The following is a 72089-nucleotide window of genomic DNA, read 5'->3' on the forward strand; positions in this document are numbered from 1 at the left end:
AAAATTGTGACAATACACAAGATATTTATAACAGAGGTAGGAATATATAGTGCGATATGCAATATGACAATAATATTAAATATATATCAATATACCGAATATCCTAAACAGAAGTAGAACATATATAAAGTATGACAGATATAAATTTACATTTGTATCAATATAAAAATGTTTCAAATAAGAGTAGAAATATATGTACATTATAACAAATATAGTTCTGTATTTGTATCAATATACAAATTATCTTAAACAGGAGTATAAAAATAGTCTACATTTGTATCAACATATAAGATTCTATAACAGTACAAATTACAGTGCAAATTATCTAAGATTGCTATTTTACTAAGTTTGTTTACTAGTATATACAATGATTTACCATCATATCTTATACCTATCCGTTCCATTTCTTCTCCCCCCACCCCTTCTTTTTTTTTTTTTTTTTTTTTTTTTTACAATCCTGAGTTAATATTTTCTTCCACCCCCAACCCTATAACCGTCATCCATAACCCTGAGAATTATGAAACCTAAGGGAGAAGGGGCGTCGTTTTCTTAGAATTGCTTCCTGCCGTTTAGGGGGTGATGTTATCTCTGTTGGGTACTGTGAGAAAGCTCAGATAGTTAAATCTCAGTTAGACTAACTGTAGGTTCTGCAGCAAGTTTTAGAGTAATGGGTAAGACTGTCTGAAATTCTGGCAAGAAGTGTAGTATGATGATGATTACCATGGCATCATTCTGGATTGGGTAGAGTTGTTGTTGTTGGGGCCCCATCTTCCTTCTGGTGACTTCTGAGATTGCTATTGGAAAAACTTATTTGTTATCAAAAATGGGAGGTTTGGATTTAAAGAGGACATAGCATGTAAGAAAGGATTCTGAGAAATCAAGAGTAAGCATGGAGAGAATTAGAATTTAGAAGACAATGGTCCCTTTTTATTGGTTTCCTTCTGTCTCACACCAGAGGGCTCTTCTGATATGGGACTGAAGAATCTCTTAAACTTTTCTTTTAGCAATATGCTTGGGTTTAGAGAAGGAGTGAGCCAATTCCATCTCCAAAGCCAGCTTGGCTATAATTGAATTGGAACCACAACTTTTCTAGATTGATAGAGAGAAAGATGTTAGACAGTGAGATTTTACCATGTGTAGATTGGTACCAATAGATTCTTCCTTTCTGTGTAAACATCTGGATATCCAAGGCCTTATGAGTTTTGAAAGATGGGTATTTCCATTATCCTGTAAAGACAAAAACAGAACCCTACCCCACCCTTTGATTGTTAAATTTTTCTTACAACTTGTAGAAATGTCACATTGGTGGATGATCTTTTACTTTTCTTCATCAAGGGGTTTTTCCTGTTCGAATCGAATTTTTATTAATTTTGTTGGTATCCATAGCTTTTCTTCTCCTGCAGAAACAAAGGCAAAACCCCTTCCCCAACGTAGAACATATCCAGGTTTCCATTCTGAGGTCAGCACATCCTTAAAATAAACTGGTTGGTTTAGCTCAGGAGTTTTGTCTGTTGTCCAATGTCTCTCCGCAGCTGTTGTTCCTTTCTCATTAGCATTGAGAAAATTCAAGGTTAATAAAGCACTATGCAGTCTATTTCTAGGAGTCATTGTTACCTGTTGCTGTTTATTTAGCATATCCTTTAAAGTTCGATTGGATCTCTCTATGACTGCTTGGCCTGTGGGATTGTGTGGTATACCTGTAACATGCTTTATATTATAATAAGCAAAGAACTGTCTCATTTTATTGGAGACATATGCCGGGGCATTGTCTGTCTTAATTTGTACAGGTATTCCCATGATGGCCATAACTTCTAATAGGTGTGTAATCACAGAATCAGCCTTTTCAGAACTCATAGGAGTTGCCCATTGAAATCCTGAATAGGTGTCAATGGTATGATGTACATACTTTAATCTTCCAAATTCTGCAAAATGAAACACATCCATCTGCCAAATTTCATTTCTTTGTATACCTTTTGGATTACTCCCTGCAGGTAATGGAGTTTGGTTATAGATGGAACAAGTAGGACATTTTTTCACAATATCCCTAGCCTGTTGCCAAGTGATGGAGAAATCCTTCTTCAAACCTTTGCTATTTATATGGTGTTTCTTATGATATTCTGAAGCTTCTAGCACATTACCTATTAGTAACTGATCAATCTCATCATTACCTTGTGCTAAAGGTCCTGGCAGACCTGTATGGGATCTGATATGTGTTATATATATAGGATGTTCCCTTTTTCTGATGATTTCCTGCAATTGTATGAATAATGAAGTTAATTCTGTATTATCAGGAATAAATTCAGCAGTTTCAATATGTAAAACAACTCTCTCTGCATATTGAGAGTCAGTGACTATATTGAGGGGTTCTGTGAAGTCCATCAGTACCATAAGAATGGCATACAGTTCTGCCTTTTGTACAGAGCTATATGGACTTTGCACCACTTTACTTAAGTCTCCTGATTTATATCCTGCTTTCCCTGATTTATTTGCATCAGTATAGAATGTGAGGACTCCAGAAATTGGCTTTTGTCGTACAATGTGAGGAAGGACCCATTCAGTCTTCTTTATGAATTCTATTCTCTTGCTTTTGGGATAGTGGTTGTTAATCTCTCCCAAAAAGTTACTGCAGGCTCTCTGCCAGTATTCATTATCTTTCCATAGTGATGAAATTTCCTCATTAGTTAATGGTACTACAATTTCTGCTGGGTCCATTCCTGTCAACTGGCGAAGTCTTAATTTACCCTTTTGAATCAAATCAGAGATCTTTTCTATATAAGTCTTTAATTTCTTATTTGGTTTACGTGGTAGGAATATCCATTCCAATATAATATCTTCCCTCTGCATCAAAATACCTGTTGGGGAATGTCTGGAGGGGAATATGACAAGAATGCATTTAAGTTCTGGATCCACACGATCCACATGTGCTTCTCGAATTGTCTTTTCTACTAGAGCCAATTCCTTCTCAGCTTCGGCTGATAATTCTCTTGGACTATTTAATTCTTTGTCCCCTTCTAGAGTATTAGCCAAATTTTGTAGTCCATCTTTGGGTATTCCCATGATACCCAGTAAGTTGGAAATGCTTCCTAATAACTTTTGAAAATCATTAAGAGTCTTCAATCTATCTCTTCTTAGTTGTACCTTTTGGGGTCTAATTTTTTGTAGCTCTATCTTATATCCTAAGTAATTAATAGAATCTCCTCTTTGTATTTTTTCAGGAGCAATTTGCAGTCCCCAGCGAGGCAAAACCTTTTTTACTTCTTCAAACATGCTTTCCAATGTATCTAACTTTTTATCAGCTAATAGGATATCATCCATATAGTGATAAATTATGGATTGTGGAAACTTTACACGAATTATCTCTAATGGTTTCTGCACAAAGTATTGACACAAAGTAGGACTGTTTAACATTCCCTGTGGGAGGACCTTCCATTGATATCTCTTGACTGGCTGAGAATTATTATAATTAGGTACTGTGAAGGCAAATTTTTCTCTATCATTTTCCTGTAAGGGTATGGTAAAGAAACAGTCTTTTAAGTCAATAACTATTATAGGCCATTCTTTTGGTAGCATAGAGGGCAAGGGCATCCCAGTCTGTAGGGAGCCCATTGGCTGAATTACTTTATTAATAGCTCTCAGATCTGTCAGCATTCTCCAATTACCAGATTTTTTTTTTATAACAAATACAGGAGAATTCCAAGGACTGGTAGATTCTTCAATGTGTTGAGCATTTAACTGCTCTTGAACCAGCTGTTCTAAAGCTTGTAGCTTCTCTTTTGTCAAAGGCCATTGTCCAACCCAGACAGGTTTATTAGTTAGCCATTTTAAAGGTAAGGCAGTTGGTACTTCTGAGAGTTCAACAACAGTCGTGCTCTGTTTGTGAACAGCCTGAATGGTTGGTGACTGATTTTTATAGCATGTTATGATATTATTCCTAGAAACATGCATTGGTCTGTATTCCTTTTCTGAAAGTGTAGGAATTTTAATCTGGGTATTCCACTGTTGTAACAGATCTCGGCCCCAAAGATTTACTGCTACATTTGCTACATAAGGCTTCAGCCTTCCTCTCTGTCCTTCTGGCCCTATGCATTCAACCCATCTCGAACTCTGTTTTATCTGAGATAGGGTGCCAATCCCTAACAGTTGGACATCTACCTCTTGAAGAGGCCAATTTGGATGCCATGATTTTGGTGTAATTATAGTCACATCTGCACCTGTGTCCACCAGGCCCTCCAGAACCAGGCCATTAATTCGAATTCTAAGCTTTGGTCTTTGTTCATTTATGGAAGTCTGCCAAAATATTTGTTTTATAGTGTTCTTTGTAAACTGTGATCCAGCTATCAAAGCTGTTTTATCATCCATTGCAGTATCAGTTTTTACATTAGGCATTGGTTTATTCAGTTGTCCTGGAGAGGAATTTCTTCCACAGTGGCAGGGAATGTTCGTACTACGTTTGGTTTGGGGGCCTGCAAGAGGCCCCCTGAGGAGTTTCCCGCCAGTAAAGGGTTGCCTTGTATATCTATTTTTGATCTGCACTCACTGGTCCAATGTCGGCCTTTGCCACATCTTCTACATAATCCAGGAGGTGGTTGGGGTCTCCTGTTTAGGCTATTCCTAGAAGGAGTATTGCTTCTAGGAGTACCCCATGTACAGTTTTTACTTATATGACCTGGTGTACCACACTTAAAACATTTGGTAACACGGGGCCTTCTTTCACCTCTGGGATTTGTCTCTCCTATCCAAGCCTCATTACTGTAGTTAAGAGACTGAACACCATTAGTATATTGAATCCATTCTTCCAAAGGAGCTGATCTGATCTTTAATGGTGTAAGTATTCTTCTGCATTCTGCATTAGCATTGTCGAATGCCAAGGACTCAGTTAATACTTTTCTTAATTCTTTGTCTGACACAGCTCTTGTTATAGCTCTGTTCAGTCTTTGTAAAAAATCAGTGAAGGGTTCCTGCGGTCCCTGAAATATCTTTGTGTATACCTCAGTTGGTTTTCCAGGTTCTGGAATTTTTTCCCAAGCATTTAGAGCTGCTGTACGGCATAGGGATATTGTATGCTCATCATAAGTGGCTTGTACATTCCTGTCAGCGAAACATCCCTCACCAAGTATTTGATCTTGGGAGATCACAAAACCTCTGATTTTACCTTGTTGTTCTAAATTTTTTGCCTCTTCTCTCAACCAGCTTTTCCACTGTAACTGCTGACTATATTCTAGAACAGCTGAAATTAACTGATGCCAGTCATCTGGAATGATTCTATGTGAGGTAGACCACGAATTTAACATCTGTTTTACATATGTGGATTGTATCCCATACGTAACTACTGCTTCCTTTATATTTTTAAAGTCCCTTGTTGAAATTGGTTGTAATGTATATGTCATATATGGCTCGGGGTGTGTGTCATCTGCTGGCTTCTCATGGACAATAACAGGATAAGCCATTGTATGAGAGCCATTTGGAGATGTTACAACCTCTATGGTCTTGACCTTCTGCTTATTAGTTCCCTTGTCATGTTTACTGAGAGTTTCTTCTAGGGCTTGCAAACGAGCACCTAGGGTCTGTTCTAGGGAGTGAACCTCCTCTCTTGTAAGGGACTCCATATTTCTCATGGAATCATAGAAGTTTTTATGTTCCTCAGAAACACATGATTCCATGGACCTTATCCTATCAATTAACGATAATCTTTCTTCCTTATATACTGTCTGAGTAGCCACAACTTCACTCTGGAGAGTTAGTGTTCTATCCATTAAATATTCATATTTATTATCAATAAAATCAATTTTGGGTACAAGCCTGTTTTGTACATCCTGATTAGCAGATTCTAGAGAAAGAATCTTTTTCTCTAAGCCTTCATTGCTATCTTTGAAAGCAGATTCCAGAGAGAGAATCTTTTTCTCTAAGCCTTCATTGCTATCTTTGAAAGCAGATTCCAGAGAGAGAATCTTTTTCTCTAAGCCTTCATTGCTATCTTTGAAAGCAGATTCCAGAGAGAGAATCTTTTTCTCTAAGCCTTCATTGCTATCTTTGAAAGCAGATTCCAGAGAGAGAATCTTTTTCTCTAAGCCTTCATTGCTATCTTTTAAAGCCTGTATCAGTCCCAATAATGACTCATCTTTGTTCTTAAACCAGTGTTTGAACACTGTGTGAATTATTATGATGAATGCCAAAATGGTATAGCCCAGATATGCCTTAGGAATGTCGTATATTTCCAGGAAGATGTCATTCATCATACAGGCAAAAAGGTTTTTAAATTCTTGTGAGGTAATGTTGTCGGCCATATTACACGAATTACTCAAAATTTGTTAGTCAATTTTAAGGTGTAAAATTATCAAGTACCTTTACTTGAAACAATATGCTTACCTTTCGTGTAGTAGCCCTTTTCAGCCAGCAGGTGGCGTTGGTACAGCTCCGAAACAGGGCCTGCTGGCGATCTTGGCTGGGGTCGGAGGGAGATGGCGGAATGGCGGAGATGGCGGAAATCGGAGCTAGCACTCTCCTGCCTCTTTCGCTGGTCTGGGGCTAAGCTAGGGAATTGAGATAGGACTAGCTGCTCCCTTTTTCGGGAATGGAACCGTGTAGGTGTTCCCTGGTTATATGGAACTTTGCAGGCGGGTTTAGGTACCCGCCAGCTAGGGAGGAGACGGCGGGAGCCGCCCAGGCCTTTGGAGTTTGCCCCACGTGAGCGCCAGATATTGGAGAAATTATTTTGGCCACTCCACGTAGTTAAAAGGATATTTATTTAATGGCGAAACTCACAAATTAAGTAATGGGTAGGTCGCAGGGTCTGGGGAAGGTGTAATGCAGTCCAACGGTGTTCTCCGGAGCTCTACACAGTCAATCTGCACTGGTCAGCGTCCCGGCACGAGAGAGCGCCCAGAGCGAGCGCTGGCCCATCCAGCTCTCGGGTCCCCAGGCGCCTCCCCTCGCCCCGCCTCGTAGGCGTGACAGTTGCCAGAGTCTCAATGGGGGTTGGAACTTCCAGAACCAAGTTGGAATGGCTACCCACTACAGCCCACAGAAGAGGGTACCGGGTCCTCTGAAACTGGAGTTACAGATGGTGATGAGCCATCATGAGGGTTCTAGGGATTGAACCCCAGTCTTCTGGATGAGCACCCACTATTCTTTAACCACTGAGCCCCTGTTTATAAATTGTTAGGATTTAAGAAATATGCAGATCTTAGAATGGGGAGGTGGCTCAGTGGGTAAAACACGACACCCAAGCACAAGGACTTGGACCTCCAGAACTCATGGAAAACCAGACAGGACAGAGTCCTACTGTGCTCCTGCAGCCGGATAAAAAAATAAGAGATGGAGAAAGGAGAATTCCTGCAAACTTTAGACCACATGGGCCAGACAGAAACAACAGCATCTAAAATAAGATGGAGGAGAAGAGCCACACCCAAGATTGTCCTCTGATCTCCCTGTGGGTGCCATGGTACTGGCACACACCCATCCTGACTCAGATACACAAATAAGCACTCACACATGAATGTCCACAATGCCCGCACTCTCACATGAACACACTCACATGCTCGTGCTTGCACACACATATACACTCCCCTCTCCCCCTCACCCCACCACACACAAAGGTTTTGGTTTTGGTTTTTAAGGCAGGGTCTCACTATGTAGCCCTAGTCAGGAGCTCTCTATGAAGATCTGGCTGGCCTTGAACTCACAGAGATCCCCCACAACCCCATCTCTGCCTCCTGAAGGCCGGGATTAAAGGTGTGTACCACCATACAGAGCCCAGATTTTACACATACACACCCCTATGCAAATCTTATGATAGAAAATCTTTTCTAATTCTACCTGAAATTCTTTGTGTGTGTGTGTCTGTGTCTCTGTGTGTGTGTGTCTGTGTGTGTGTGGTTGTTATATTTTTATTTTAAAATAACATTGATTAAAAATATTTACACACCTACTTTTAAGTCCACAGTTTAGCACTCTTATTTGTATGAATTTAAAAGTTATAGCATAAAATCTTTACATTAAGGATTGGGGGAAAAGATTCCATTCAAAACAAAGCCTGATATATTATATACATACTTTTCCCCTGTACTTTATTTTAAATACATTAATTTTAAAATGATGCTGATCTGGTTTTTTTTTTTTCAATCTGGTGGTAAAATATTAGTGCAACTTCTCATCAAAATAAAGTTTACCACACATGTAAATGAATTTTTCCAATTGAAAATGGCCCTTCAGCTGCCTTTAAATGAAATTTTTTTCAAAGTAACTTAAAGAAAAAGAATTGGTAGTTTTCCTTAAGCAGAAACACCAAGTACCAGAGCAGTTTACACTGCTCCTTAAAACACACTTTCAAAGAACCAGAGGTGTTTTACCCAGGTTTTGTTGGTTTTGAAAAGGCACAAAGGTGATTTTTGTTGTTGTTGTTGTTTAACATTCTAGAAATTCTGCCACTACCAATTGTTTTGGAGACAGCATTTGCTCTACCTGAATTTCTATGGCAACATAAAATCATTAACGGTGAAAAGCCCAGTACAAGGCTTATTGTGAGTCTTCTCATGCCTACCTTCGATCCTCATCCCACGACGAGGTACAGGCTAAAAGACCATTAAAGACTCCCTAATGAAGGGTCCCAGTAAACAGCGGCTCCTACAGCTTAGAACTGGGTTTGGGCTTGGCTGAAGCCTCCTGCCACCTAGTGGTTGTTCAAGGAATTGCTTCTAGTTTCCCTTTTCCTCCATTACGTTTTCCATTTGTTGAGCCAAGTACTTGATGAATCACTTTGAAAGTTCTTTCCTGCACACAACAGGGGCATAAGTCAGAATCAGTTGAGAAGGAAGGAAGATATTTTAAAAAGATACTTCTATAGGGGGTCCACTCGTGAAGCGTCATATGCTGGATCTATGCTGGATTTCCATGGGGTAAATACACTTTAAAAACTCCAATGATATCCAGATAGGAGGGAGGAAGATCCCTTGCAAATCTGAGAATAGCCTTTGTTTACATAGCAAGGTCCCAGCCATCTAGGGTTACTCATTGAGATCTGTCTCCAAAACAAAACCAACAAAACCCAGCTATCTCCACAAATATTCTCTAGGTGCTCCCTAGACATGAAACATAACATTTAATTGCAACACCAGAAGGTGCATAACCCAATTTTCTATTTGTGCATGGTCTGCCTAGACATACTATTTAGTTTCCAAACTGCCTTCATATCTGCTGTTGCTTTTAACTTTTTTTTGCAACCACATGCAAACGTAATCTTCACTGTGCAGACAAGGACAGTGCGCTCTGCCAAGGTCATGTTCATTCTTCAGGTCCCATAACTAATTCAGTGATAACACTGTGCCTCAAATCCAGGCTGTGACCAATTCCAAATCCCATCATTTCCTGCTTTCTTGGGCTGACCCTAGACACGGGGCCAAGATCAGAGGACTGACTCTGACAGCTGTTAAGGGCTCACACATTTCAAATATTTGCTTAATAAATATTTGAAGAGCTACAATGCACAGAGCATGGCGAAAGGACAATTTTAGAGATAAACAAGCTGCAGCTCAATGTCTTTAAGGTCCTGAGTGTCCTTTGGAATTCTTCACACATCTCTTTTTTAGTTCATGTTGCCTTTATACACTATTGAGCCTCAATCTCTCTCAATCCATCTCTCTGGATTGAAAGGAAGAAAAAAAGAAAGACAAAGGAGATATAAAGGAGGTTGGAGGGGTGGAAGAAGGAAGAGAGGATTTGTATGGTGTAAAAAAGTCCCACGATGGTCAATTTCTTGTTGTCAATAATTGACTGATGAGCTTACAAAATGCCCAGATACTTAAGAGTTTGGTATTTGGTGCCAGTAAGATGGTTCGTGAGTAAAAGCCCTTGCTGCACACCAAGCCTGAAGACTTGAGTTGTCAGGTTAATCCCTGAAATCCACTGTGGAAAGAGAACTGACCTCCAAATTTGCCCTCTGACTTCCACACACATGCTGTGGAACACAAACACCTGCACACACAGACACACACACATGCATGCATACTCACACACACACACACTACACACTAATAATAAAACAATGATTTTAAAGCATTAGATATTTGTGTTGGTTTTAGGTCTTGTTTGTTTTGTTTTTTTAACAAGGTGTTAAGATGCACCTCGGGTCTGTATGTGTGAGGCGCATGCTCTGCCACGAAGTTACATTCACAGCCCAAAGCTATACACTCAGGTGTTTCAAAGAAAGTGCCCACATGGGCAGAGAAGACCTTCCTGTGAAAGAAGAGGCTCAAAGAGGAAGCAGATCCCCTCGGGTAGATCAGAACTCTGTGTGGGGTTGGCATAGAGCAGCTTAGGAATTTTTTTAGGTTTTGGTTTTTGTTGTTGTTGTTTTTTTTTTTTTTTTTTTTTTTTTTTTTTTTTTTTTTTTCCCGAGACAGGGTTTCTCTGTGTAGTTTTGGTGCCTGTCCTGGATCTCGCTCTGCAAATCAGGCTGGCCTCAAACTTATAGAGATCTACCTGGCTCTGCCTCCTCAGTGCTGGGATTAAAGGTGTGTGCTACCACCGCCTGGCAGGAATTTTTAGTTTCATTTTGCTTTGTTTTAGAGACAAAGTCTTGCTATATAGCCCAGGTGACTTTAAATTCCTGGCAATTCTTCTGCCTCTGTATCTCAGTGTTGTACTTACAAGCTTGCACTACCACACCCACCTTAGTGAGCCTGTGAACTTTTGGCTACTGAGAATGAATTTGGCAACCTCAGCAAGCAATTTGACAAACCTTGCCAGGTCCCAGAGAGGACTGTTGTCTGGTCTAGAGAAAAGATCCTTTACATGGTCAGGGCTAGTGTGCTTGTCCACTTCTGGAGCCACAAAAGCAAAGCCATTCATCTGCCCCAAATCACTAAGAACTCTTTTTTTTCACAGCAGAATCTTTTTAACTAGCAGAGAAATATGTTAGGTAGTAAAAGGCTCCACAGCAGATAATAAACTGTACCTCAGAGGTCACCATGAATACTCATTAGGAACACGTGGGATCACTCCCAATCATGAGGGAAGGATTTCATCTGGTTCCATCGCATCCTGTTCTTAGAACATCTATCTGCACACAGAAGGGCCAAGTGATATTCAACACAGGGGACATATTCCAGTCAAAACTAATCAGTGGTTTATCCCACGTGTGGCCACACCAGGTAGGAGTAACACTGTGTTTTTGTCACTCCTACCTGTCTCCAGGACTTAACAAGCATGGGGGGGGGATGGGCTACTATTCCTGAGGAAGCAGGAAGAAGCATGGTCCTGTTGTAATAGCCACGATCTAACACACTCAGCCCTGTCTCCAGGAGAGTGTGATTAATGTTTAATCAAGCCTTGTCAGTTACATGAAGTCAAGAAGAAATCTAATTCCCCCAGTGTGGCACTATTCATTAAGAGTGGAATATTTTATTTGCTAAAAAGCCAGCATCCTACTTTATTAAGCAGTTGTGTCTATCAAGTCAAAAGAACATCCCTAGGGCAGATTCACAAATAAAAATCCATGGGTATATTAATCAGGGTTCTCTAGAGAAACAGAACTGATAGAAAATATACATGTATGTGAATGTGTATAGATCTATAGAAATATAAAGAGATATTCATATATGTGTATATCGCTTTATATCTATGTGTATAGATATATACATATACATATATATTGATATATAAACATATACATACTTATATATCTTATATACTTATATATCTACATATACATACATCTATATAGATATGCATTTATCTATATATATATATATATGATTAATTAGAGTGGCTTACAAGTTATGAACTGACTATTCCAACAATAGCTGTCTCCTGATGGAAAGTCCAAGAATTCAATTGTTCAGTCCACAAGGCTGGATGTCTCAGCTGGTTTTTATACCAGAATCCTAAGGAAGTAGGCAGTGAAGAAATGGACTTGCCAGTGAGAGCAAGAGCAATCAGGCACACAGCAACAGCTTCCCTTTCCCATGTCCTTTCTATAGAAGGCCACCAGAAGCTGTGGCCCAGATTGAAGATAGACCCTCTTACCTTGAAACATTTAGATTTAGGGTAGGTCTTCACAATTCAAATGACTGAATTAGGAAATATCAGTCAAGTCACAGATGTACCCAGCCACTTGGGGCCTAGTTAATTTCAGATGTAGTCAAATTGACAACCAAAAATAGCCATTAAAGTGAGCAATCAGAAATGTGACTTTCCCATGATACTTCCTGCTCACTAGAAATAATATCGTGGAATAAGGGGCAGAGGATAAATTCATGAACAGTGTGTGTGGAGTCCTGCATACTCAACCATGAACCAGAGCCTCATTCCTCCATGAGCTTTGAGAGCTAGCACAAGCTACAGGCACTGTTGAGTACCAACATAGCCAGAATGAAGTGTTCCAGAGAGAAAGCACCCAATGTGCATGTCCGAACATTTCAGGGAAAAGCACCCACACAGGCAAAGAAGACCTTGCTGGGGACTGGAAGGAGAGGTAGACTCTCCCAGGCAGAGTGGGTGGTGAGCTGAGTGTGGTGGTTCACACCTACTTGTAATTCAAGTACTTGAGAAAATCGGGAGCTCAAGGTCATCCTCAAGGACATGATGAGTTCAAGGCCAGCCTAGGCTACATGAGACCCTGTCTCAAAAAAACAAAACCCAAAACAAATAATCCAAAAACGTGAGCCACTGAGATGATTCAGTGAGTAAAAGACCCTTGCCATCACCAAGCCTGAACTGGCCACTGACCTGCGTTCTCTCTTCCCTCCACATAGATACTATAAAACATGTGTGCCCCACCCCCAACAAACACACAATTACCTGCCCTCACATAAAAATGTGCATACATACATACATACATACATAAATATATGCATAAGTAAGTGGAAGACTGTATTGAATGCCAATCTAAGAGCTATTCCTTAGACTTTTTCCTTGCTAATAGACCCCTCTTGTGCTCCAGAATCTGTTAGCATGCCTTTGATCTCAGAGAAGGTAGGTTCTATGGTTTGAATAAATGTTCCCCAAATGAGTATGTAAAGGTTTTGTCTGCAGATGAGGCAGTATTAGGAGATGTTCTGGGCCTTTAAGATACAGACCTAAGTGATTGCAGGACCCATCTTATCGATTCTCTGCTTCCTGGCTCCATATATGAGCACTGGGTTCCATGGACACCCTGCTATCATGTGCCACACTTGGCAAAGGCCAAATCAATGCCCCCTGATCATCCCCACTTGACCTTGGGTTGCATCCAAACTGAAAGCTAAATAATCCTTTCGTTCATAAGTTAATTGCCTCAGTTCTGCATCATAATAATGTGAAGCTGAGCTTTTGGTGGGATAGAGCATCTCAGAGTGTGTTGTCCTCCCTTAAAAGTGGGAATCAAAGAGGACTATCTTTCTGTCCTAGCATCCCTCCTCTTTCCCTGCTTCCAAGATGATGCTGTGAAAAGATGATGCTGGAGTCAGTGCAGCTGCCTTGTGACTGATAGAGAAATGAAGAAAAGGACAGAGCCACTGGCCTCATGCATGCGGAGCCACTGAGCCCACAGTGGAATGAACTACTTCCTCTTAGGAGAGAGAAAATACACTTTTTTGCTCAACATGCATTTTCTGCTCTTTGTAGCAGGACACATGCCTTAGCTGATTCAGATTTCAGAGTTTAAATGTTTCTTGTTAGGCAAACAAACTCCTAAAACTCAAGGCCATAGGTCTAGCCATTTTGTTTGCCTGCAATTTTGTGGACACAACTCTGTGACAAATGACCTCAAAAGTTGTTAGCTCAACAAGGTTTATTATCTCCCATAGCTTCTGAGGGCCAGGGATTTGGGGATTGTTAAGCTGAGTGGTTCTGGTTCATATGGTGATATTTTATTTGTACTGAAATGTGATTTTATTTGTATGTTAATAAATAAAGTTGCCTGGGGGTCAGAGCAAGCCATAGCAGAAGCCAGATGGTGGTGATGCACACCTTTAATCCTGATCACATGGCAGGCAGATCTCTGTGTGTTCAAGGATACAGCCAGCATGGAGACACACGCCTTTAATCTCAATACCAACCATAAAAACCTAGAGGTCTGTATAGACAGGCAGTGACAAGGAGGTCATGTGGTTGGGTTTGCAACCAATGAGAAGGCAGAACAGAAAGTCAATAAAAGGACAGACAAACAGGAAGTAGGCCTCTTTCTGAGGGGAAGGATGGTTGCGGCAGTGAAGGGTAAAAAAGGGTTTTTAGTATCAGCTCTTAGCTACTGCTCTGACTTCTTGGGCTTTTAACTCTGCATTTGGCTCTGTGTTTCTTATTTAATAAGACCGTTACATCTACAGGTTCATATGGGCCTTTTTACTGGGCTGGCTGAATATCTTCAGGACATGACAGCTGGCTTCTTCAGAGTAGGAAATTCCAGAAACAGAAGTGGAATTCCCAGTGTCTTTCATGACGTTATCTTAGAAGTCATGTGCTGGGCTGGTAGGGTATAACTCAGTCAGTAAAGTGATTGCCACACAAGAATGAGGACCTGAGTTTGATCCCCAGAACTTACATGGAAAAAAGGGATGTGTTAGCATATCCCAGGGCTCAGGAGGTGAAGGCAAGTGGATATATACGGCTGGCTGGCTAGCCAGCCTAGTAGAATTGGTGAGTACCAGGTCCCCAGTGAGAGACTCTGTCTCAAAAAATAAAGGTTAGCAACAGCTGAGGAACAACATTCAGTGCCGGCCTCTTCCTGCTCTCTCTCTCTCTCTCTCTCTCTCTCTCTCTCTCTCTCTCTCTCTCTCTTTCACTCAAAGAAAAAAGATCATTATCATTTTCACAATTTCATCTCTCTAACACCAGTCATTCCTGTTCCATGAAGGAGATACAATCACGATACACACATGCTCACACACACACACACACACACACACACACACACACACATTTTGAAAGGCTTATGGAAGAGATCTGACTACTGATTACAGAACTGGTTAAGCTGTCTGGAAAGTTGCCATGTTTCTCTCTGTGACTGGAGCTTGAGGTCCACAGAGATAGTCACAGGGAACTGGGGATGGAAGTCAAGCAGAAAAGGAGGACCAGTCAAACCAGTAAGTGTGAGATGGACCTTCACTACTGCCTCAGTGCCTTTGACTTTGGCCTCTTGGTTATCTTGACTGGAAGTGGATGCCTCTCCATGAGCAGACATGCTCTTGAATGGTCATTCTGGGAAACTCATCTCAGTTTCACTGAGTTGAGGCCACAGTAGTTTATGTCTGGGAAGTTGTCACTGAGATAGGACATGGGAAATATCTGTGGGGTTGAAAGAGCTCAGCTTCTTGGATCTATGCATTGCCATGTTCATTGTATGAAGAAAAGAGATATAAAATTGAATACTTACTTGACAACTGAGGTAGCTTGTTCAACCTGTGCCCCTCAGGACATATGCAACTGAGTGTACCTATAAATATGATCCAATACAAAACTGTACATTTACTTTAAGATATTATGGAATTGCAGGGGAGCAGATTTCCCATTTTTATAATTCTATTATACATTCTCAAGCATGTCCTTGTAGATGACAATGTCATTCTGTAATGTCAAAAGATTGGACAAATCTGGATGTTTTATTTCAATAAAGCATTTACTTCTAAAGCTAAAGGTATAGTGCATGGTAGAAATCTTATTTGGTATGTCTAAGACCCTGGAACTGAGACTTAAAAGCGCACGCACACAAAAATTGACCTTGAAAACACCGATGCCAGGTATGGTAGCTCAAACCTAGCTCTTGGGAGGCAAAGATGAGAAGATTGAGAGTTCAAAGGCAGCCTAGGCTACAGAGTAAGACCTTATCTCAAAAATTGAAAGAGTAAAATTAGCCTGGTGTGGTGGCACAGGCCTTTAATCCCAGCAATCAAGAGGCAGGTCAATCTCTGTCCTCAGGCAGTTCAAAGCCAGCCTAGTCTGCATAGTGAGTTACAAGGCAGCCAGGGTTCTGTAGAGGAACCTTTTCTCAATAAAAAACAAACAAAATACAAACCAAAAAAATTAAGAGAACATTGACATATTTTATGCAAAAGATTTAGGAAAACAAAGAGGAAGAAATCCAGACATTCAAAAGTACATCCATTATATTGTTTTGATCCATCTCACCCCTCTAAATCCACCATTCCTCAACTCATGTGTTCCATTTATAAACCACTTTTACTACTTCAGGGTGGGTGGGGAGGGGGGGGAGGGAGCTCATGAGATAGCCTGATAAAAAACACTTGCTGTCAAGCCTGAAAGTCTAATTCAATCCCCAAGCCCCACATGGTAGAAGGGGAGACCAGACCCAGACTCCTGCAAGTTGTCCTCTGACTCCACAAGTGCATACATGCTCCCAAAATAAACAAAAGTCAGTTTTAAAGTGAACAAAAACACATATAGGGTGGACATTTTTCTGTCACTCAACATCTTACCATGGTAGAATTTCAATGGTGTCCAAAAATCTAATATAGTCACCCGTTTTGAGTAATATTCTTGTTAGTCTAGTTATTAAACTAGTTCATTTGCTGCCTCTTGATAAATGTCATTGATAGACTCGGAGCCATTCTGTATTTGCTCTTTATTCCAGTAAGGGACAGTCAAAGACAAACACGGGCTTTCTCCCAGGCAGCCTCAGCTATCTAGTATGTATTTTGGAAGGTGGCTCGTCTCCTCAGCCAGAATAAATTAGAAGAAGCTGCAGGCTGGGTGAATGAGGGACTTTGAGAGACATTAGTCTGTCTCCTGGACTTACTGTCTCCACACCCAGTGGCCAACTCTGGAAGTATTTCCTGTCTGGCTTCCACTTGAAGGAGCCTGTTAGCAGGAAGCAGCCACCGCCAATGTAAACTGCCTGCCCCTCTGCAGACTGGCACAGAGCAGAAGCTGAGAAAGACTCCCGAGATGAAAACTAGACACTAACCAAACAACAGTGGTCCCTTCACTGTTTACCAGGTGTCCAGAGAGGAAAGAAATGCTGATCTGTGTTCCTCTGAGAAAAGAGGCAGTGTTTTCCGACATACCTTCCCCACTAGCCTGAAGCACTCTCTGCACCTTTCAAAAAAAGATATAAAAGCTGATATATGACTTTTTTTTGGTGGGATACTCTCTTTAAATACGAATGTGTGTGATAACAGCAGTTGGTATTATGAGATGAAATTACAGGGAGGATCATACCTGAATCCAGGCTGACCCATCCTACTGTCCTCATGCTTAAAGTGATGGACACAGCGACCTGCTTTGCCAATAGACAGCTGTCTTAAACTCCACTACAAGGCACCCTGAAGTGTTCTGCATAATCATGGAGGCTCTCCCTATGCTTAGCATCTCTGCACGGTACTTGGACCAGGCCTGATTCTTTGGATCCTGCCAATACCCATTTGTATTGCATATCCTATCCATATTTACATATCCTGCCCATATTTATATATCACATCCATATTTGCATATCTCAGATTTTAGCTAAAAGGTAAGCAATGTCTACTTAAAAAGGTAAAGGGACTGGGTAGAGAGATGACTTAGCAGTTGAGAGTACTGGCTGTCCTTGGAGAGGAATTGGATTCCATGGCAGCTCACAACCATCTGTAACTCCAATTCAAGGGAAGCTGACACCTTCTTCTGGCCTCTGCAGGCACCAGGTATGCACATGGTGCTTGTACATACATGCATGCAAAACACTCATGCATATAAAATAAAGTAAATAAATGAATAACTGTAGAAGAAATGTCAACGAGAAAGTGCCTGCCATTCCCACTTGTGTAGAAGACATGAGGTCCTTCTGCTCATAGATAAGCACTAGGGAAACCAGGGATATTAAACACACAATTGTTGTCTTTTCAAAGAAAGATGCACAACCTGTTTTCTGCCCAGATGGCTGGAAATAGATGTGGTTAATAGCCTGATGACCTCTGTGCTATCTGTAGGGCCAGGCCACATCTGGCTCCCCCAGGCTCTTACATCGATCCCAGTCATCCTCCCCAGACCCCTATCTTGAGCACTGTTTCTCAGTCAATCTATAGAACTCATTTTTATGGAAAAGGTCACATGTATCTTTCAAAGAGTTTTGATGTAATCATGTCTTAAGCTTTGTTGTACACATGAGATTGAGTTAATCATCACCAGAAATTTATTTTTTTCAAAATTGTGCTGTGCTTAAATAAATGCCTAAATAAACTACCAGAGGTTAGACTCTTGAAGTTGGAGCCAACACTGGCTACTGAGCTGTGTTGAACCAGACTTCCTTCTTGCAAGGGTCAACACTCAGCTTGATGTGGTATTTGCAGAGAGAGACGCACACATGAAAAACTTGCTGGCTCTCCTTGTGATTCACATGGACCAATCTGGGTCCTGGAAGCTGACCAATCCAATCACATTCCATTGTGGGAAAGGCACTGGCTAAGACCCTCTCTTCTTTCCTATTGGATATGATTGGTTGTAAGTACTGAGAATCCCACATTTCTTACTCCCTTTGATGCAGTGATATTAGCTATAACTTACTTATGATAACTATGGCCTGAGTGACACTTTAAGTAAGTGCTTTACAAGTGTGAGTTCCTTTGTGCAACCAACAATCCTAGATTTCAAGTGCCACTGTATTCTGTTTTGATAGATGGAGAAATCAAGACGTGAAGAGGTTGAGAAAACTGTCCACAATACAGCACATACCAGGTTTTATCTCCAGCAGTCCAGGAGAATATGCTGCTAAGCATTAGACTAAGTATCTTTCAATAAATCTATTTATATAACATATTTTCTAAGAAAGCAGTCTGGGGAGATGTCTCAGCACTAAAAATCACATACTGCTCTTACAGAGGACCCTTGGAGGTTGGTGCTCAGCATCCACATCCAGCAGCCTACAACCTACCATAATTCAAGTTCTAGGAGATCCAATACCCTTTTCTGGCTTTAACTGGTACCTGAATGAGTGAGTGCAACACACACACAAACACACACACACATACACACACACACACACACACACACACACACACACACACAGAGTTGTCATCAGAGATTCTTTAACAACCTCCTGAAAGGGCCCTTGTCCACCACAACAGGCAGAAACTTCAAACTAAGACAAAAACCAAGCAATGCCAGGTGGTGATGGTGCATGCCTTTAATCCCAGCACTCGGGAGGCAGAGGCAGGCAGATCTCTGAGTTCGAGGCCAGCCTGGTCCATAGAATGAGTTCTAGGAAAGGCGCAAAGCTACACAGAGAAACCCTGTCTCAAAAAACAAAACAAAAAAAAAACCAAGTAACACTCATCTGTCGATGCTGAGATGGTCTTAGCTCCATCACTGAATTTACACCAATGAAGCACTAGGAGAAATTATTCAGTCAGAAAAGTGAATCTGCTCAAGTTCCCCTCCCCATCTTGGTGCCATCTCCTTGCTTCCAGTGCAAGAAGAGGCAGCAGGCTGCTGGCTTCCAAGGAGGAACAAGGACGTCATTTGTGGCTGGCACCTGAAGGTTGAAAACTGTGTCTACCAACTCTACCTCTAGGAGGCCCACAGAGGGGGATTGTGAAGGTCTTTCCACTGTGGTCTGTCCATGCTCTCAGAGGAGGGAGATGAACACTGACTTATTTGTATCCTTTAACCATTTTGGCAGTGATGCCAGGCAAAGTCTCATCATAAATCTGAGATGTTGGTACATCTGGGAAAAACATCGACCAAATGTTTGCCTTCGTTTAAAAATGAGCTTTCAGTGGAGTTGATGTTTGGAGGATGGAATGGGAGGATACGGGCTAGAGTAGGAAAGGAGTGGGCACCAAAAAGAAAGGTAGCAGAAACTTGAATGTTATTTTAATAATCATGAGAGCCATTACATTCCTAGCAGTAAGACCATGTATTAAGTAATCTGGGTAACATCATTGTATTGACATAATATATTTTCAGGGAATCTTTTTAATCTTCCCAACCTTGATGGTAAATATAATCCCCATATTGTAGGAATGTGAAGAGCAGAGGGATTGTTCTAATAATAAACTTGTTCAACTCACAGAGCCAGCAAAGGCAGGGAGACACAATTTGACTCCAGTCTATGTGATGTCATCTGTGTCTTTCAACTACCCCATGTTGGTGTGGAAAATGAGGAAAGGAGTGGGGTGTCTGGATATTTGAGGGCCAAGGACTCGGAGCCCTTAGCACTTCATCTGAGGATCTTAAGAAGTAATCAGCATGGGAAGGTGCTACAGGAACATTTGGTCCTGAAGAGGGAGGAACTGGTTCAAGATAAGATCACGAATTAGAAAGCAGTCCAAAGAAGTGACTGCCACATGCCCAAAGCCAAACCATGGGCAGATATTACCTCATCAGCCAGGGTCATGGAGGAAACAGCAGACTTTGGTGAATTAAACTGGGTCCTGTAATGTAGTGGTATTCTTCCGTGTGTGTGTGTGTGTGTGTGTGTGTGTGTGTGTGTGTGTGTGTGTGTACCTGTGGGGAAGGGGTGCTTCACATGTGTGCATATATATTGAGACCAGAGGACAACCTCAGGTACCATCTGCTCTTTTTTTTTTAAACAGTCTCTCACTGACCTGGAGCTCACCAAATGGGCTCTGGGACCAAATGGGTTCTTGGGCCAACCAGCCAGAGATCTGCCCATCACCATCTGTCCAGAGCTAGGATTACAAATGTGTGCCACCATACTCAGTTTTTTTTTTTTTTACATTAAATTCTGGGGATTAAATAAAAGGTCCTTGTGCTTGCAAGTACTTATATAATAAGCCATCTCTCCAGCTCTGTAAGTAAGTTGATAACAGAGATGGAGGAGGAGGAAGAGGGATGCTTTTTAGGTAAAGCAGAAGCCTGAAGTGATAGATCTGTCTGCCTTGCTGGGCACTGAATTCTCTACCATAGGAAGGAAGGTTCCAGCAGAGGACTATCACCAATACAACACCAGGGACTCGTGTAATAAATCTGATGACTGTGTATCTCTCAAATGTGACATTCTATTTTGCTCATCTTCCTGCACTGACTTTATCAGAAACTTCCACATTGAACTCTCCAGTAAACCCAGGAGGCCCCCATCCCTCTCATCACTAGGCAAATGTTACCTCTTAGCTGACCTCTGATTGTCCAAGAACTAATTTTGACCACTTATAGGTTGAGGAGAGAAAACTCACTATATAATAATGACTTCCTTACTGGATTTACATGAAAAAAAAAAATCTTGTCACAACCAAGAAAATTTTTTAAAATCCTAGCATAGCACCTAAGATAAATGGAGTCTAAGTCACCATCTTTCCACTGCAAAGCATCTTTGTTGATATGTCTCATACAACACATGTTTATAAAAGGCCCACTAAGCTGACTAGCCTTCTGAGCAGACATTAGAACTATGTGTCATCCAACATAGCAGCCACTGGACACGGGTGACGCTGAGCACTCATGTCCAACAGCACTGGTTTAAAAAATAAGAAGGGACCAAGAAGTCTGAAGATGGAGCTTGTTTACATGGTAGAATGCTTGCCTAGTATGCAGGAAGTCCTGAGTTTGATGCCCCAGAACCACATAAAATGAGTGCAGTGGTACATGCCTGTAATCCTCGCACTGAGGAAGTGGGAGCCAAAGGACCACAAATTCAAGGTCATCCTTGACTACATAGCAAGTTTGAGGTCAGCCTGGACTACCAGAGACCTGGGGGAAGAGACAGAGAAAGAGGGAGGAGAGAGAGACAGAGAGGAAGAGAGAGAGGCAGGGGAGAAGAGTGGAGGAGAGGAAAAGAGAGGAAGGAGAGAAAAAAGAAATTTCTGTGTCCAGGATCAAGAATGTAGTTGGAAATCAATACAGGAAAGACAATTGGGTGCACAGAAGAAGTATGTTTCATGCGACGCATACAGGACTAAGTCTATGAAGCTGGGTTCAGAGCGAGGGTGAGTCTGAGCACCTTACATAGGTGTGATGCCTTGCTTTTCCTTATAGAAGTAGAAAGGGGAGCCAGAGTGTCTTATAGACGGTCATCTACTATGATAACACTCTGCATACCTCTACATGTGTTCTAGTTTGCTCCGTCCTTCTACAAGACGAGTAAAGAAACTGGTTTGTTTGTTTGTTTTTAAATAGTCATTGACCACTGCCACACAAACAATGAGTGACATCTGAAATTTGCTCTTCTGCTGTCAGAGCGCTTGTTCATTCCCACAGGCAACACTGCCCCATGGAGCACAATCTTGTAACCTCTTCCTTTAAACCTGTCACTGACTCTTCAAAGGGTTGATGTTCTCAGCAGTCACCAATTTGAGTCACAAACAACAGAAACAACATAATTTGCCCATCTACCTAACCATCTTTCTTCCTTGAATTTCAGCTTGGCTGTGCCATATCCAAGTTCAATACCATGACCTTCCCTAAAAGATGCCCTTGAACCTCTGAACACAGCCTTCAAACGTGTTTGGCCTTGAGTATTAATAGACAAAATCACAATGTGGCCGGATGGATTTGCTGGTTAGAATTCGAGACTCTGGAAAATAGCTTAGAGCAGACTTGAAAATAGCAACTGGGGAATAAACACAGCAGAGACACAGGGTGGCCCAGGATGTGTGGCAAACAGACGTTTATTAAGGAAAATAAAATACCAGTGACAGCTTTAGAATCCTCATCAAAACACTTTTTGTCTAAAGGCAATATTTTTATAGTTCCTATTCCCAGCCTATAAATGTGTGCTCCTTCTTAAATAGCCCTTTCAGAAGCCCAGGTCCAACCCAGGAGACAAGCTGGTTTCATCATTCTGACGAACAATAAAGGAACTGTTCGGCCTCCAAGAAAAGGGAGGCTCCCTTCCCTTGGACAAAGTGGGGAAGGGACCTTCAGTCTCATTCTTTTTCATGTCTGCATTGGTCTTGATTATTTTTTGTAAGATTCTGGGGGTGTTGCTAGGGTTTTGGAGGCAAGGACTCACATAAAGGGACAGACCATGTCTGCTATTAGTTGTCATATGCGACAAGAGGAACATCTTTATCTCAAGAGCAGATACAGGCTCAATATGTCCTTAGAGCTCCACCCTCTGTCTCTTCCCTTAGCCACTCATCTGGCAAGTTAGTCTACTTATTTTCCTGAAAGGCAGAGTGAACTTGGAATCTCTGCAGGAAGAAGGGGGGGATAAAGGCTGAAAGTTGGATGCTGGAGACATGGCTCAGCAGTTAAGAGCATTTGTTGCTCTTGTGAAGGACCCAGGTTCAATCCCAGCATCCATGAAGCAGCTCACAACTGTCTCTATCTATAATTCCAGTTCCAGGGACTCCTGTCCTCCCCAGGTACTAGCCATGCAGGTACTACACACACACACACACACACACACACACACACACACACACACACACACACACACATACACACACACACACATATACATACACATATACAGCCACAGTTACATCAGAATACACAACAGTTCAAGTTTGGGAGGGATGAGGTTGAAGGCCAAAGGAAATGATTCAGTGGGGGTGGGGATGTAGTCCATTAAAGTGATTATCAAATATAATTCAAACTTGACAAGCAGTCTCTTTGACCTGATAGAGTCGCCAGGAAGAGCTAGGTGAGACACCAGTGGTGTACAAGCCTCATAAACAACTATTGAAATCTGCTTTGATTTTTAAATTTACCAGAAAGATCTGTCTCAGCATGGCTGTGGGGGTGGAAATCACAGCACTTGATGTTAGATTGGGGGGGGGGGGCGGCAGTGAGGTGTTAAGAGAGCTAGGGCCATACTCAAAACTAATTTCCAGAGCTCTGATTTGGCCCATCGAGTTGATGATGAAGACATTTACTGTGATGGGAAAGACAGGGTCAGGAAATGGGACTTAAAAAAAAATTCACAGGACACTCATAGGGAAAGAAAGCAGAATTTAATTTTTAATCATCATAGGTTTGAAATGCCTCTGAGATATTAAGCCAGGTGTCACATGGGAAGCCAGGCAGAAGAGTTGGAAGGGAGCAGATTCAACAGCTGAGTCCCCAGGAAAGAATCTGATGCCCTCAGAGGGAACAAGATTATAAAACAAGTGAGTCTAGTGGATGTGAGCATCCAACAGGGACAGTTAAATGAACCAAGAGGGTCAGAATTAGTGAAACCATTGTGTAGGGTACTATAACCATGGATACGATGCTGTCCATTTGTTCACACCCACAATATGGACGGTGCTAATGACAAACTATTCACTGTCGACTTTAGTTACTAAGTGTGATATGTCAATAATCATTCATTGATTGTAACAAATTCACCACACTAATTTGAAATGTTACCAGTAGAAACAACTATGCTGGCAGGCACAGGAAGGGTGTCTCGAGAAGTATGAAGGAAGTCTTTGTACTTCCTGCTCAACATTTCTATACATGTAATGCTACTCTATTAAAAAAAAAAAATTCTACTGGGACTGGAGAGTTGACTCGACAGATAAGAGCACTTACTGCTCTTACAGAGGACCCAGGTTCGATTTGCAGCATTTACCTGGAGACTCACAATCATCTGTATCTCCAGTTCTACCAGATCCAACACCTTCTTCTGTCCTGTGTGGGCACCAGGCATGCACATGAAGCACATATGTACATGCAGGCAAACTACTCATGCACATAAAATAATAATTTTTAAAACTAAAAAAAAAAATCTAAACTAAATAAATCCTACTAACTTGACAAGAAGGAAGCATGGACTTTTGGATGAGACTCAAAGAAAAACCAATATAAAAAGTATCAGAGGCTTTCCTGGAAAGGAACAGAGAGCCTTAAAACATAATACATTTATTTAGAAGAAAAAAAAAGATACCTTACCTTACAAGGGTCATGTAAGGGCAGTACAGCTCAAAGACTTAAGACAAATACTTGGCTTTTCATCATTGTTTGACAATTTGGATTTCCCCCCACTGAGGGGGAAAGGATTTAGAAAGACGGCAAAAAGTATTTTTGATCAGTTGTGAAACCAATGTTTGCTTTACACATTGATCTTTTCACTCATTCAATCAAAGCTCATTTTCACAGCCCAAGCTTTCCAAAGTCAGCGAGAAGCAGATTGTGATGCCATCTTTTGTCCTCAGAACCCTAGCGATGCTGGCAAGGCCATTTAGGGCTTTCTAGACTCATTTTCAATCACATACAACAGAGGGAATTCCTACCTCATAGGCTTGTTAGAAAGAATAAAATAACCTAATATTGAGGCCATCCTGGGTTACACAGTGAGTGACAGGCCAGCCTGAGCTACATAGTAAAACCTTGTCTCAATAAAAGCAATATATGGGGCCTGGACAGATGGCCCAGGAGTTAAGAGAACTTGATGCTCTTGCAGAGGACCTGGGTTTGGTTCCAGCATCACATGGTGGCTCACAAACATCAGAAACTCCAGTTCCAGGGAATCCACTGCTTTCTTCTGGCATCTGTGGGTATCAGGCATGAAAATGGTGCACAGACATATAAGCAAAACACCCATAAACATAAAATAAAAATAATCTTTAAGAAACAACATATGGAGGTGTGACTCAGTGGTGGGGCATTTGCCTAGTGTATATGAAGCTCTGGGTTCAATTCCCTGCACAGAAAACAAAAAGTTGGCCATCTGTTCCATAATTCATATGCATTGTGCTTAAAGGTAAGCATCTTCAGTATTCCATTCTGTAAGTTGTGCATATTGATTTTTTATTTATTTATTCTTCTCTTGTATATTACATCCCGACCACAGGTTCCCCTCCCTCTTCTTCTCCCAGCCCCCCTTCCCCTTTCTCTCTCCCAGATCCACTCTTTTATTTTTCCTTCAGAAAAGAGCAGGCCTCCCAGGGATATCAACCAAACACAGCATAACAAGCTACAATAAGATCAGGCACAAATCCTCATATCAAGGCCGGATGAGGCAACTCAGTAAGAGGAAAAGGGTCCCCAAAGCAGGCAAAAGAGTCAGAAATAGCTCATTCCCCACCCCCACTCCCACTGTTAGGAGTCCCAGAAGGACACCAAACTACACAACCGTAACACATATGCAGAAGCCTATTGATCGCTGTTGAGACACTCCCTTCTAGATACTGTGCCAAGGCCCTTGTGGTTGTTATCTCATTAATCCTTCCTCCAGCCTGGTAAGCAGGAATTTCTAGCCCCATTGATAAGGCACACAGAGGGGATTTGCCCAAGGTCATACAACTGATAGATGAGTCACAGTAGGATGAGAAGCTTGGCCTCAAGTCCGCAAGTGTCCTCAACTGTCTACACACGGAGTCCCTGTTAGCACAAAGAGTCGGCATGATGGGTGACAATTTTACATTTTACTGTACACTTACAGTGCTAAACCGCCAGGCTTTCCCATCCATGTGGTTCTCTCTGAGAAAGAATAGGCTTTTACAAAGTGGCTGTGGCTGAGAGGAAATGGTGAGGAAGTGGACGGATCTCCTCACTAGCATGCAGGAGGAGGAATCACTTCTTCAGATATTCCAGCCAAGTAGCACTACACCAGGCCATCCACAGAACACCAAGGGTAGCATCCAGAAGCTGTCCCGGCTCTGACATGTTCCATCGTGATCACACCTGTTGTTTTTGACAAGCCTGTCTGGTCTCAGCACTCATTTTTTTGCGTGTGTGTGTGTGTGTGTGTGTGTGTGTGTGTGTGTGTGTGTGTATGCAGTGTATATATGTGTGAGTACACACACATGTCTGGGGTGGCACACATGTGTGAAAGACTGAGATTGATATTGGGTGTCTTCTCCAATCACCCTCTGCATTTATATGGAGGCAGGTCTCCAGCTGAACCAGAACCTTACATTCTAGCTAGTGCAGCCATACAAATCCTTATTCTAAGGATTTCCGATCACTGCCTCTCCTCTGTTGGGTTACAGGTAGGCTACCAAACTCACTTGCTTTTACCTGGGTCCTGGGTATCTAAACTCTCATCTTAGTGCTTGTACAGCAAGCACAATACCCACACTCCATCCCACCCCACCCCTACACACATACTTAGTCTTAAAACTGATACCCAGCTAAGAACAGTTATAGCTTTTCATTATCTTTCTCCATTTACTTCTAAAATATTTTATTTTGGGTATTTTTGTATATGCTAGGGTTTGTGTACATGAGTACAGGTACCTGTGGTGATGTGGGAGCCCCCTGGAGCCGGAATTACAGGTGGTTGTGAGCTACCAGATGTGTGTGCTCAGAGCCAAACTTGGGTCCTCTGCAAGAGCAGTAAGCCCTCTTAATGGCTGAGCTGTCTCTGCACCCCTCATCACATTCCTCTATTTCTTATAGAATTCACTTGACAGTGTGCTCTCATGTGCTTGGAGAAGCCTCAAGTGTTTGGTGTTGGGGATTTGAGAAATAACTATATTTAGTTGTTTAGTGATGGATGCAATCACTTTTTTCTTTTTAGTCTAAGATGCTTCTAGGAATACAATTTTGTGCATATGTGTGATGTTGGGGATTGAGCCTACCACCTTGCATGTGTTAAGCAAGTGCTTTACCACTGAGCTACACCCCAGTATTTGCTTTGTTTTAAATCTTGGGTATGTGAGCTGGTGTGTGTGTAAATGTGGGTGTGTGGCAGGGGGTTGTTAAAAGGACAACTTTTGGCATCTGTTCTTATCTTCTAACTTATTTGAAACAGTATCTCTTGTTCTTCATTGCTGTGTACTCCAGGCTAGCTGGCCCTCTCCTTCCAGGGATTCTCCTATCTGCACCTCCCATCTCACCATGACAGCATTGGGGTTGCAGATGCATGATACCCAGTCTGTGTTTACAAGGATTCTGCACATCTGAACTCAGGCCCCCACATTTGGGTAGCAAACACTTTATCCACTGAACTACCTCCCCAACCCTCAGTCCTTATATTTACTTTTTATTTTGGGACAGAGTCTCACTAAATGATCCACACTGACCGGCTTTGAACTCACTGTGTAGCCCAAGCCGTGCCTGAAACTTGTGATCCTCCTGAATCAGCCTCCCAGACAGTTGGGATTATAGGCCTGAACCACCAGGTAGAGTTTAGGAATACATTCTTGATACATTGGCAAAACGTTAATAGAAGGCAGCTTTATATTTTATAGTGAGTTATCTACTTCTGTCCTTGCTGTAAGTCTGATCTCTGAGCTCCAGAAGAACAGTGCAGACGTGGGAGTATGTAGACACGTGAGTGTTCAGACGTACCTGTTCAATTGCAGAGTGGTATTGGCAATGGTAGCAAATACCTATAATCCAACACTTTAAAAGGAGAGCCAGGAGGATCAGAATATCAAGGTCATTTTTAGCTATATAGCAAGTTTGAGACTAATCTGGACTACATGAGACTGCCTCAAAACTAAATTAAACTAAAATTTTAATTCATTATTTTTTTTTACAAGGTTTCTCTTTCTGTAGCTTTTGCTGTCCTTGGACTCACTCTATAGACCAGGTTGGTCTCAAACTCACAGAGATCATCCTGCCTCTGCCTCATGAGTGCTGGGATTAAAGGTGTGTGCCACTACTGCCTATTTTTTAAAAAAATAAAAATAAATGGGCCAGCAAAATGGCTCAGGGGGGTGAAAGTGCCTGTCACCAAGACTGAAGAGCTGAGTCTGATCTCTGGGACCTACTAGGTGAAAAGAAAGAACTGACTGGTGTAGGTTGCCCTCTGATTTTCACTTGTTTGTGACATGTATTCCCATGCACACACAGACTCACACACACACACACACAGACACAAACACATGCAGATGCACACACAGTGTATATGCAGGAACTTCCCTGATGGGAGGAGGGGTCACAGTATCACTTTATTTTCTGTTGCTGAGAGTTGATCCCAGTGTTTCACATCTGCCAAGCAAACATTGTGCCACTGAGCCACATCCTCAGGCAATTTGGACAAAAAATTTTTTTAACTCTGAAAACTGAATTGGATCCATTTTCCAGACATTTGATATACTTGAGAGCTCTAAAACATATATTACATATATATCAAAGTTTTTTGAAAGACTAATCTTTCTTTTACTCAAATACACTCGGAAAAGGCAAATCGATGGGAAAAGGCAAACAGAATAAAAATAAACGAATCAGGATCCCAGCATGAGGTGTAAGAACAGGGAGCCTCCTTATGCCATGGCCCCAGGAACATTCCAGCCTTCCGTCAGCAGGCTTCTAGCCAACCTTGGAGCTCCCTTATATAAAGTCAGCCCCAGGCAGCCCAGAGCAAGATGTGGCCTCACAGCCTCCCTGCTCGCTAGTTGCTCCAGCGCTGCTGACCAAGGGGCCAGACTGGCCTGTCCCAGAGCCATGGCAAAGAATGGACTTGTCATTTGTATCCTGGTGGCCAGCTTACTCCTGGACCAGACCAATAGCTACCCATCCAGAGTGAAAGCCAGGAAACATAGCAAACGCCGTGTGAAAGGTAATGGGACTTTGCTGCCTGGCAAAAACCCTAGGCTTATTCAGGCAGGGAAAGAACAGGACAAGGTTCATACCCAAACTGCACCAGGAGACCATCATTACCTCGTGGGTGTGTGGCTTTGCAGGGGATCCGGTGACTTTTGTAGTCTCTGGGGAGTTTGCTGTTTAAAGAAAACATGTACTAAGTTTTTACTATTATTATTATTGTTGTTGTTGTTATTACTATTGAAAAAATTTCTCATAATGAAAACAGTCCCTATTGTATGTCTCTTGTCCAATGAGTTTCAATAATGTGGAACATTTCTGAGCTAGAGCTCACATGGACCTGTGGACATAGGGCTTAATGGATGATGGGAAAGCAAGACACTGATTAGCGGTGCCCTGTGATCTCCTGGGTATAAATATATTCAAATATATTTGTAAGCTCACTGCAATCTCAGTAAGTCAGATGACTAGGGCAACTGTGGCTTCCCTTTTGTCACTGGCTATCCTGTTGGTTTATTTTCCCATCTCTACCTCGGGACATCTGTTGAAACCGTGTATCTAATTTTTCATATCACAGAGTGCTGGATGTCTCTTTAATTTAAGAACCTGTCAACACAAAATCAGACAGAATTTAAAGATATTTTGACACGGAATTCACTCATCAAGCGTAGCTAGATTTGAAGTGGGTTTATGCCAGGTTAAGAGACAAAAACTTCACAGCTGCAAAGAACCCAGATGATGAGACTGTGTCTGCCTCAGGTGGGAACCAAAGCAGAAGCAAAAGGCAGTTGGTCCGGTGACATGCTACCTCAGGCTCTGAGCCATTTTCCTAACAGAGTGTTTCAACATAAATATCATGGTGCTCTTTCCTCACCACTTTCAGTTTGTTAAATGCAAAGCTAAGCTGTCATGGGTGGCTGGCTCACTTGGGAAGTGGAGGCAGGAGGATCAGGACTTCAAAGTCACCTTTGGCTAGGGAGTTTGAGGCTGGGCTTCTTGAGTCCCTAGCTCAAAAAACAAAACAAAACAAAAAACAAACAAACAAGCAAAAAACCTCCACTAAAGCCTAGATTCCACTTGTCACAAGTGGATGATGGATCCCCCTGTGGGTTTTTGTTGTTTGTGGGTTTTCTGATTTGTTTTTTTTTTATTCTCAAAGATCATTCCTAGGGGTGTTTATGAAAGCCTGGTCTGAGGAAAGGTTTCTTAAGCAGAGATACTTTTCCTTATAAAGTATTGCCTCTCCGTGCAAGCTCTTTAAAAGAAAGTTTCAGATATTTCTCACGAGGAGGTGAAGTGTATCACGGCAGGTGAGGACAGAAGAGAGAGAAGACACTGAGTGATGTGGCATACTTTTGTGCTTCTTTATTGAAGTAGGAACTGTGCGGAGAGGGTAGAAAATGTATAGATGTGAGTTTCTTGCTCTTTCTAGCTCCTTCTTGCTCTCTCTCTCTCCTATCCTAAGATCACCTCCAGCAGGTATGTTATTTTATTGTTGCAAACACACCTTAACCATCCCCCTGACCCAAAGTAATAATCTTTGCCTTCGAGTCCAATGAAAGTCAGGTTTACAAGAGGTAAAGCAATCAGCCTAGATTTGCTGGTTGCTTCTTTTCCTACCTATTCACTCACATTTTTTAAAAAATATTTTGAGTACTTTGAAATAATACCCAAGTTTATAGAACCAAATGTGAAAGCCAAGGCAGGAATGGTGACAGGTATTTGTAACCCCAGTGCTTGGGAGATGGAGGCAGAAGACCGTGAGTTCAAGACCAGCCTCAACTGTACAGCAGATTTAAGGGCAGCCTGGGCTTCATTAAGACCTTGTCTCAAAACCGCAAAACCAACAACAGCAAAAAAAGTAAAATCTACCTTTTCCCCTCCAGTCCTTACCCAGAATTATCTACCGGCTAATAACAGTAGATAAATATCACCCAGATTGGCATTGCAAATATTTGGCAGGTAAATAAATTTACTTTATGTGTTCAGTTTCAGATAGCTATAAATGGAGGCATTTTTTCATTCATTTTAACAGTTGCATGTACTACTTTATTGTTTGGGGAGGCTGTGACTTAACTGGTTCTTTCTTGGCAATGTTTATGTGGTTTCTGGTATGTCTCTCTTTGACACAGTGTTCCACAGGAGACCCTTGTGCACATATGTCCATTCTTGTGCTAAAAGGCTGCGGTATACCTTCTAGAAGTGACATTCTCTGTTAACCTGACCCTGTAATTGTCTCTTCAAATGACAGCACCAGCCTATGCCATTCTCATTCAAATGGACAACCTAACACCTTATCATGGTTCCACTGGAAATGTTTTTTGTGTGTTTCTGTCCTGGATCTGATGCCACACAGACATGATTGCAAAAAGAATAGGAGATCTTTTAAGACACTCAAAGTGGCAGCAGCAGTTAATCACCCAATCCAAGTGTTCCCTGAGTACTTACTTCATGGGTCTCTACAAATTACATGTTATACTAATGAATAAAATATACCTTTTAGAGTGAGCTAGCTCCTCAGGGCATTCCTTCTGTTCATCCACCTGAGCAACAGAGAATGGAAGCCACCAAGACCTCCAGATGATGGCTGCCATAATGATCCCCCAGGAGCCTAATGGGGACACATGTGTCTTTGTGGTAATGATAGTGTTTACAGCTACTTATTTAAATAGGAAGAAGCTGGAAGCTGAGCAGGAAGGAAGGGGGATGAACCGTGTCTGGCTGACAGCTTCCACGTTAGAAGCCAGACCTCAGCGGGCCTTTGCAAACCTGGCCCCAGTAGCTGATGGGTTTGCATCTAAATGCCCCTTTTATTTATTCCACTTTGAATGGTCTCACAGGAAAAAAAAAAAAATCTTAAGAACTGATGTACAATGTCAAGTGAAACAGAGGTAGGGGGAGGAGGTGCTGAATACCCCAGAATGCAATTTCCTAGCCCAAATGTGGAAACATCTGGCTGGTGAAGCACGAGTTTAAGGGGACAGGGAATTGAGCCACTGGACTTTACACTCTCCTGAGAATTCACAGGGACACAAAACTGATTTTCATCTGTGTGTGTGCCGGTACATATATGTGTCAGTGTGTGTTCACATGTGTGCACACGCATGTAGAGGCCAGAGGGACAACCTCTAGTATTTCCTAGGTGTCATCCACCTTGTTTTTGTTGTTGTTGTTTTGTTTTTTGTTTTTTTATTTTAAGAAGTGTCTTTTCTTGGCCTGTAGTTCTAAGTAGGCTAGGCTGACTGACCAGGAAGCCCCAGGCATCTGCCTGTATCTGCCTCTCAGGCTGGGATTATTAGCATGCCACCATGCCTGGCTTCATTGGTCAAACTTGGATTTTGGAAAGTTCAAACTTGGCAAGCACTTTCGTGGCTGAGCCACCTTCCCAGCCCACAAAACAGAGTCTCTGTATGGCAGGCCCACGAAGAGACAGCTGGAGATGGTTCATAATCATCTTTACGTGTCATCTCTGTCTAAACCCATGTGCTGGGGACCAAGGAGGTGGAGACAGCTGCTTGGCAGAAGCGGGTCAGAGGAATGGGAGAGAACAGGCTGGAAGCCAGAGACACCCACATTTGAGCTCTATGTCTTACCGACTAGGAGACATTCAGTGGGTGGATTCAGTTTTCTGTTTCTCTGCATCCTTTTCTGTAAGCTTCTAGACCAAAGTGTATATCTCAGAGACAGCAGAAGAACTGATCTCACAACCTAGTGCATACGATATATATATATATACATGTTTAGTATTTGGTACAGCTTGTCACAGTTCCTAACGATCACTAAGACAGTTCCCATTCTTCTGGAATTTAGCCAGAAGCCACAGCTACTCACTTACACACAACTGAGGTTAAGCAAAGACAATCATGAAGATTTTTTGGCCCCATCTAAGAACATTTAAGAATAAATAACTGAGGCTAGGGATATAGTTATCAGTAGAGCCCTTGCCTAGCATGCATAAGATATTTGACCCTGGGTTTAATCTCTAATACCACCAAAGGGGCGGGGGAGAGAAGGATGAAAAGAAGGGAGAAGAAAGGAGGGAATGAGGTGTATAGAGAACAAGGAATAAGGAAAAGTAGTAGGTGGTGATATTCCCGTACAAAAGTTTTCCATGGTCCTTATCACCCAATGCCACCAGGAGCTGCTGCACCTCCATCATACCTCATCATTCACGTAAAGATCCCAGGGTCAGGGAGGAGAGTCCCAGTAAGTCTGAGTCCTGGCCTTATCCCCCATGGCCCTTAGCTCACTGCACTCATCTTCCATAAACATTCAAATAACATAAACCTTTTTATATCCAAAGTTGTATGCCCCCAATGCAAGCACAATTCTTGTGCAGGATCGTGCCAAGCATAGGGAGAATCATGGATAATAAAACCAAGGAAATGAAGTAAGTAAAATACAGATGGTGCTCTGAAGGAAAATAAACAAGGTTTGGGAAAGATTTGCAGCGGGGATGCTAATTTCCAGGGTTATCAGAAAAGTCTGCTCAGAATACACAGTTAAGCTTGGTAAGGAGAGGTGAGAACAGACACCATCTGCAGAGACCCAGGAACCTTCTCAGCCAGGTTCTCTTCGAGTATTGTTTTCAGTAAACATTTGGCTTGGCTTCATCAGAATCACCATTGCCTGGGATTCTGCATTCCAAAGCTGTCATTTTGTCTGTTTGTTTTTACATCCCAACTGTGGTTTCCCCCTCCCTTCAGTCTCTCCTTCCACACCCTATCCACTCCTCCTCCATTTCTCTTCAGAAAAGGGCAGTCCTCCCATGGATATCAGCCAGCTATGGTATATCAAGTTGCAGTGAGACTAGGAATCTCCTCTCCTATTAAGGCTAGCTGAGGCAACCCGGAAGGAAGAAATAGTTCCAAAAAGCAGGTAACAGAGTCAGAGGCAGCCCCTGCTCCCACTGTTAGGAGTCCCACAAGAAGACCAAGCAAGCTACACAACTGTCACATATGTTCTGAGTGCCTAGGTCAGTTCCATGCAGGCTTCCTGGTGGTTGATTCAGTCTCTGCGAGCCCTTATGAGCCCAGGTTAGTTGGTTCTGTGGGTTATCTTGTGGTATTCCTGACCCCTGTGCCTCCTCCAGTCCTTTCTTCTTCTCTTCCACAGGATTCCTGGAACTCTGCCTAATGTTTGGCTGTGGGTCTCTGCATCTGTTTCCATCAGTTGCTAGGTGAAACATCTCTGATGACAATTGGGCTAGGCACCTATCTCCGAGTACAGCAGAATATCATTAGGAAATCATTTCATTGACTCCCCCCCCCCCCCCCGTCCTATTTGGTTCTATCCTTGGTCTCTAGGCTATCCAGCCTCTGGGTCCTGGACCTCCAGGCAGTGTCAGGGATGGGCTTCCTCTTATGGTATGGATCTCAAGCTGGACCAGTCATTGGTTGGCCACTCCCACAATTTCTGCACCACCTTTACCCAGCACATCTTGTAGGCAGAACAAATTGTAGGTTGAAGGTTATGTGGCTGGGTTGGTGTCCCAATCCCTCCACTGGAAATCTTGCCTGGTTACAGGAGATGGCTGGTTCCTCTGTATCCCCCATAGATTCCAATTTTTTTGTTTTGTTTTGTTTTTGTTTTTGTTTTTTACATTTCCATTATATCTAATTGAATATTTTCCATCCTGCCCCCTACCCCACTCAACAACGGCTCCCAGAAAAGGATGGTGACCTGAAGTCTCAAGTTGAAAAGCTGTGGCGAGAAGTGAATGCCCTGAAGGAAATGCAAGCTCTGCAGACAGGTGAGATGGCTAGTCACCTGAGTCTAGTCTGGAAGGGGAGCAGGCAAGAATCAGCATTGCCCAGGACTGAACTCATCCAGATCGCATGCTGAGTTCTGGGGTTTGTCTGTTCATTAAAAAACAAAACAAGACAAGATGAAAAACCAAACCAAAACAACAACAAAACATTGACAGCCAAACGTGCTAGCACACGCCTTTAATCCCAGCAGAGACAGGCAGATCTCTGAGTTCCAGGACAGCCAGGTCTAAAGCTGGGGATGAGAACACAGGAGGATCCCTGGGGCTCACTGGCCAGCCAGTCTAGCTGAATTACAGAGCTCTAGGTACAGTGAAATACCTACTAGAAAAACAAGATGGAGAGAAGTGAGGAAGACACACGACTTCAGCCTCTGGCTTCCAAGCAGAAACACACACACAGAGACACACACCCATAGAAACACACACACAAACAGAAACACAGAGAAACACGCACACAAGGAGATACTTTAAAGGCCAGGTCTTAAATACTTTGTTTGTTTATTTGTTTGTTTGTTTGTTTGTTTGTTTGTTTGTTTGTTTGTTTGAGATAGGGTCTTACTATGTAGCTCTGGCTGTCCTGGAACTAACTATATAGACCAGGCTGGCCTCAACCTAACAACGAGTGCTGGGACTAAAGGCATGCATCACGATGCCCAGCCCTAACTACCTTCCCTATAGGTGGAGAAACAAAATGAGGAGTATTCAATATCCGAAATGAAGCATTACTGGATGTTCACTGAGTGCTGTCTGGGAGCCACTGAGAGTTGACCAAACAGGTCCACAAGGCTCTCCAAGGCTACACCCAACATGGATGCACGTGGAAGGATATTGGGTAGGGCTACAGCTTCCTAACAGAGTTTGTCTGCAGAGAAGCACTCCTCCACAGCCCATTAGCTGCACACACTTCTGGCCAGGAGCTGTGCTCTAAAAAGGTGAATGAGTGAGAGCAGAATGCACAGGTCCAGAGCAGTCCTGGCTTATAAGGATACCAGGAGTAGCCGGGCGGTGGTGGCCCACGCCTTTAATCCCAGCACTCGGGAGGCAGAGGCAGGAGGATCTCTGTGAGTTCGAGGCCAGCCTGGGCTACAGAATGAGTTCCAGGAAAGGCGCAAAGCTACACAGAGAAACCCTGTCTCAAAAAACAAAACACAAAACAAAACAAAACAAACAAACAAACAAAAGGATACCAGGAGTCAATGTCTCTCATACCAACCTCGAGAGTTGGGTTTTGAGGGTCCCGGCAGGAAGCCTACCTATTAAAGTTAGCACCTTCAGACAAATGAAATCACAGCTTCTCATCAAGTATTCATTACTCTCAAGCTAGTTACCAAACCAGGGTCACCTTCACCATACACAATGGTGCCTTGGAACAAGGGTGATAACATTCCTTTTACCAGCTTTCCAGGGATGCATAATTGGAAAGTTAAAGTAAGGGCAAATGATCCCGTATAATGAGAAAAAAAAAAATGTTACTTTTCCTGTGTATTCTGACACCATTAATACTCTGTTCTGAGACAGGGTCTCATGGTGAGCAGTTTGGGCTCAAACTCACTACACAGCTGAGGCTGACTTTGAACTCCCAATCACTCTGCCTCCACCTCCCAAATGCTGGGGTTATAGCCATGCACCACCATACCAGGCTACTACCTAAAAATTAATTTTTCCAACATATGTGCTGAATAGTCACTTTATACTGACTTCTCCAATACTTCCTACTAAAATGTGAGGGAGGGAGACTTAAATCATGCACTATGGCTCTGGAACTTGGCTCAACAGTCTAAACTCTTAAACTACCTGTGGGTTTATTTTACCCTGGATAACCTAAGCAATATTACTAGCCCCCAGCCCCCAGTTCTCTTCATAAGAAAACCACAGTTCCGGCCTGGCATGGTGGTGCATGACTTGTAATCCCAGCACTCAGAAGTTACAGGTTCATTTAAGGCCAGACTAGGCTATAGAGAGAATTCCCTGGCAGCCTGGGATCTGTGTCTTGTCTTTTAGGGCATGGCTGTGGCTGAGTCGATAGAATGCTTGCCTCACAAGCACAAAGCCCTGGATCCCATTCCAGCACTGCATAAAAAACCAGGGTGTGGTGGCACATGCCTGCTAATGCCACAGATTCAGTAGGTAGAGGCAGGAGAATCAGAGCTGAAGGTCATCCTGAGCTATATAGTCAATCTGGGGACCATCCTGGACTACATGAGACCACATCTACAAAAACTACAGTGAGGACTGGCAAGATGGCTCAGCAGGCAAAGGTGCCTGCCACCAAGCCTGACAACCTGAGTTTGATTCCTGAACCTCACTTAATGAAAGGAGAGAACAGACTCCCACATGTTGTCCTCTGCCAGATGCACTGTGGCAGGTGTACACACACACACACACACACACACACACACACACACACACACACACACAAGGTGAGGGTGGAGAAAGAGAGATCCTGTGTCAAAAAGCAGCAAACAAACCAAAGTAGGGGGAAACCCACTATTCTCAATGACTTTTTGTCTGCTTTTTCCTTCCTCCCTCTCTCCCTCCCTCCCTCCATCCCTCCCTCCCTCCCTTCCTTCCTTCCTTTCATCTTTCTTTTTTTTTTTGGTTATTATTTTTGTGATAAGATCTGTCTATGTGGGGCTGTCTGGCCTGGAACTGTAGATCAAGCTGACCTCAAATTCATAGCAAGCATTCTGTCTCAACCTTTCAAATGCTGCAATTATAGGCATGTGCCATCACAAGTGGTTTGTGTTTGCTTTTTAAATTATTATGAAATTCCATTCCATTCTAAAAGTCCCAAGGAAACCCACCATGTAGTTCCTTACATACACTAGGATACAAATTATATCAAAGCAACCTAGGCTAAGGTTATGTTTTGAGTCTTTTGTGGGTATGAATTCATTATATGCTCTCTAATCTCTTTTGGGGCATGTTAAGTTGTAACAATTTTGTGGGGTTGTTGAAATTGCAAGTGCTTATTATTGTGGCTGGCATGATAAAAAATCATCAATGGTAACTCATCACTGTCAGCACATCAATCATTACACAAACATTTATCAATGCTTGCTTGGGCCGGTATTAGGCGTGTCACACACAAAAGACATCCTATTACATCACCAAATTTCCCATCTTCACAGTTTGTCTTCGAGGCACCAAAGTCCATAAGAAATGCTACCTTGCTTCAGAAGGCCTGAAGCACTACCATGAAGCCAACGAAGACTGCATTTCCAAGGGAGGAACCCTAGTTGTCCCCAGGAATTCCGACGAAATCAACGCCCTCCGAGACTATAGTAAGAGGAGTCTGCCAGGTGTCAATGACTTTTGGCTGGGCATAAATGACATGGTCACAGAAGGCAAGTTCCTCGATGTCCATGGATTCGCCGTCTCCTTTCTCAACTGGGACCGTGCCCAGCCCAGTGGTGGCAAGCGGGAGAACTGTGTTCTGTTCTCCCAGTCAGCTCAGGGAAAATGGAGTGACGAGGCCTGTCGAAGTAGCAAGAGGTACATATGTGAGTTTATCATCCCTTAGCAAACCCCTCCCAAATATACCTTCCAAGTAAGACTGGTCATGATAAATAAGCTGGTAGTCACCCTAATTAGGCAAAATTACATTTATTAATTGCAAGATTACAATGTCAGTATTGATATCCACAGGTATATAGAGTCAGACCATGTTTCTACTATAGCTCATTGTGATGTTATCCTTCATGTAGCAAAGGGGATCAGAAAAGAATGACCCATGGTAAGAAAGGGACTTCTGAAATTGGGCTGTCAAATCCCTTTCCTACTCTCCTCGTCCATCTCAGGTGGATAGGCCTGGCCTATTTGAGAAATATAAAAGCCATGTGTTTCTTCAAGATGGGAAAGCAAGACGGGGCTGCCTGGAAGATTTCTCCTTAAAATTTAGTCATGATGGAAAGACATTTTGAGAAATTTGTCATTGGTTATTTTTCAGTTGTGTGAATATTGCAGTATGCCCTACATGAACTCTTAAGTTGTAGGGTAAAACTTCAGGTGGCCTCTAAATGCCCCTAAGACAAGTAGTAGACACAAGCTATGTGAGGATTCTGTTGGTCTAACATGACAGGCTTTCACAATATAGTTCTCTTTCTAAGTACAAACACATAATCAAAATAGTTGAAAACACAGTGAAGTATACTATCTTTCCATCACTATTATAAGATATCTGACACAGACATATATGAAGCAATCTGACATATATTTAGCTTGTAGTTTTAGTGGCTCAAAGCCAAAGATTAAGCATCCCCTGTGACTCGGCCAATGGTGAGGTTGGACGATCATTAGCAGGAACTAGTGGTAGCATCTCAAACCAGAGCAGAAATAGAGATGGCAAGGAGGGTCTCCTTTCCAAGGTGTGTCCCCAATCATCCAAGGACACCCTAGACGGATCCACCTCCTTAAGGTATACAATACCTTTCAAAATTGTCACATCAGGGTCCTTGAGGGGACAGAAGCAATCAAATGATCTTCAGCTACAGTGTATGATAAACATATAAACCAACACACTGTCATTTATTATTGTTACCAAGTATTACACTCTGTGCTTAATCATTGTGTTAAACTTTATGACTAGTGGTGTGCTAGATTTGTTTTTAGCACTGTCACCAAGAACACACATAGTGCTACATATAATTTGCTACCTGAGAACACCAAAAATGTCTCTAGGGAACAGAAATTTTTCAGCTCCATCACAGCCCTTGGGACTACCGTCAAATATACAGTCTATTAGTGGTCAAAATGTTGTGCAGTGCGTGGATATAGTTGGTTGATAAGACTGTCCCAAGTTGGAGGTTCTAGGTGCTATATAATCCATAACCTTTCTAACACAATGTTTAATTTCATCCACCCTGTTAGCCTATGGTCCTTGCTTTCAGAATTCACATCCCCTGGTGGGATGTGGATTCTGTCTATGACATCAGAGCAGGAATGTCTAAAGAGGTTCTCATCTAACTCTTCCAATTTTCCCACTCCATCTTTCTTGGAGGGTCTCAGTCAATACTGCCCCCCAAAGTGAGTCAACACATTTGATCAATTTCTGCTCTTAGCATTCTATAACAGCTTCTAGCCAATATACAACACTAAGGCAGGAGAAGGGCAGCAGGTGGTGAGGACAAAGAATAGATCAGAGAAAGATAAGGCAGAGCTGGGGTGCAGTTCAGTAGATAGAGTGCTTGTCTACCGGGCAGGAAGATGTGGCTTCACAGGAACAGGACTCTTAAGCCTATAATCCCAGCACTGGGGAAGTAGAGGAAAAGGATTAGGAGTCCAAGGTCATGCTCTACCAATTGGACTGCAAGTTTAAAGGCAGCCTACGCTGTTGCACCAGGTCCTGTTTAGACAACAAAAGCAAAGTGCCTCTTTCCCTTCACTTATGTGTCCTTACAGTCTCCCTTTCTATGTGATAACAATATTTTTTACTTTCTTTACATATATATTTCTTCAATTATCATTATGTATTTCACTTTATGAGGGGCAGTTTGTCATTAGAATCTAAAAATTGGGCTTAAATAATACTATTTCAGAGTTACACATGTGTGCAATTTTTTATTCAAACAATGCTATTTCCATTAAATTGCTTAACTAGATTTTATAAAAATAACTTCATTGCTTAAAAACAGCAGCATAAATTTAAGGCTTAGGGGAAATGGGTTTTGGAGAAATAAACAATTCAGAATATATTCTATCCTTCAAGTAAATATCTTTTCTCTTTTGTGAATAATGTCTTGCTCCCAAGAGCCGAATTGCATATGCTTAGAATTAAATTTTAGGTTTGCTTTTTCATTGCACAATAAAGCCCCAAATCTGATCAGTGTGGATGTGTTTAGATATTGATTACATTTATTTAGATTATGATATTTTTATTAAACTGGGCAGAATTTAAGAGGGAAAATGCCTGGATTTGATCAAACTGGTAACACTGGTGTATTTGGAGAACAATTTCAACTGACCTTGAAGAGGCGCAGTCTTGAGATGGGGAGACTTTAAACATACCCAATTGCCATTTTATCTGGTTGACCCTACCAACCCCAACATCATCATTGTCTTCTGAAAGATAACACATTAATAGATAGGTAGTCGCTAAATTGCTAAAGCACTTGCTTTAAGAAGTGAGTTCAGATCTAAAAAGACACATAAAAGGCTGAGTGTGGCACTATGCACCTGTAACCCCAGTACTATGCAATGGAGGAGAGAGTCAGATGGACTCCTGGAAGCTTGTGGATGAGCTAGCATGGCCTACATGGCAATGTTCCAGGGCAATGGAAGATTTTGCCTCAGAAATGGGGAAAGGCTCCTGAGGACCAACATTCAAGGCTATCTTCTGATTTCCACATGTGTCTCATGTATACCTGCACCTACACACACACACACACACACACACACACACACACACACACACACACACACACACACACGAGGTGGGGAGGAAGACAGGAAGGGAGGGAGGGCAGGAGGGAGGAAGAGAGAGAGAAATGAATGGAGCAGACATGAATGGACAGCACATGTTCATCACATCCCAGGTTCTGTGCTAAATTTGACACAATTCTCAGTTTCCTTCAGAACAACACTGGGAAGTAGGCTCCAGAGATATTTTCTAATATGGAAGAAAAACACAATGAGAGAGGTGACAGCGGTCCCAAAGCACACTCCCAGAAGTAGTGGTCAACTCAACACACCCTCGGCAACCATGGAGGCTGTGACTTGGTGAAATCTGTCCCAACAGATGATGGGACAGATCCCAATTCATGGCTCAGATTCCTCACTTAGGGTCATAATTTGGATAAACAGATGACCTTGAGAAGACATTGACTCTGAAGCTGCTGTCCTTGACCCCTTTGCAAGGACTGGGTTAAGGAACTAAGGACTACATGTAGATGGCAGAGTTTGGATTCCCAGAGATTGTGTCAAATAGGATCATCCTTTCCAAGGAGCAAGAACTCAAAGTAGTAGTAGTAGTAGTAGTAGTAGTAGTAGTAGTAGTAGTAGTAGTAGTAGTAATAGTAGTAGTAGTAGTAGCAGCAAGCAGCAACAACTAGAAAACACAACCCAGCAGCGCCACCATCGGCAGCTGGAGGAATTCCCCTCCCCCTTCAGAACTCCATTCACTTAAAGTGAGGTCTTTGGCTACTGTACTGTGGAAAGAATGTCATGATGAATCAGAATGGAGCAGAGTTAGTGACTATTAAGTGTTTAAACAGAGTCATAGAGGTAAAGGAAGGTACACATCCTAACACAAGGGTGTAGGTGTCTCGAGAGAAAGTCACATTTCCTATCTTCACAGTGCCTGTGTATATGAACCTGAAACTTTCTAAGTTTGGTTCCTCAAACGATGTAATTTATAAGCTTAAGGATTAAAGAAAACATAAAATGTAAGTAAAGTTTGAAAGTTAAATAAACATGTATGAGCTGATTTCTCTCTCTCTCTCTCTCTCTCTCTCTCTCTCTCTCTCTCCCCCCCCCCCCCCGTGTGTGTGTGTGTGTGTGTGTGTGTGTGTGTGTGTGTGTGTGTGTGTGTGTATACGTGTGCCTAAGCATGCATAAGACTGTGGAGGTCAGAGTATGTCAGGTGCCCTTCCTCGGGTACTATTCCAATGTCTACTGGTTTTTAATTTTTCCCCTTAAAATAAGGTGCCCCACTTGCTAGAGCAGGCTGAGTGACTAGCAAGCCTCAGACATCTGCCTGTCTCTACCTCTGCTGGGATAATAAACTGTGTTTGTTTCTGCTCTGATTTTTTTTCATTTGTTTGTTTGTTTGTTCTGAGACAGGGTTTTTCTTTGTAGCTTTGGAGCCTGTCCTGAAACTCACTCTGTAGACCAGTCTGACCTCAAACTCACAGAGATCCACCTGCCTCTGCCTCCCCAGTGCTGGGATTAAAGGTGTGCAGCACCACCGCCCAGTTTATTTCTTTTTTAAAAAATGGATTCCTGGTATCAAAAAACATGAAGCAAGCACTTTACAAGTTGACATATCTCCCCAGCCCAATTTATTTTTCTTTCCTTACAAATTATTTTAAATAAAATATAAGCCGGTTTTATTATTTAGAGTTCGCGATGAGGGAGGAGTACCATAACACTAAAACTCAAAGCTACAAAGAGGCTGGTCCTGGGTGGGCATAGCTCGCTGTTGGCGATGTCCTTAGGAGAAGGAGCAGTCTGGGCTTTGTAGCCTGTGTTGCAGTTACTTGACTCTCAGCCAGAAAAGAAACTTGATCCCAGGGTGAGGGGCTTCTTTTCCCTCTTAGGTCCTCTTCATCTTCCATCTTTGTATCAGGCCTCAGAAAAAATAGACCAGTGCTTCTCAACCTTCCTAATGCTGGGACCCTTTAATACAGTTTCTCATGTTGTGTGACCCCCAGTCATAAAATTATTTTATTGCTACTTACTTCATAACTGTAATTTGGCTACTTGTATGAATTGTAATGTAATATCTGATATGCAGGATATCTGATTTGTGACCCTCAAAGGGGTTGCGACCCACAGGCTGAGAACTGCTGGAATAGACAAAGGAAACAGTAAAAGGTCAAGAGGCACCGGGCGGTGGTGGCGCACGCCTTTATCCTAGCACTCAGAAGGGAGAGGCAGGTGGATCTCTGTGAGTTCAAGGCCAGCCTGGTCTACAGAGTGAGATCCAGGACAGGCACCAAAACTACACAGAGAAATCCTGTCTCGAAAAACCAAATAATAATAATAATAATAATAATAATAATAATGTCAAGAGGCAAATTAAGAGACTGACTTGTATAATCTGTCTCATGACACTATTATTTAACCAAAAACTAAAACTAAAACTAAAAATAACCACCAAAGGCCAAGCAGGTGTTCAAGTTCTGGGCTGTAGCCTCAACCCATGTAGATGTGAGTGGTCTGTGCTGCCACCTGAGGCCATGGTGATGTCCATGGTCTGGGCTGTCTCAGAGGGCCTCATCTGGGTCTGTGGTCCAACTGCAGCTGGGGGCTATGTTTGTGGTCTGTGCTGTCGCCGGAAACCGTATGGAGGCCCATGATTTGTGCTCCCACCAATTGTGAAGAAGAAGGATGTGGTGATATTTTATTTGTATGTTAATAAAAAAAAGTTTACCTGGAGATCAGAGGAAATAGCAGGCCATTAACACAAAAGTCAGGCAGTGGTAGCACACGCCCTTAATCTGATCACTTAGCAGGCAGGGGCTCTGCGTATTCAAGGTCACACTAGGGAACAGAGTCAAGCGTGGTGACACATGCCTTTAATCCCAGTACCAGCCATAGAGACCTGGAGGTCTGTACAGACAGGCAGTGACGAGGAAGTGAGTGAGGTAGCTGGGCTAAGAGCCAATGAGAGGGCAGAAAAGCAAGGCAATAAAGGCACAGGTTAGATAGGAAGTAGCTCGCATTTTGGAAGCTACAGAGCAGGTGAGGTAAGGTGGTTGGTGGCTCTCACTATTTCCCTGATCTCTAAGGCTTTCACCCCTATATTTGGCTCCGTGTTCTTTATTTAATAAGACCACTTAGAAATTCGTCTACAGAAGGAGGCTACTTTTACTGTCATATCAATGACTGCAGATGCACAGTTGAGAGAAAGGGATAAGGAAGGTTTCTGTGACCCCCCTCCCCTTCAAAGGGTGGCAGTCTGGACAGGAGCCATCAAAGAGAAGTCGGGGTGTGATGGGGATGTTGAAGTGTAGCTCTCCACAGTCGATGGCTCTGGTGTGGGTGCAGGAGGGGAAGGACTCGGTTCTCTTTAAAGGGCTGGAACTGAAAGTGTGACCATGCTCCAGTGAGTGTATAGATAACACAAATTAGACTCTCCCCCCTTATCTTTGCTTTTGCTTTTTTTTGTGTGTGTGTGGGGAAGGGAATTACAAGGGTGGGGGACAGACATGGAAGGACAGGGAAATGAATGTGATCAGGGTGCACGATGTGAAATTCCCAGAGAATCAATAAAAATGTTATGTTAAATAAAATAAAAATAAAGCCACATGCTCAGGGGCTAATGGAGGAAGGTTGAGGCCAGTGAGTTTTAGGCCAGCCTGATAGGAGTGTATGTTAAATGGGGCTCTGCTGTGGGTGAGCTGCCAAGCCAGTGGAAGAGAAACTGCGAGGAATGATGCCAGTTTGCACAACGGAGAAAAAGCAAGCTCTATAGACAGCAAACAGTCTGAGGAACATGGCATTTACACAGGGAGGGATGCAAGTGCAGTTCCAAAATACGCCCAGCAGGGGGAGACCTGGCATATTTGGGGGTTGGGTAGGTTTTTTTTTATGAACAAGGTCTCATGTAGACCAGGCTGATCTCAAACTCCCAATGTAGCCAAGGGTGACCTTGAACTTCTGATCCTCTTGCCTTCACCTCTTCAGCGTTGAGATTACAGGTGTATGCCATCTCCCACATGCTAGGCAAGCACTCTGCCAATTGAGCTATATAGCCTTACCTCAAGAACTTGAAAATTTGATAACAGTTGAGGTGTGTCACTTGCAATCAAAATAATTCTGGAGAGACTAGAAAGATGGCTTAGTGGTTAAAAGAACAGTTTCTCTTGCAGAGGATCCAATTTGGTTCCCATCACCCACAGACCAGGTAGCTCACAGTCACCTATACCTCCAGCTCCCAGGAATCTGAGGTCCTCTTTTGGCCTCCAATGACACATGCAGTCATATGTACATAGCCACACACACACACACACACACACACACACATACACACCACACCACACCACACCACACACCACACACACACATATACACAATTAAAAATAAATCTTAATAATAATGATAATTCTGAAGCTAGGACTATAGCAAGGTTGGTAAAGCACTTGTCTCGCAAGTAGGAAGTCCTGGGTTTAAACACCAACACTGCATTAACTGGACATGCATGGTGTAATACATCAGCAATCCCAGCAGTGAGGCAGAAGGATCAGTTCAAGTTCATCTTTGGCTACACAATAAGTTTGAGGTGAACTTAGAATGGATGAGCCCTAAGTGTAGTTGGTCAATGGGAACTGACATTTTCAGCCAACCTCTGCTGCATGGAAGCAAGGGTGTGGGATGGGGAATGGGAAATGACAGAGTTCTTCACTGTGCTGCAGGGTGTTTGTGGGTGCAATTGCAAAGTACCTGCCTCAGATTTGGTAGTTGTGTCCATATCCACCACCATGTGTTGGGATGCATGGGTTTCTGGGGTAGGAAGGACTGGGGGAGGCTGATAGGGGCATAGGCTAGAGGAGAAGTGAAGAAGGAAAGGATAGGAGAGGGATTTATACTCACTGGTGCTGGAGACTCCTTCCCTCCTGAAGGAGGAGAGAAATTGGAGGATCCTCAGCTGTGGTCTTCATCTATGGGAGTTGAAACACCCAAGAGGCCCTAAGTGGAGAAATAGGGTGAGAAGGGAGAGTCAAAAGAGAGCTAGGGATTGTGGATAAATTTGATGTCAGGGAAGACAGAAGGACAGACAGGATCAAGGGCCTGGTATGCCGCAACAGTGGAGGCAGGAGAAGCTGAATTAGAAAAATGTGCAAGGAGTCAGGAGCAAGTGTGGGGAAAGGCCAATGGCAGAGCAGGCTGCCAACACTTATTTTATCCATAAGGCACCCTCCTTAGCACCCCTGATCCGACCGCTTTGGCCTCTCATGGTGGTGGTTGAGGATGATCTCTCAGCTTCCTGTTCCTGCCACCATACCTGCTGTCTGCTGCCATACCTCCCTGCCATGATGGACTCCTGTCCCTACGGAATCATCTTAGTTACTTGTTATTATTCTATTGCCGTGAAGAGACATCTGACATAAGGCAAGTTATAAAACTCAAGTGGGGGCTTGCTTACAGTTTCAGAAGGTAAGTCCTTGATCATCATGTTGGGGAGCATGGGGGCAGGCAGGCAAGTAGGCATGGCTCTGTACCAGTAGCTGAGAGTTTACATCCAATCTGCAAAATGGATGCAGAGAGAGACCATTGCATGAAGCTGTGAAGGTGAAGTCTGAATTGCACTGGAGACCCCAAGATATTGAAGAAGCCACAGCTGTGGGATACTTGCCAAGGAAGTGGAGCCAATCAGACCAAGAGAGAGAAGTATTCTAGTCAGGAAAGCTGGGAGGAATGGGAGACCCAAAGAGTCATATAAGCAAGCCCTCAGACACTGGATATAGAGCTGCAGAATTTGAAGTTTGCCCTGCTGGGCTTCAGTCTTGCTTTGGTCGAGTAGTTTCTCACTATACCCCTTTTCCTCCCTTTTGTAATGGTGATAGAAGTATATCATTTGCTTTTTTACAGTCTAGGAATGAGTAAGGGAAGGAACACTGGGAAATTCATGTACATGTGAGACTTGAAAACACAAGCAATGAGTCAAAGAAGAATTCATAACTGAAATTCAACAATACATAGGGATGCAGAGCAAAACCATCAGCAAAGACAATGTATGGGCTGAGTAGAGAGCCACGAAAACACCAGGGGTCTAATGGAATTTTCCCAAGTACCTGTCCTGAGAAAATCCCTCCCAGGGTCCTGGGGAAGATATTAAGTCCAGTCTGGGGTTATCTGAGGGAAAATAATCTCAGTACACCATGTTCTTTGTCCATTTACTTTATTCCTCTATGACAAAATTCTGTTTATACTGTTGTGCCCAGATCGTGACCCCCAGAGAGACCACCAAAGACGAGCATGCCGGAATGCAAAAGCAAGGTTTAATTCTGGATATCCAAAAGCAATACAAGCCTAGGCAGGGGCTTTGTCCAATACATCCAACGCAGTGGAGGCTGGAGGAAGTGCCCACCTGTCTGCAAGCTCAGTTTTTAAAGGGAAAAATCACATGGTTACATCATTTAGGGGTGCTAGTACGGGTTCAATTCTGATTGGCTCGCTTTTTTCTAGAAATCATGGCTTAATCTTACTTCTAAGGGGGTGGTTGCCCGCCACCATTGCTCATTGGCTGCCCTCAGGTGAGGACATTTTTATAGTCAGTTACCCTGGAAACCAGGGTTGGAACATTCTATAGTCCGGCAGTCATTACCTTGTGACTACCTTGTGACTCTGTACTTTTACACTTCCTGGTTTCTGGAATCTGGACTGACTTGTTTCAGTAACTATTGGCCTATTCCTAGAAGGAGAAATCTTAGGCCTTAATTTTAGGGTGAAAGCATTTTGGTCTTATTTCTAAGATGGCTCATTTTGGTCTCACAATACAGCGTCAGCTCCATCCTCACATTCAGCTCTTCTCTGTGTCCCCTTTTCCTGTCCTCATAGTTTTAGTAAGCTTCTATGCTTTTGACCTCATCTTTGTCCTCTGTTCCTTCATCCTGCATCTTTCTTTCCTTGCTCCTTACTCCTGGCTCTGAGAAAACTCTACAAGAGATCTGCCTTACCATCTACAGAATCTATGCCTTTCTCTATTCTCTCCTGCCACGCAGCTCTGTCTATCATCTACAGAAAAACTGCCTTGTTCTTCCTCTCCTTGCCACGCGACTCTCTGGAATTCCACTCCAGTCCTTACTGCACCTGGTTATGCAAAGAGTCCTATTGTCCTCAGTCAATTGCTCTGGAATGTCACTAGGCTTGAAGGCAAGGGATGGTCTGAGCTTCATTTGCACAAGAAGCAAAGCTATGCCTCTACAGCCTGCTTGTCTCCTAGGCTCTATGGGGGGCAGGGAGTAGTTAGTTACCTAGAGGATCAGCATATGAGAAGCTTACATTGTTTGCCAATAAGGTTTAGTAGTATTTGGGCCCACAAGAATTTCATAGCAGAAGACAGCTGAAATATTAAAAGCTAAATAACACCAAATATTCCATGATAGATGGCTTCCTGTAGAAAAATGCCTTGAAATGTCTAGGTAAGTTTTCATATTAATATATTATAGTATAGTATAGTATAGTATAGTATAGTATAGTATAGTATAGTATACATACAGCTGAATCTCTATAATATATTCTTGCGGCCCACACGAGGAGTCAAAGATACATAGCATCACAATGAAGGTATTGATAGACACCATGAAGACAGAACAAACTAAAATTTCAGGACTCTAACATTTAGAGTGAGGTGTTAACCTTAATAACATAACCACAGGATGCTTAAAGCAAAAACTTCTAGAAATGAAAGAAAGACCACCCCCAATTACTGATCGAGACACCAGTTTTACTGTCAGTAATTGATTGAACAGGTAAACAATCTGCAGGATTGTCAATCACCACCACTGTCAATCAACTGGCTCTGAGTGACATTTACAGAAGTGTTCATTTGACAAATATGTTTTCTCTTCAAGAGCACAGAAGCCATCCACAAATGAACCACAAAGCAAACTATATGTTCTCTGACCACAGTGTTACTAGAAAGTAATAACAGAACAATTGTTATAAAAATCTCTAAATATTTGGAAATTAAATGACATTTCTCTATAAACAACAGGTAAAACAAAGTTAGGGAGAAATTAGAAAATGTTAAAAAAAATGAAAATATAACATATCAAAATTCATGAGATGAAATAAAGCAGCATTTAGAGAAAAATTTATGTCATTAAATACTTAGGTTAGAAATCTAAGATGGGGGACCAGACAGATGGCTTCAGCAGTTAAAAAGTGCTTGCTACTTTTGCAGGATACCTAGCTTTGATTCCTAGCTACCACATAGTGGTTCACAATTGCCTTTAACTCTAGTCCCAGGGAACTAAATGCCCTCTGCTGGTCTTCATGGGTTCTTGAATGCAAGTAGTGTATAAACAGACAAGCAGGTACACACACACACACACACACACACACACACACACACAGTATCAAGATGAGCATGGTGGCTCACACTTGTATTCCCAGAATTCAAGAGGATAAGGCAGGAGAATTACAAGGTGAAAGCCAGCCTGTGATGCATACTGCTTCCTTGGACCTTCTATACTGCAAGGTAAAGCAAGAACACATAAAATAGTGATTTTTCCTCATCACAGCTGGAGAGATGACATCAGACCCATTTGGATGCCATTATCTCATGCTTTTGGTCACTTGCAGCCATAAGTACTTTTTCTGTCTTGTTTACAATGTCTTCCTACAAATTCCATAATATTCCTCTATGTGTGTGAGTGCATTTTTTGGAATATATTTATAGCTGAAGTTTTACTTAAGCATCTGAATATCAATGTTTTATGCTTCTTTAATTTTAAAATCTTTTACTTTCTTGCTTTTAATTTGCTTTCTATTTCTTCAATAAACACCATGACTAAAATAATCTTGAGGAAGAAAGAGTTTATTTCATCTTACAGCTTATAGTATATCATGAAGAGAAGTCAGGGGGTTGGAGAGATGGCTTAGTTGTTATGAGAGGTTGCTGCTTTTCCAGAGGACCTAAGTTCAGTTCCCAGCACACTTATCAGGTGGCTCACCACCATCTGTAGCTCCAGCTCCAAGGCATCTCCTACCCTCTTCTGACCTTTACAGGCATTCACACACATGTGACATACACACATATAAATAAAAACAACATTTAAAAAAAAAATGAAGAGAAGTCAGGGCAGCAGTAACTCAAGGTAGGAACCTGGAGCCAGGAACTGAAGTAGATGCCATCTAAGAGTTCTGTGTACTAGCTTGCTCTCCATGGCTGGAGCAGCTTGCTTTTTTATACAACTTATGACCATCTGCCCAGGAGTGGAATGCCAATGGTGAGCTGTGCCTTCCCACATTAATCAACAATTAAGAAAATGCCCTCCCAGGGTTCGGTTTATGTCTTTTCTCAGGACAATGAGGTTCCTCTTTGGATTCCTGAGCATTGAACATGCCCTGTGGCTGCTGCTGAACCCCAACATGACAGAGACCTAATGGGTCTTCATGAAAAAAATCTACCCTTCTGATGCCAACAGAGATTAAGAGCCCAATATGGCCAGCTTTGGCAAGCATTAATGTAAGCCTAGGTACTGTAGCCATGAGATTGGATTCTCCAGAAGAGCTGCCAGCTAAAGTCATGCTGGGATCAAGAAAAACGGGCATTGGCAGTTCATGTTACTGGAGTTGTATCCATGCCAGTGGATGTCCACACAATCCAGAAGAGAATTTGACATTGCAGCTGCCACTGTTGCTGTTATACCAATGGTGCACACTGCTGCTACTGTTTCTGGGATTACCATTTCATAATTGCTTACTACAGCTAGCACAGTGGAGACCCTGGCAACAAAAGTAGCTACCACAGTTAGTTAATCTTTCATTCTATTGGGCATGATAAATTTAAGTCAGTAGTTATATACATCTCGATTGGCTTTGAAAATTATAAATTTATAAACTCAAGTTCCAGTTGCTTTTGGGATACTATCTTACAAGGACTCCATCGTACAGTATGGCTCGTTAAGGAAGGGAATGGCTCAGTTGCCTTTACCCTACTGGCTATGGGTGAGATAGGACCTCTGTTGGTCTTTTCTGTATCGAACACACAGATTGCAAGCCCAGTGCCACTTTGAGATCTTTGGCAGCAATTAACTATGTAGCTCACACACGATTGAGCCGGTATGATAATGAGTATTCAGTGACGGGCAATGCCTGGGGGCACTCACCAACCTAAGACAGAGCACCTGTGTGGCCTGGGCAGGCGTCTCCATGACGGGTAAGGTGACCTGCTGACGTCCCACGCAACCCAAGTCAGAAGCTCATTTTTTAATAAAAGGGAGGCCTGTAGGGCCCTAGCCCCCGTTTTGGGTAACTGTTGCCTTGCTTGCAGACCTTGACCTTGATATCTTCCCTATGCTAATTTCCTGCCAGGTTTCACCCTCCTGAATGCTTAAGGGAAGTTCCTTGTCTGTGTATCCTGAATAATGGGCGTTAACAGCTTAGATGCAAGATTATAAAACATCAGTAGCGAACTTCTGCCCTCCAGTGTCTGCTGTGGGATGTTCTGTAGGTCCTGTAGGAGCCCATTCTTGGGTTCCTCATGGCTTTACCCAGCAGGTCCACATAGAGGATGACTAGGACCACAAGCCTGAATGCAGGTGGCTGAGATGGTCTGCACTTGGCTGTGCTGTGGGATGGTCTGTATGTCAAGTTGCTCTGATTGGTCAATAAATAAAACACTGATTGGCCCATGGCTAGGCAGGAAGTATAGGTGGGACTAACAGAGAGGAGAAATAAAAGAACAGGAAGGCAGAAAGAGTCACTGCCAGCCGCCACCCTGACAAGCAGCATGAAAAGATGCCAGTAAGCCACGAGCTACATGGCAGAGTATAGATTTGTGAAAATGGGTTAATTTAAGCTATAAGAACAGTTAGCAGCCGGGAGGTGGTGGCGCACGCCTTTAATCCCAGCACTCGGGAGGCAGAGCCAGGTGGATCTCTGTGAGTTCGAGGCCAGCTTGGGCTACCAAGTGAGCTCCAGGAAAGGCGCAAAGCTACACAGAGAAACCCTGTCTCGAAAAACCAAAAAAAAAAAAAAAAAAAAAAAAAAAGAACAGTTAGCAAGAAGCCTGCCACAGCCATACAGTTTGTAAGCAATATAAGTCTCTGTGTTTACTTGGTTGGGTCTGAGCAGCTGTGAGACTGGTGGGTGACAAAGATTTGTCCTGACTGTGGGCAAGGCAGGCAAACTCTAGCTACAAGGGTCCTCCCATTGTGCTGTAAGCCTATATTTAAGACCTCCTACCCCCTTCAAGAAATGACATTCGACATTTAAAATTAATATATATATATATATATATATATATATACATATATATATTTGAATGAATACTGCAAATGTAATCTATGAATACCACAAATGTGATTAATATCATGAGTGTAATTAATGAATATCATGAGTGTAATTTAAAAAATAAATTAAAAAAGAAGGTTTAAAAAAAAAGAAAGAAAGAAAGAAAGAAAGAAGGAAAGGAAGGAAGGAAGGAAGGAAGAAAGAAAGAAAGAAAGAAAGAAAGAAAGAAAGAAAGAAAGAAAGAAAGAAAGAAAGAAAGAAAGAAAGAAAGAAGGAAGGAAAGAAAGAAAATGCCCTGCAGACTTAGCCATAGGCCAGTCTTATGGAGACATTTTCTCAGTTAAGGTTCTCTTTTCCCAGATGACCCTAGCTTGTCTCAAGCTGTAAAAAAAATTGCCAGCACAGTTCCAAAAATCCCACAGCTAAAGCACAGCAAACTTTTGTTGATAGGCATTTTGAGCAAGTTTCATTTCATTGTTTAATGGAAGAGCTACTTTAATTATAGAGCTGTCAACCTGATATAACCTCCCTGGTGTTATGTTTCCTGGTCGTTATTCACTCATTCTGGGTGGCTGTTGGTTGACCTTTGACTACACTATAAGGCTCATTCGATTAAAAATGTTTCCTTTACATAGTCAATTTTGAACAAATACCAAAAGCTGTAGATAAACCATTCTAGCATGAGGATGACTCATATAAGGTGCATCTCTGGAGCTCTCAGCACAACTACCAAATAGCACAACAGGTCAGAGAATCTCCTCTCCCCAGAAATTTTGTACTGCTTGTATAACTCTGGGGAGTGGCTTTGTGCATTTTCTAAGCTTCAGGAAATTTCTGAGACTTGTGAGTTGTTTACTTCTGAGACTTAAGGAGCTTCAGTATGGGATAGGGTGTTTCAATTCAGAAGAAATTCACTATATGTGTTCTTTTCTTTCCTCTAGCTCTTATCATTATGCTTCCTGAGCCCTGAAGAGGATGATATTAATGTCTGAAGATTTTCCTCCATTTATGACCAGGCATTGGGCCATTATGCCACATCCATAGTCATTTGTTATTCAGGAGCTTGACTGTTAATTATCTGTCTCAGCAATATACCTCTCATTGCAAAAAGGAGTTTTCTTCCATGACTAAATAAGGATGACAAAGACAGTCTTCTAGGGGTGAAAGCATAAATGTTGAGAACATTGTTTGTAAAGCACATTAAGTCCATTTAACAAAATAATAATACTTGCTTCCCCGCTATGCCTCAAACTTCCCCAGCCATAAGCCTTTAACCAGGATTACAATACTGGACACAAATTCCTTCCTGTGGAATGGGCCTCCCATCTAATCAGGAAGAAGTTGGTTATACCCATAAAAATCATGGCACTATAGCATGAGTGGATACATCTGATCTGATAGCTAGGTAGTTAGCACATAGAATCCACAACTTGGTAGACTATTTTTATCTCCTTTCTGTGCAAATGCCCCCTTCCCTCACCTGGTAAAACCTTTGTTGTCACAAAATCCAGGCAACGAGGCAAGAATAGCTTGCATCGTCACATGTATTTCTGTACCTGCTAAGCAGTCTGTAGACACAGATTCAGTCCATACTCAACCCAGAGAGGCATTATATAACGCACCTCTACAAAGAGAAAGTGAGCCCTGGAGGACTTAATTTGCCCTGGTTAACTTGGACAAGTTTTCTAGTTAACTAGTTACTAAAGGATCCTTGGTGTGTACCTGGATTTGTCTGCCCTTAGTTCAGAACAACCTTTCTGCATTTCTATGATATCTATGATGCTGATTCTCTCAGTCCCCAACAATCACTGCGACTACTAAAACAGAGAAAACTTCTATTGATGAGCAGGCAGTTCAGGTTACTGCTTAATGGCAAAATCACTTTAGTGATTTTCAGAGCTACCAGCTTGAAATAGCCTTCCTATCTAGTTTGCTGGTAGTTATTCAGTCATTTAGGGCTACTGGTATTTTAAATTTGTTGTTTGGCCTTTGACTGCTACAAAGTTCATTTGGTTAAAAAAATACTTTAAAGAAAAACAAACAAAAAACAAAACAAAACCAGGGCTTTATTTTGTAGCCTTGGCTAGTCAGGAACTTGCTATGTAAACCAGGCTGGCCTTAAACTCACAGAGACCTTTCTGTTTTTGTTTTTCCAGCTCTGGAATTAAAGGTGTGCACCACGATGGCCAGCAAAAGTCACTGTCTTTTTTTGGGGGGCGGGGGGTGGTTCAAGACAGGGTTTCTGTGTAGTTTTGGATCTCGCTCTGTAGACCAGGCTGGCCTCAAACTCACAGAGATTTGCCTGGCTCTGCCTCCCAAGTGCTGAGATTAAAGGCATGCACCACCACCCTGCAAAAGTCACTTTCTTAACATAGACAATTTCTAATAAATACCAACAGCTCTAGATGAATCAAGCTGAACATGCTTGAATAAACATCTATGGAGTTCATAAACACTCACCTATGCCCTTGGCCTTGGCAGAGGGACACCTGAGACTATATCCAGTCTTGGCTGTTACTGGTTCATTGCTAACATACTAAACTTAATATGACCATCAGTGTTGACTTTTCCTCCTTTGCAAAAGAACAGCTTAAGTCTTAGACATTTTCTGTGTTACTAGTACTATAGAGAACTCACTGTACTATAAATCACACATGCACGTCTCAACAAAGAAGGCTTTAGAGAGGTTATAGTAATACGAACATTACTGTAAAATACAGAATGCAATAGACATGTTCTACAGGACATAGGGAAAAAGTGGGCTCCAAAGACAGCAGGAAGAATGTGCGTTAATATGTAATTGGGGATTTCTAGGCAGGGGAGTTGTCTCAGAGGATAAGGTGCTTGCTGCACAGCACAAGGATGTGAGTTTCCACCCTCAAAACCCAAGTAAAAATCAGCATAGTGACACATGCCTGCAACTCCAGCACCCACTGGGTGGAGACAGATTGATCCTGGTGCTCACAGGCAAGTTAGTCTAGTGAAAACGCGAGTTCCAGGTCTATTGAGAGACTCTGTCTCAAAAAGTAAATTGGAGACGTGATTGAGGAAGACATCCAATAGCAACTGTGGCCTCCCCATTTGTCCACACATACAGAGGTTCACACTTGTGTAACACACACACACACACACACACACACACACACACACACACACCACACTCACAAAAAGGAGATTTTTCTCTCTCTTAAGTTCAAGATTGTTGCTTGCCCAGAATGTCCTTCTTTGATGATGCCTCTAGTGCTTTGGGATTCAGATGAGGAGTCCCATGGGTTTATAAGTGTCCTCCCATACACTCTTTGCTTAACTTTCTGAGATTTTGCTCTTCCATGTTGGCTTATGCATTGATAGTCAATGTGACCTGCTGGGTAACATTTAAACAGATTGAAAGGAAGAAAGCTTGAGAATCAAGTTGTTTCATTTCTGGTCACAGTTCCCTTGCAAAACTTTGCAAGTGTGAAAACTTTTTTTTTGTCTGAGGCTGAATATCTACAGTTGCCATCCATGTCCTGTGCTGTACCTTGTGAAAGCTGCTTTCTGGGTAACAGATCTGTGTTAGCTAATCTGTTAACCAACTTTTCATTTCTACAACAAATATCTGAACAAACAACTTAGTGTAGTTCGGTTTCTGTTGCTGTGATAAAACATTGACCAAAACCTGTCGAGAGTCAGGCCAACAGTAGACTTCTCAGAGGCCCCAATGAAGGGAACCTAGTTCTGTGCTCTTGCTCAAGGGCAGGCATGGCCAGGTCCAGTCTGAGGCTGGAGCCAGGGCCCTGAAGGAGTTAAGGTTTTGATTCCTGGGAACTTGACTTTCCTCTTGAAGAGACTGGAGTTATCAGTCCTAAGACCTCTGTGTGCTTCATCTGTAATGCCCTTGAGATAGCTGCGTTCCTCTTGGGCAGCACTGCGGGATTAGCTTCCTGCTCACACTGTCCCATTGTATGCCAGCTTTCTGCTGACTCGGTCTCAGTTTCCCCTGAACACTGCATTAGATCTTCCTACCCTTCCTCCTTCTCCTCTTCCTATTCTTCAATTTTATGAAGCAGGTTTTCTCTATGTAGCCCTGGCTGTCCTGGAACTTGCTTTGTAGACCAGGCTGGCCTCAAACTCAGAGATCTACTTGCTTCTGCCTCCTGAGTGCTAGGATTAAAGGTGTATGTACGCCACCACTACTGACTAGACACTATACTTTTTAATAAGTTACTTGTCATAAGACATAGCTTATGCAAGGCCTTCTGAGACAGTCTTTCCTATTTTCATTTCTGATCCCCATCATCCTTCCTCCTCAGTCACTGAAAAACAACCTGCTTATATGGGTCAAAAGCCAACTTGGAGGAAAAGGGTTTGTTTTGTCATATACCTTACAGGTTATAGTCTATCTCTGAAGAAAGCAAAGGGAGGAACCTGGAGCAACCTGAAGAATAGGAATGCTGCTTACTAGTTCTTCATGGTTTGCTCAGTCTATTTTCCTACAAACAGCACAGCACCACCTACCCAGGTGTAGCACCACCCATAGTAGGCTGGATACTCTCACATCAATTATAAACCAAGAAAATGCCCCACAGACATGCCCCTAGGCTCACCGATATTCTCTCTTACCAGATGACTCTAGTTTGTGTTAAGGTGACAAAAAGACAATTGAACAAAAACAAACAAACAAACAAAAACACTGCACAGAACCCAACTCAAGGAGGAAAGGCTTCTCTTGGCTCATAGCTTTAGAAATTACACGTCCATGGTCACTTGGCCTCATGAGCATCATGGCGGGGAGCAGGAAGCAGAGCAGGAAGCAGAACAGAGATGGTTACGTCAGGAAGCAGAAAGAATGCAGAGTCATTGTGAGTGTGGCATATCTATTCAGTGCATACATGTGGGTGTGTGCATGCACATGAATAGGTCAGAGTAGGATGGCAGGATGTCTTCCTCCATCACTATCCACCTTATTGCCTTGAGATAGGTCTCTCATAGCTAGGCTTGCTGGCCAGAGCTCTTGGGATCTGCCACCCACCTCAATGCTCGGGTTATAGGCATTCTTACATTCAGTCGTGCCTAGCTCTGTATGTGGGTGCTTGGGATTCGAACTCAGGTCTTTATGTTTGCTGAGTAAGCACTCTTATCACTGAGCCATCTCCCCAGTCTTAATAACAACTTTATCTCTTCAAAGTATATGGGTTGGATAAAAAAAATTAAGTGGTCAAGCGCTTAGGGAGCTAGTTAGATTTTTAGCAGCCTTGAAGGCCATTGAAGAGGGGCTCCTCCCTCATAATCAGCAACTTGTTAAACCAGGAATTGAAACCCCAATACTTTGATTATTGGTCAAAAGAATGGAATCTGAATCTCATCTCTGGCCCTGGGCATAGGCTTGCTTTAAAACAAAACAAAAAACTGTACAAAAGATCCTAAAAATTACTATCTAGCTTGAGGCCTTCTGATAAAGAACAAAGAAATTGTGCTGTTTCCCGCCTTGAGTTAATTCAAATGGGCCTGTCAATCATCTGAATAGCAAATATATATATTGGGGTTTCAAGAAAGCTGTCTGTTCAAGACAATTTAAGAAATAATATAAAGGAGAGATGGCTCAGGGGTTAAGAACACTTGCTGCTCTTGCAGAGAACCCTAGTTTGGACTGTAACAAGCACATAGTGGCCCACAACTATCTGTAACTCCAATTCCAGGGACTCTGATGCCCTCTTCCAACCTCCAACCACCAGGCATGCACATGGTGCTCACACACACACACACACACACACACACACACACACATAGGCAAGACACTCATACACATAAAATAAAATAAGAAAGTCTGAAGAGTAAAATAAAATAGCATAACGCTTACCTAATTATACATGTGAACCAACCCAATGGTTTCTTTGTGAATATTTCCCCTTTAAATTCCCTGTATAGTAAACTCCCTCTTTAAATTCCAAATTTCTATTGAAACACTAGTTTATTTTCTTGACCGAATTCTGACAGATACAGCACAGCTTGAAGAAGGCAGTAATATTATTTTATTATTTTAAAGATTTCTTTATGTATGTGTAGATGAGGGCAGGTGCCTATGGAGGCTAGAAAAGGATGTCAGGGACTCTGGGACTGGAGTTTCAGTGATTTCGTGCTGCTCTGGTAAGTGCTTTTGTCTGCTGAGTCCTTTCTCCAGCTCCAGCTATATTGTTTTTAGAGAAGTTGGGGGCTTGGCCACTGTCACTTACCTTATATGTGTCATTGATCAGATTCCAATGACAAATTACAGGAAACCCTAATACTCAGACGCTCCCTCCTCTTGGAACCCTCATGCTGTAATCATAGTGGGCTGATTGCAATGTGCTCATGTAGTCCAAGTTGTACTTGAACTTGCTATATAGTGAAGAATGGCCTTGAACTTCTGACCCTTCTGCCTTTACCTGCTTCCAGAATGCTGAGATCACATGCATCTGCCGCCACACCTTGCAATAGAGTTAACTGGCCTGGTAGTGGTGGTGCACACCCTTAATCCCAGCACTCGGGAAGCAGAGGCATACAGATCTCTGTGAGTTTGAGGCTACCCTGGGCTATAAAGTGAGTTCCAGGAAAGGCACAAAGCTACACAGAGAATAGAGTTAACTGCTAAAATATTACAGCCTTCCCACTCTGAGAATCCAGGCAGCAGGAGGCAGCCTTCTGAGAAGAAGGGCTACATGGAAGTAAATATCAGCCCCCTCCCAGTGGACAGTTGAAACTATCTCACAGCAAAATCCACAGAGCTTCTGGCTTTTGTGTCATAGTTTTCCGTAAATAATAGGACTGCCACAGGTGGCAGGGAGAGAGATTAGGTCCTTTCTCTTCCTAGTGTGCATAACTATAGACAAATATATTTTCCATTATGTATTTCTGTTTCCTAATTTCTTTTGGAATACAAGAGAACTAAGGCACTGGGTTATCTTCTCTAACTGAGACAGGATCTCACCGTGTAGCCCCTGGCTAACCTGGTACTCACTATGTAGGCCAGGCTATCTTCAAATTTACAGAGATCAGCTTGTCTCTGCCTCTAGAACTCCAGGGTTAAAGGTGTAGCCACTGTGCCTGACATTATCCTTTTTTGTTGTAGTTTGTTTTGGCTTTGGTATTGGATAGCCCTCCCCATGCACCCATTGTGTGTTTCCATTCATACACATAAATGCATGCACACAAATGCAGAGACACAAATGCATACACACAAATGCAGAGAAAGGAAAATAGGAAACTATGGAGGAGGAGATCACTGTTATGCCCAGATTGTGACCCCCCCCAAAGAGACCACCGAAGACCTTGGATGTCCAGAATACAACAGCAAGGTTTATTCTGCAGATATAAGTCTAGACAGGGACTCATTCCTACACCCAATACAGTGAGGCAGGGAGGAGTACCTCTTTCTTGGGGAAGTTAGTTTTTATAGGCAAAACCCATAAAATTTCTTAGAGGGGAGGGGGTTAGTACGGGTCCATCCTTGATTGGTCCAGTTTTTCCCGGGCCTGGACTTTATCTTATTCTAGCTTATCTGTTTGCCCTGTCAGGAGTTTTACAACTCCTCTCCGGGGGTCTGGTCATGTTATCTCCGGAGAGGGGCATCTTGTGGTTAATTGGTTACCATCAGACATCCTGACTCTGTTCTTTTGTTCCTGGGGCTGGCGCCATCATTTCTGGGGACTTGAAACTGGCCTTGGTCTATCTATATTGAGATATCTTTGTCTAAGGCCCCCTTTTTGAGACAATAGAGTGAGGGTCTTGTGCCTAGATCACGTCCCCAAAGCCCCTACTGGAGACTTTAGGTACAGAATGCAAAAGTAAGGTGTTTTCTAAGTTTACAAGTCTCCAGGGAGGCTCTTCCAAATCTCTCACTCACAGCAGGGAGGTTGGAAGGAGTGCTCCCCTTTCTTTGTGAGGCTAGTTCTTAAAGGCACAAACCATATAATTTATTTTAACCCGCCTCCCTTTTTAGTCTTTTGGTCGAATATCCTGACTGTTTTCCAAAGTCCCTGTAGCAGATACAGCCACCTGGGGAAAAGGGGTCTAAGTTCTTATCTATACTTAGGAATCCTGGTTTAAGCTTCTCTTTGTCTGTAGGGGATAGACTGGGGGGTTTTACTGAAGTATCACAATCACCATATGAAAGAGCAGAGAAGGAAAGACCAGGAGCCCTTAAGTTACCTGAGCTTCATTCAACCAAAAGAGCATGCTCAGAGAAGCCCTGTGAGCTCGGGACAAGTGCTTACTTTGTTAATGGCCCACAAAAGTTTACTCCAGGTCTTGCCTCAGCCCTTTTCCCTTTATTGTTCTTTTGGAGGTAGGCCACAGGTTGAGGCTTGGCACACCTCCAGGCTCCTCAGAATCTTACTGTTAATAAATGAGCCCCTTTCCTGTAATAAATGTGTGTCTCTGTAAAATTTATTATGAAGAGGTACAGGGACCTGGAAACTCCAGACTCAAATCTGCACCTGTGACATTTCTAAGTAAGGTCACACTGACTAGAAGGTTTTCCTAGCCATCCTGTTGTTGTTATATTATTATTATTATTATTATTATTATTATTATTATTATTATTGTTATTATTATTATTGAGACGGGGTCTCTGTAGCCCAGGTTGACCTGGAAGTCACTGTTCAGCCCAGTCTAACCTGAAACATGCAGCAATCCTGTGGTTTCCATGTACTGAGATTACAGGCGAGAGCCACCTCTCTAAGCTTCAATATTCTTTTTTTTTACTAGCCAGAGACGTCAGCAGCTGCCCAGATCTCATTTGCACCAAAGCACTAAGCTTGACTTGATAAGGATTCATGATTCAGGTTAAATCAGGTCTGCAGAGTGTTTGGGGAGTGGGGTGTTGACATTGCCAACTTCCTGGTATTGATACATTAGAGCCCTAGGACTCCAGGAATATCCTACTAAGACTTGTGCCCCTTGCACTCATTTGTTTCTTGAGTGGTGTCAAATTTTATTCAGAAAAAATGAGTTCATCTTATAAATTCCTAGCTAGTAAAGAAGTAAACACACACACACACACACACACACACACACACACACACACACACACAAAGGCAGACATCCTTGCTGGAAAGCAGGCTTTTTAAAGCACGGGCAGAGAGAGCCATCTGGCTTGCAGCTTGGTAACCACATGCTTGGAGATTTAAAAATCCTTACCTAATAAGCACTGTGATTCAGATGTTTTTTGCAGAAACAAGCCAGTGGTATGCTCATCCTAGGGTTAGATTTTGAGGACGTTGGCTTTCTCTTGAATGTCATCAAGCTCAGTATCACCTTACTTACCTGCTGACAGATCCTTGTTGGATCAGAGACAAAAATAAAAAGAAGTCTAGGAGCCAGAAATGATAAGGAAATAGAAGAAGGAATAAACTAAGTGCGCTGTGAAGCTAAAACTGTAAGTGGCCAAGTCTGGCATTCCCTCACTGTGGTGGTTTGAATGAGAATGTCCTCCCCAAGGCTCATATGTTTGAATACTTGGTCTCTAGTTGGTTGAAGTGTTTAAGAAGGATTAGGAGGTGTGGCCTTCTTGGGAAAGGTGTGTCACAGGGTTGGCTTTGAGGCTTTAAAAGGTTCCTGCTATCCCTAGTATGCTCCCTGCCTCCTACTTGTGTATCCAGATGTGAGCTCTCAACTGCTGCTCCAGCTGCCTGCCACCATGCCTTTGCTCCACCATCATAGACTCTTAACTCTCTGAAACCATAAACTCAGTTAAACTCTGTTTTTTTTTTTTTTTTTTTTTTTTTTTTTTTTTTTTTTTTTTTTTTTTTTAAGATTTATTTATTTATTATGTATACAGTGTTCTGCAGGCCAGAAGAGGGCACCAGATCTCATTACAGATGGTTATGAGCCACCATGTGGTTGCTGGGAATTGAACTCAGGACCTCTGGAAGAGCAGTCAGTGCTCTTAACCTCTGAGCCATCTCTCCAGACCCAAACTCTGTCTTTTATAAGTTGCTCTACCAGGCTTTTTCTTTTTGGGCCTCCACCCAGCTCCCAAATCATGACACGGAGACTTAATATTAAGTATGAATGCTCACTTAGCTTAGGCTCATTTCTTGCTAGCTCTTATAATCTGTTTCTCTTTATCTATGTTTTGCCTTGGGGCTTTTTATCTTTCATTCTGTATGCTCTACTCTGGGTCTGCTGGCTGGCTGTTACCTGGCTGGCCCCAGGCATATCCTTCTCTTTCTCTCATGTTCTTGCTCTCTTCTTCTTCTCTTGAGCCTGGATTTCTCCTCTTATTTATTCTTTCTGCATACCAGCCCCACCTATCCATCTTCTACCTAGTTATTGGCCTTTTACCTTTTTATTAGACCAATCAGGTGCCTTAGTCGGGCAAGGTGAAACAGCAACACATCTTTTCATAATTAAACAAATGCAGTATAAACAAATGTAGCACATCTTTACACCATTAACAAAAGCAGCAGAAACAAATGTAACACACTTTTACACAGTGTGGTGGTTTGAAAGAAAATGACCCCCAAAGGAGTGGCACTGTTAGGAGGTGTGGCTTTGTTGGAAAGAGGGTATCACTGTGGGGGCAGGGTTTGAGGTCTCTTTTCTCAAGATTCTCTTAGTATGACTACAGTTGACTTCCTCTTGCCTGTAAGATGTAGGATTCTGAGCTCCAGTACCACATCTCCCTCAATGCCGCCATGTTTCCTCTCATAATGATAGTGGATGGAACCTCTGAAATTGTAAGTGAGCTACCTCAATTAAACGTTTTCTTTATAAGAGTTGTCATGGTTATAGTGTCTCTTCACAGCAATAAAAAAACAAACTAAGACAGAAATTGATACCAGGGACTGGGGTATTGCTGTGATAGGCCTGACCATGCTTTTGTTTGGAGTAATATAGGCTTTGGTGCTTTGGATTACAAAAGCAGTGGAATTATTTTAAGCACTGCTTAATGGGGCATATGAGCATGGAAGACAATGGTACTGATAATGATTTGAAATGTCAGGAGCTGGCTCAAGAGGTTTCAGAGAAGAATTTTATTATGCTGCCTAGAAATCATTCTTGTGATATTTTGGTGAAGGAAGTGGTTGCCTTTTGCCCTTGTCCAAAGAGTCTGCCTGAGGCTAAAGTGAAGAGTTTTAGATTAATTCTGTTGGCAGAAGAAATCTCAAAAATAGCCTAGTATAGACTCATTAGTGGTAACTCTAATGAGGATATATAATGTAAAGGAGAAGGAAAACTATTTGAGGAGAAAAAGCACACCAGAAAGTAGAATAGAACAAAATCCTCTGTTCAAGGAGATAAGTAGAGTAAGGAATGGAATAAGGGGAATGATGACTTTGGGGCAAGATCCCACCCAGCTAAATTTCCAATTTGTGCAAAGGAACTGAAGAAAGGCTTAGAGACAGGAGTAGTGGCACACACCTTTAATCCTGGTACTGGGCAGGCAGAGGCTGGCAGATCTCTGAGTTTGAGGCCAGCCTGGTCTACAGAGCAAGTTTCAAGGCAGCCAATCTTAGGCAGTGAAGGAAAATAGAAAGCTGGTGAAGATGTAATTGAATGAGGGAGCCATGTTCCAGCCCCAGTAAGTGAGAGGACAGAGCAGACTCCCTAACAGGCTGCCCAGTCTTCTCTCAGAGATCAGGCCTCAATTTTAGTTTTTTTGAGACTAAACAAGCAGTTTCTGAAAGAACCACAAACAAAGAACAATCAATCTCCAACACCCTTGACAGCAAGGACAAAGAGGCCTGCTATGTACAATATTAGGCCAGGCCAGGCCTGAGCCACAGTCAGCAAGCTCAAGGTAATAACCAAATAAGGACAAAGTCTGGGAATTGTCCAGGCCTGCCCAAAAATGAAAAACTGTAGCCCTAACCAGTCCCTAATTAGCCCTGGCCAATTAGAAAGTACTAATATGATTGCTACTTGCTTAAGTCAATCATATCTAAAGTAACCTAAGTGTCCTAGGAATGCCCCTTGGCTGTACTTAAAAGGAGCCTGTGAGCTCCTCTCAGGGTCATTGCCATTTTGCCTTCGTGTTGGATGGCTAGACCCAGCTGCTGGAAGCTTTCTCAAGATAAATGCTCTTGTTCTTTGCATACATGGATGGTGGTCTTTTATGGGACTTCTTCAGGACCCTAATAGTAAGCAGCAGAACTTGGCAGCTTAGGCCACACGGTTCTGAATTTAGAGTTAAGGATAGAGGAATGGAGTTATGGAATAAAGCCACTGAGGCCAGGCATGTGTCAGAGGTGTCCCTGAATGGAGGCCTAGTAGAGAGGCCATTGTATGAACCCTGATGTTGAAGCTTGAATTGCCTTGGAGGACCCAAGATGTTAGAGATGCCATAGTCGTGGGATACCTGCTTAGGATAGCTGCTAACAGAGAGTAGAACCAACCCAAGAGAAAGAAGTGTGTGCTGCCAACAAACCTGAAAGGAGTTGGGGACCTGAAGAGTGTTTTGACATCAGACATGAAGATGCATGGTTTGGAGTTTGCCCAGCTGGTTTTTGGTCTTGTTTTGGTCCAGTGTTTCCTCTCTATGCTCCTTTCCCTGTGTTTTAGAATGGTAATATATGGGCTGGAGAGATGGCTCAGAGGTTGAGAGCACTGCTTGCTCTTCCAAAGGTCCTGAGTTCAACTCCCAGCAACCACATGGTGGCTCACAACCACCTGTAATGAGTTCTGGTGCCCTCTTCTGGCCTGCAGGAATATGTGCAGGTAGAACACTGTATACATAATAAATAAATAAACCTTAAAAAAAAAAAGAAGAATGGTAATGTATATCCTGTGCCATTATATATTGGAAGTATGTGATATGTATTTTTGATTTTGATTTTATAGGGGATTACAGTTAAGAGATTGCATGGCTCCCAGAAGGGATTTTGAACTTAGGACTTACAAATATTGTTGAGACTGTGATAGACCATGGGGACTTTTGAAGTTGCACTGAATGCATTTTTGAATTATGATATGGCTATAAGCCTTTGGGGGCTAGGGAATGGAATGTGGGGGTTTGAAAGAAAATGGCTCCCAAAGGGAGTGGCACTATTAGGAAGTATGGGCTTGCAGGAGGAAGTGTGTCACTGTGGGAGTGGGCCTTGATTTTGTCTCTTTTGCTCAAGCTTCCCTCAGTGTGACAGTCAGTCAACTTCCTGTTGCCTGCAAGATGTAAGATTCTGAGCTCCAGCAACACATCTACCTGTGTGCCATGTTCTCCATCATGATGATAATGGACTGAACCTTTGAAACTGTAAGCAAGCCACCCCAATTAAATTTTTTCTTTATAAGAGTTGCCATGGTCACGGTGTCTCTTCACAGCAATAAAACCCAAACTAAGACACACAGTTAAAGTAATAGTCCACAGCATAAACAAATGTAACACATATTTACATAAATATTCCACAAAAAGTTGCCTTGGTCATGATGTTTTATCACAACAGTAGAAAAAGAACTAATACACTAAACATTAAACATCCCCTTTACCCACAAAGCCATTTTTTGATTGTCATAACTGGGAGGGGGATGCTATTGGAAGCATCTCACAATGCATAGGATAGCCCCACTATGATTTTCTCTAAATGTCAGTAGTTCTGAGGTTGAGATATCTTAGTGCCAGTGACAGAAGAACCTTGGAGAGGACTGTTAATGTGATAGGACAGCAGAATCTTCCAGAAGTTTCAAATTCTACCATGGTGTCTTAGTTAGGGTTTTATTGCTGTGAAGAGACACCATGACCACAGCAACTGTTATAAAGAAAACATTTAGTTGGAGTAACTCACTTACAGTTTTAGATGTTCAGTCCATTATCATCATGATGGGGAGAAAGGTGGTGTGCAGGTAGGTGTGGCACTGGAGCAACTAAAAGTCTTACACATCTTGCAAGTAACAGGAAGTCAACTAACTGTAACACTGAGCAAAGCTTAAGCAAAAGACCTGGGAGCCTGTCCCCATAGTGACACACTTCTTCCAAAAAGGTTATACCCATTCCAACAAAGTCACACCTCCTCACAGTGCCGCTCCCTATGAGATTATGGGGGCCAAATATATTTCAACTACCACATGTGGGAACCAATAGCTTGTAGGTATCTTATGTATTAGCTACTTCACACCAGTGTGAAGAAAATCCCTGACAGAAACAACTTAATGGATGACATTTCAGAGGACTTGGCAGATGAAGGTGGGGAAGGCACAATGGGGCAGATCACTTCTCATCATAATGAGTGTGCTAGTTGGCTTTCTGTTGCTTTAACAAACACCATGACCAAAAGCAACATCGGGAGGACAAGTTTATTGGTCTTGCACTTCCAGGTCACAGTCCATTATTGAAAAGAGCTGGGGCAAGAGCTGAAGGAACTGAAGCAGAAACCATGGAAGAACACTGCTTACTGGCTCACTTGGAGATACCAGTTTTGCATAGTCCAGGACCACCTAACCAAGGAATAGCTGCCCCTCTATTGGCCTAGACACTTCCAGATCAATAAATAATCAGGACAATTCCCCACAGACACGGCCATCAGCTTATCATATCTGGGCTCTTGCCAGGTGGCATTTGGTTGTATAAAGTTGATAATAAAAACTAACTAGAAGAGCAAGGTAGGAAGCAGGGTTGGAGGCAGGGGATGAAGAGGAGAGCATAATACTTCTACTAGACCTTCCCTGCCAAGCAACCCATCTCCTTCTGCTATTCACCACCTCCCAACGTTTTCAGAAACTTCCAAAATGATACCATCAACTGCTGTGGGATGTCCTGTATGCTGTAAAAATATGTTGCTATGATTGACTGATAAATAAAATGCTGATAGGCCAGTAGCCAGGCAGGAAGTATAGGCAGGACTAGCAGAGAGGAGAATTGGGGGAACAGGAAGGCAGAGGAAGGAGGTGCTAGCCTGCTGTCCAGGAGCAGTATGTAAAGGCAGCAGGTAAAGCCACAGAACACATGGTGACATATAGATGAACAGAAATGGGTTAATTTAAGATAGAAGAACTAGATAACAAGAAGCCTGCTGTGGCCATACAGTTTGTATCCAATATAAATCTCTGTGTGTTTACTCGGTTGGGTCTGAGCGGCTGTGGGACTGGCGGGTGAGAGAGATTTGTCCAGACCGTGGGCCAGGCAGGACTGGAGAAAACTTCAGCTACAACCAACTGGAAACCAAGCATTCGAATCGTGAGCCTGTTAGGGACACTTCAGAATCAAACTGCAGCAGAAAGACACTATACATTATCATTATCTATGGCTTCATACCATGTCATTGAAAGCAGGTGACAGGAAAGGCTCTGTCGTCTAGAGCAATCAAAGGTCAACCTGAGCCCTCAGACCTTGAGTAGAGGCCACAGGTCACCAGAAAAACCAAGACTCTTCATTTGGACTTATTCATTTGGACTTATTCATTTCCTCTGCACAATCAATGGACTTTGTGATCTTACTTCCTATTCATATCAGAGGAGTCAGTAGGCTAAGGTAAAAGATGAAGGGGTAAGCAGAGGTGCTGTAGATTAGCAGTAGCAGATGCACATGCACAGACATTTGAAAAAGGCCATGCTGTCATAGGAATCAAATGGGAGAGCAGTGATATTACAACTAAGTGGTTGGGATGAGGAGATGGCTCAGTGGTTCAAGCCCTTGCCATGCCAGCATGAGGACCCAGTTGGATTTTCAGAAAACACAGAAATTCAGGGTGGGTGTGGTGTCTTTCTGTAATTCTATTGCTGAGGAGGCTGAGACAGGGATCCCTGGAGCAAGTTGGCTAGCAGACGACTGAGTCACTCCTTCAATGAATAAGCCTTTGAAGAATTTACTCTTATCAACCCCAGGGCTCCTCAAGCATGTGCACATGTGTGTTCACATACACATACATACTACACACATACACATGTGGAGTAAAAAAAAAAAAACAACCCTAAATGTTGTTTTCATTAAGTTAGCTTTTCATTTCATTATGTTCAGGGAAGTGTGTCTGCCCCTAAGGAGTATGGAGAGTGAGGAGCTATCCCACAGCAAAGATCAGTTTCAGGACTAGAAGACAAAAGCAGCCCTGTCAGTCTGGGCCAGAAGTCTTCTCTGTAACACAGGGTTGGGAAACAAGTTATCAGTAGGGTATGTTTTGGAAACTTCCTTCAAACTGAAGGGTAAGCTTCAGATTGTGGATATAGGACTCATAGACAGGATTCTTGTCAAGTGCTTTAAGAGTCTACTTTGTGAGTTTGTAATTAGGTGGTGTCTGTGAACAGGAGAACCACATTATGGCTGGAAGACTGTTCTCTCTAATGGAAAATCTGGAGGAATAAGAGTTTTTACTTTTTGTATCTTTGAAGATATTTTCTCACTTTATATGGCCTAGGCTAGCCTCAAACTCATGATAATTTAGCCTCCCAAATTTGGGATTACACTCATGAGCCACTGTACCTGTTTAGACTTTGTATTTCTAAGTTCTCCACAGTATAGATAGTTTTTAAATGTCGTGTTTACATGCACAACAAAGCTTGTGAATGGAGAAAACCTGCACAGTATCACGTCGGGACATTTATTTTCACAGGTGTATCCAACCTGAGGCTCATGCCAGCATGTGGCCCAGGATAATAATAAATACGGCCTGGCCTACAGAGCTAGTTCCAGGACAGCCAAGGCTACGTTGAGAAACTCTGTCTCTAAAAACAAAAACAAAAGCAATAATAATAATAATAAATATGGCCCAACACAAAAATTGCAAACTTCAAATATTGTAAAATTTTCTTTTCTTTTTCCTATTTGGAATTCGATTGGGCGGTTCTCCAGCGTAAACTTTGTATATGATAAGGTCACACAGTATCGCGTCGCAATGCCAAAAGGTTGAGCATTTACACCTGCAAGGGAAGAGACTGGAACCCAGGACAACCTCATCAGAACCATTTCTTTTTGCTGTATTTTATAGTCCTGTTGAGTCTGGACTACATTTCCCAGGATACCCCATTGCTGGGACTCATTCAGGATTGGGTCTAACGATGAGGAAGTGATTTCGGGTCGCCCAGCAACGGGCGGAGTCCTGCACCGTGACTGGGTGAGCACGCCCCTTCCAGGAGGGTGAAGAAGCTCAATCCAGTTTCTGAGCCGCCCCTGTCTTTCCTTCCAGCCGGACGGCCAGATTGGTCTCTTCCGCGCTTCCACCGCCTCTCCTCTCAGGCTCCGCCCCCTTTCCCGCCAGTCGCCGCGAAAGCAGGAAACTGGATTGCAGCTGCGGATCGGCTGGGCGATCAGTGCGCAGGCGCGAGCGGTCCCGGGGCCCCTGACGCGCGCGGCGCGGTTGAAGGCTGAGTGAGTTGCTGAGGAGACCCGGCGACTACTTCTCTCTGCACCATGGCAGCTCTCCGTTACGCGGGCCTGGACGACACGGACAGCGAGGATGAGCTGCCTCCGGGCTGGGAGGAGAGAACCACCAAGGACGGCTGGGTGTACTACGCCAAGTAAGCGGCCTGGAGCGGCGCTCCCGGGACCCGGTTCCTGCGAGGCCTGGACCCTGCGCGGCCAGCCCGGCGGGCATGCGCATCCAGATGACCAGCCACCTGTCCCGGGTTCCCCACCGTTGTGAGCTCAGGGTCAAGACCGAGCCACCTGGCCGCCTGCAGCAGCACGCCCCCTGCTGCTCACTAGGTGGCACTGCACTATGCGGTGATGGCTCATAGGTCTTAACTCTGCTCACGAGGAAATGGAGCAAACTTCGATGCCCAGCTCCCGCCAAGGGCACCTGGGTTGGAGGCCCAGCAGTCTGTATTTTTGAACAGAGGTCCTGGATGGCTCGCAGTGGTCTCCCCGGGAAGTTTTGGACACCGTAGCAGAGCCTTTCTCCAGTACTAACCGTGACCCTGGGCCACTGAAAGCCCTGGCTGATAGTCTGTTTTCCCCCATCAGTAAAATGAGTTTTGACACAAGAATGAATCCAGTGCTGTGCATAAGGCACTCTGTGGAGACGCTGGTGGGTTGTAGCTCTCCCTCCCAGGCTGCCATTAGTTGGACTGTATCTGTGGCAAAGATGCTTAGGCCTGATGTTGGAATTACCTGAGTGGTCTCTCCCTCCTTCTCCTCCCCTCCCTTTTTCTGAGACAGGGCCTCTCTATATAAACCTGGCTGGCCTGGAGCTAGCGTAATAGACCAGGCTGGCCTCGAACTTTCACAGATCCACCTGCCTTTACAGGGTCTCACTGTATGTTGGCCTGGGTGACCCCCACCCCTAGTATCTGGGTATACACCGAGTTTTTCATGGAGAACTTACTGCAGTTGGGGGAATCTGCTCTTTTTAACAAAATTAAAATATGTAGTGCACAAAATGATGGGTTTTGATACAGTTAGGGAGCTTGATCGGGTTCGTTTTCTCTGCCAGTTAAAGAATTAAAAGGCAGGAAGAACCTCCAATACCTCAAACAGCAGTAGGCAGAATCAACAGTTGAAAGACATTTATTGGGGGGTCGGAGGAAACACATTCACACAGCAGACACACACAGAGAAAAAGACCCTCTGCAAAGCAGAGAGGGGTACTCTGGAAGCCAAAACATCCAGCCTCTTTTTGAGGGACTTTTTAAAAACAGTCTTTGAAGAGTTTTCCTCCCCTAATATAAGAGTTGGTCAGTTTGAAGAAAGATAAGAAGGTTGATTAGCCCATAACTGTTGGGTAACATGCCCTGATTTGGCCTTGAACTTGTTGAGCATTAGCAGGGGCCTAAGGCAAGGAGCGTGAGGAAGAAGCTGGCCGTTAGTTACCTAGCCATACCCCCTCTCCCTATCTGCCTGACTGCCAAGGAGTCTGTTCTGTCTACCCCCTAGTCCCTGACTTTCACGATGTCCTTTTTCATATGTCCATGGGGTACTTTCACAGTATCCAGTGTCCCGTTACTCTTCCTTCCCGCCCCCACTTTCTTCCTCTTCTCAAATACTTTACCCCTTCTGCTTTCTTATGTGTTTGTAAGACATTTTTAAAATAGGGTCTCATGTAGTCCAGGCTGGCCTTAACTTGATATGTGGCTGGGGTTGAGCTCCTGATTCCCCTGTCTCCACTTCCTGAGGGCTGGCGGGGGTCCACAAGTATGCAGGAGCACACCTAGCTTTATGTTTTTAAAAACTAGGAGAACCAATCTTTTTACACATGAGTGTATTATCACTTGGCTTTCAGAAAACAAATTGTTGTAATTACACCTGTAATTTGTGTTTTTAGTTTTGAATATTTAATGTTTTTTAAATGTAGACCACACTGGCTTCAAACTCACAGAGATCCTCTAGCCTCTGGGATTAATGGCGTGTGCTACAGTTTTGTTTGTACAGTAGTGTTTCTTGTAGCCCATGCTTGCCTAGAATTCTTTATATTCCGATCCTGTTGCCTCCTGCCTCCACCTGCCAGGTAGGAATCACATGCTTGCTCCACCCCTACCTGGCTTGAGAAAAATTTAAAAGATTACTTTCCTGACTCATTATCAAATTAGG

At 42.8% G+C, this 72089-nt stretch overlaps 2 protein-coding genes across 2 annotated transcripts in view; both read left to right on the forward strand.

Annotated features, from left to right (window-relative positions):
- The first annotated feature begins 29102 nt into the window (after positions 1 to 29102).
- Clec3a (C-type lectin domain family 3 member A) lies at positions 29103 to 40885 on the forward strand. Its single transcript, XM_028875692.2, has 3 exons — positions 29103 to 29302; positions 34955 to 35038; positions 38188 to 40885. Exons 1-3 carry the CDS (start codon positions 29188 to 29190, stop codon positions 38577 to 38579), a joined length of 591 nt encoding a protein of 196 aa, XP_028731525.1. The 5' UTR covers positions 29103 to 29187; the 3' UTR covers positions 38580 to 40885.
- Positions 40886 to 69837: 28952 nt separating this feature from the next.
- The window catches only part of Wwox (WW domain containing oxidoreductase), a 943055-nt gene continuing 940803 nt past the window's right edge, over positions 69838 to 72089 (forward strand). The window contains exon 1 of the mRNA XM_028875689.2: positions 69838 to 70081. Within this exon, the coding sequence (XP_028731522.1) occupies positions 69975 to 70081 (107 nt within the window). The 5' untranslated portion in view covers positions 69838 to 69974. The remainder of the gene's footprint in view (positions 70082 to 72089) is intronic.

This window comes from Peromyscus leucopus, chromosome 5 (assembly GCF_004664715.2).
Source record: "Peromyscus leucopus breed LL Stock chromosome 5, UCI_PerLeu_2.1, whole genome shotgun sequence".
In the NCBI taxonomy this organism is placed as follows: domain Eukaryota; kingdom Metazoa; phylum Chordata; class Mammalia; order Rodentia; family Cricetidae; genus Peromyscus; species Peromyscus leucopus.

Bases quoted from the DNA above. Each gene is read 5' to 3' on its own strand.
- Clec3a (XM_028875692.2), top strand. From the start codon at position 29,188: ATGGCAAAGAATGGACTTGTCATTTGTATCCTGGTGGCCAGCTTACTC. The intron at 29,303-34,954 runs GTAATGGGACTT...AACGGCTCCCAG, and splicing joins TAGCAAACGCCGTGTGAAAG to AAAAGGATGGTGACCTGAAG. The intron at 35,039-38,187 runs GTGAGATGGCTA...CCATCTTCACAG, and splicing joins AATGCAAGCTCTGCAGACAG to TTTGTCTTCGAGGCACCAAA.